At 35.4% G+C, this 72089-nt stretch overlaps 3 protein-coding genes and 1 long non-coding RNA gene across 6 annotated transcripts; 1 reads left to right on the top strand and 3 right to left on the bottom strand.

Annotated features, from left to right (window-relative positions):
* The first annotated feature begins 38122 nt into the window (after positions 1-38122).
* Positions 38123-39719, top strand: LOC113287233 (thioredoxin-like 1-1, chloroplastic). The gene is made up of 4 exons (XM_026535917.1): positions 38123-38429; positions 38554-38730; positions 38815-38979; positions 39083-39719. Exons 1-4 carry the CDS (start codon positions 38205-38207, stop codon positions 39365-39367), a joined length of 852 nt encoding a protein of 283 aa, XP_026391702.1. The 5' UTR covers positions 38123-38204; the 3' UTR covers positions 39368-39719.
* Positions 39720-40618: 899 nt separating this feature from the next.
* LOC113290697 lies at positions 40619-42123 on the bottom strand. Its single transcript, XM_026540279.1, has 3 exons — positions 41674-42123; positions 41365-41393; positions 40619-41261 (listed from the first exon to the last, which is right to left on the bottom strand). Exons 1-3 carry the CDS (start codon positions 42121-42123, stop codon positions 40619-40621), a joined length of 1122 nt encoding a protein of 373 aa, XP_026396064.1.
* Positions 42124-50460: 8337 nt separating this feature from the next.
* On the bottom strand, positions 50461-53007 carry LOC113287231 (transcription factor Pur-alpha 1-like). Of its 2 annotated transcripts, none has more exons than XM_026535915.1 (5): positions 52568-53007; positions 52413-52460; positions 51362-51502; positions 51029-51274; positions 50461-50938 (listed from the first exon to the last, which is right to left on the bottom strand). In XM_026535915.1, exons 1-5 carry the CDS (start codon positions 52850-52852, stop codon positions 50786-50788), a joined length of 873 nt encoding a protein of 290 aa, XP_026391700.1. In that variant the 5' UTR covers positions 52853-53007; the 3' UTR covers positions 50461-50785. The 2 variants fall into 2 exon arrangements, with proteins under 2 accessions (XP_026391700.1, XP_026391701.1); XM_026535916.1 differs by having other exon boundaries at positions 51029-51271; positions 52568-53006.
* Positions 53008-55344: 2337 nt separating this feature from the next.
* Positions 55345-59200, bottom strand: LOC113285570. 2 transcript variants are annotated; one of them, XR_003328757.1, is made up of 4 exons: positions 58466-59200; positions 57698-57883; positions 57420-57491; positions 55345-57089 (listed from the first exon to the last, which is right to left on the bottom strand). It is a non-coding gene; the product is annotated as an uncharacterized LOC113285570 (long non-coding RNA). The 2 variants fall into 2 exon arrangements; XR_003328756.1 differs by having other exon boundaries at positions 55345-57491.
* Between the last annotated feature and the right edge of the window lie 12889 nt (positions 59201-72089).

Below are 72089 nucleotides of genomic sequence, written 5' to 3'. Positions count from 1 at the left end.
TAAAAATTGAATCTATGTTTGATTCAGTTAACATTATGCAAGAGTATGAATACTCGAAAGTTGAAGATGTTACCAATTCGTTGACCCATGATCCAGGAGTTACGAAAATAAAGAGTACATATGAGTCGTTCTCTGATGGAAAAGAAGATGCTGATAAAGAGTTGGCAAAACTCCTAAAGCCTATAAAACCTCTGTCTACAAAAGTGTTAATAATAAAGACAGAGATAAATCTTCTTAAAAATGAGATCAGAGATAAAGAAATTCAACTGAATATTCTAGCCAATGATAATATGGATCTCACTGTTAAATTAGAAGATCTTGGTAAATCTCTTACTCAAGATAAAGAGACACATCTTATGACTCTGACTAATGATTCTGTTGTAATTTTTTCCGATGAAGAAACCAAATGTCCTTGCTCGACTTTGAGAGATCGTGATAAGAAAACTTGCTTGATCACATCCGAAATAGATCATGATAATGGTAGTTTTCCTAACTACATCAAGTCATAAGAGGATGAGAAATCAGCTTCTATATCTACTGATGATCAGATGAAATCTTGTCCAAAAGAAACTTTGAACCGATTCCATGTTCGTGATCCTACGGAATACAACTTTCAGTCACTTGACAGGAAACTTATACTTATTCAAAATACATTGGTAAAAATATTGAAGGAAGTTTCTTGTCTTAAAAAACTTAACGATCATTCATTAGTATAAAGACGGATTTTACCCCATCTCGATAAACTCAACTCAAAAGAATCAGAAATAAGAGTTGATGATCGCTTCTGGAAAAAAGGTTCCTCCTCACCCATATTGAAACATTTGTTGTTTCGATGAAGAACGACTCCGGAAGAAAGGAAAAGAAAGAATCTCTGCCAATGGAAACAATCATGAATTTCCGATAATTATTCCAGACAATCATGCTGATGTGCATCATTAGGAAATCCTTAGAATGAGAAAATCTTATGAAAATCTCATTGACAGAATTAAGAGAGATTTACTCATCTATGAAAATTCTCACGTCAGTACAGTTTCTCCTAATGATCATATTGTTATATCATATCTTGGGCAGAAATTCCCAAAGAGAAACATGAACTATGTTTCTGATACATGCTGTAAGCTAGAAAAAGCTTACTCCAATACAAATTAGTTGTATTGAGAATGTGCAAACTCATCATATTTGTGCTCATAACTTTGGATGGGAAAAGAACATAAAACAACAGCACAATCTTTGTGTCTGTTTATCAGAAAAATATGTGACAATTTATGGATAGCTGCGAATCCATGTCTATCTAAAATATTGTTCATGTTTAACATGATCTCCCAAAAATATGTTTCATTTGAAATTTTTGAATTTTAATAAACCTTTCAGCATGTTAAGTTCGGATAATGGAAACAAAATATATTTTGCGTATATTTTCGGTATTCCACAAGCGTCTAGGCCCGAAAATTTGTTTCTTCTTAAGGAAAACAATATCTTGCTTGTACTAAGAAACCCTGATTAATCCCGATTTAAATAACCGAGCATGCCTCCAATAACTCGCAGTGTCACAAAGGCTAATAAGGAGGAAATTCAAAAGATTAAGGATTTTCAAGGAATCAGTACAGAAAGGAAGAAGAAAAACATATCAAAAATCATGTCTGATTATGATTCAGATAGTTCAAATGGATCTCAACATGAGTCATATCTGTTGGCTTGCAACTTTCAAGATCCAACAGAAACCAAGTGGACTCGTTCTGATAGTATGATCCACTATATCCAAGGTTTTGAAGAACTGAGAACCAATTTCATAATGACAGTTCAACATCAAGATTGGGTTAAAGAAAGAATTGATGAAACAAGAAGTGTTCTTGATAAACTCAAGGTTCTAATTGAATAACTTGAAAAACAAGAAGTGGTTGTAGACAAGTCTCTTGAGACATGCTTCAAAAGTTTGAGTACTGATGAAACCTCAGTAAACAATAAGAGTACCACTAAAGATTAAGTTACATAATGTAAGACTTAATCCAGGAAAATAGACATCAGTTTTTGATTTCTTTTAATAATGTATAAGGTCTATTTTGAATAAAATATCTATTATTTATGAATAAAATTATTATTTTATAATTTTTCTTATGATACTTTTTGGTTTACATAGCCTGTGCTTGAATGCTTTATATTATTACTATGTGTTTATGGGATGTTTGATTTCGGTTTTCATAACCTTAATATTCGATCTCATATTGTGTGAACCCTTATGGTTTGGGTGACTTTTTGATTTAGCGGGATTGAGTTCTTTCCCATGTTGGTAGGCTTTATCAAAGGATCATAAGGGGTTCCGATTGAAACTCATGTGTGAAAAAGTCACAATATGTTGAATTGATTTTTGGTTTAGCATAAAAGCATGTGTGTTTCGGGTTTTCAACTTTTGCATCGTATTAGTTAAAACCGATTTTCAACCTTTCTCTGGTAAAGGTTGCCTTTTTGTTGTTGTTCTTTTGTCTTGCGAGAGGATGACAACACAACGGGGGAGAGTTCCATGTGAACTTGTGCTTGATGATATATCTGTCTGGGGAGAAGAGGATGCGGAATTTGAGGTAAAGAATTTGTTAGTTAATCGTTTTCCTCTTTAAGAAAAGCCTGATTTTATTACATATATTTTGCTTTTGATTAACAAACTTCCGGTACAATTGATGTTTATTCCATTATTTGTGTATGGATGTGCGTGTGATTCAATTGTTTCCGGTTGAGAAAAACTATTGTTATCTTGCTTTATAGTTGGTATCAACTGTTTAGGCTTAACGAAATTTCGGTGCAATTGCGATGCTTTAGTGTCTATGTTTGTTTCAATTGCTTCACGTTAAGATAAATAATTATGCAAGTTGATTTATTTGGTTTGTATGAATTGTTTATGGATTAACAAAAAATTTCGGGATCATTTGTTTAGTCCAATTCGATTCCGTATAAGAGAAACTAATTTAATTCTGATCTTAGTTAGACTTATCAAAGTGGAGGATTCGGTTATTCAAGTCTAACCGAATGCCTTAACAAGAAATACTAGTTAACTAACCTAGTACTTGTCTTGTTTAAAGTGAAAGGTCTAAGTTATTGTTCGAATAATTAGAACCTGATGAGAAAAATAGAGTTAATTCTGATCTTTATTTTGGTCTTATCAAACAAGTGATTGTATTTGTACAATCGGTTTAGCAAAAGAACTAAGGTGCTTAGCCAACTTTTAATTTGCTAAACTATTAGGGAAAATTTCTTCAGGCAATTGTTTCCTTGATAACATATCAAAATAAAATTACTTTGTAGTTTGGGTTTTGATATTGGTTATCTAAAATGGTATGTGAAACCATTCGTGCTTAACTCTTATAGGTTATACAAGTCTTTTAGATTTGTAAGATCCTTTCGGTTTGTCCTTTATTTGCTCGTACCTTTGTCATTTTGTGACAAAAAGGGGGAGAAATATATGGAGTAAACAAGTGATGCGATTCACTAAGGAAAGGGCAATGGTGCTAAAACGTTATATCTAACGAAAGAGTAAAGCATTGACTAAGGGGGATAAACATATCATATGATGATTTGTAGTTATATGGACTACAATAGGAAATAACAAAGATGTGTGGATTGAAAATGTAACTATCTTAACTTTAGGGGATTATTAGCTTTGTTATTATAATGTCAACAGCGGCATTTATGGATTGAATATATGCAGGTTATTGTGTTGTTGAAACTTGGAATCAAGCATATGTATAATGAATTAAGGGGGAGATTGTTAGAGCAGTGCTCGGTTGAACCCACCAAGCGTTGGTATGTCAAGTTTGGTTGTCATATATTAGTGAACCAAAACTCATTTAAAGAGTCGCTTGATTATTTACTAGAGTCAAATCCGTATAGGTTAGCTAGAAAGTTATTAGGATATGAGACTTACAAGTATTACTCGAAAACTTGAAGAATGCGAAGAAGTAAAGAGCTACATCGACGACATCATCCTTCCTCTTGAGGTTAGTAATATTTTGACTTGAAGTATTCCATTCCTGACGTATCTTTCAAGTCGTGCTATATTGAAAACATAACTACGAAGCTGTGAATGATTATACTCTAGTTAGACGTAGTATTAAGTAATTATAATACGAAGTATAATACCTATCTTTTGAACTTCGTATATAAGACATCGACATAATCGTATGAATGCTATTGTGATTATGTATGGGTATGGTTGAAGATTTCGTCCTAGGAAACAATGTTTTACATTCGTTTAAAGGAAGTATAATTCATAAACTTGTTTTGTGAATCGAAAGGGAAATCTCTAGGATTATTGGTATTATTATTCATTGAAAATCTTTGGATTACCAATATGTGTGTTTAGTATAACCGCTCATAAATTGTTTATGTATCTTGGTAAAACTATTCACAATGCATGTCTTATGTATCGGTATGACTTTTATTAGTGAAACCAATCTTAAGTAATCACCTGAGATGGTATGATCGATATTTGTAATTGGTGTGACCATTCCTAATCATTGGGTAACCAATCCTAGAACTTGGTGGGACTAATCACAAGATGTGTAATCGATCCTTGTAGTAGGTTAACAAGTTTTAGTAATTGGTCACCGATCCTATAACTTGTGAAACCGATCACAAGTAATACCATGAGATAGTGGTAACCGATCCTGGTACTTAGTTAACCATTTTATGGAAACTTGTGTAACCGATCCTGGTACTTAGTTGGAGGTAGAACCGAACTTTGTGTTCTGTAGAACCGTTAAACCCATGAATGGTTATTGAATGTTTTTGATCAATCACATAGTTCTTGGAAATCAGATGAACCAATTCTAAATTCGTTTGGAAGTGTGGAAAATCGGTTCCAAGATTGTAAATATGAAAAAGGATTTACAAAGTAAATATGTCGACATACTTTGAATATGTGCAATAATTCTTATCTATTATTTTTCAAAGATACTCCTTAATAACTAAAGGAGAATCCCGGATCGAAATAAATTGAGAATCTTTTAATTAAAATTTTTAATTTTATATGCTTTTAATTTCCAACAATTAAATGCATATCTTTGGAAAATAAAAATTGGTAATGTGCATTTACTAATTGGAGATTTTCTACTGAGATTATGGTCAATATTTGGACAGAGCATTTCCAGGAATTATGAAAACCGATTTTGGATTTATTGCATATCTTTGAGAATATTGGGTTTTGGAAATTCCTTGGTGTCCAAACGTCCTTGGTCTATAAATATTGAAGTTTGTATTTCGAGCAAACAAATCCTCAGAGTCAGCAAAACTACCTAGTTGTGTTGTTACTGGTGGAGCCGTCTATTCGGAGAGGAAAGTACCCTAATTATGTGAAATCTCCTACGATCGCTCGTTTTAAAGACTTCTTTGGGATTGAGAAGCTCTACGAGTACCGTTGGTGGGAAACTAGATAATTGCAGTTTATTATTAGTTTTTTGATTTGATTGACTAACGGTTGTTGAACTTTGATTGGACCTAGTTTGTTTATGCTTGAGAATCATCTCTTGTGATATAAGATTCACTCAAACTAGATAGAAGTATCGACGGGGATATTTAGACTGTTTATAGATCTAAAGACGTATTGTGATAATCCATTATTAACAGACTCCGTTCTGTGTGTGATTGATCACAAGAGATTCAAGTTGTTTGTGTTCAGGTGTTTATTGAAGATCTAAGAAGATTTGAAAACAAAGAAGATTTATTATTTGAGTTCATAATCTTTAGGGTGCACAAAACTTGATCGTCTGGGGATCCAACTATAATCAGTTTATGTTTTGATAGATTGGATTGATTAGTTGCGTAGATCGGCATCAATACATTTCTTTGTGATTCATTGTATTGATTGCATATTCTAAACAATTACTTTGGTAGTTATTAAATAGATTGATCTAAGAATCCGACAAAAGAGATTATTGGTTAAACGGAAGAGCCTTTTGTCAAACTCATATCACGTTGTTTGAAAAGAGTTGTTACCCAACAGATTTGTTGTTCCTTTACTTTATGGAATACGAACCAAAGGAATTGTTCCAAGTGCGTGACTTATTGCAAGTTGGAGGAGCAGGGATACTGAAGGAACTAGGTGAACTATAGGTTTAGTTACTTGGTCTCAACTATACGAAGTTGGTTTAGATTTTGTATAGCGGCTTAATTCTGAGAGTATTCAATTCTGGACGAGGTCCCGTGGTTTTTCTGCATTTGCGGTTTCCTCGTTAACAAAATCTTGATGTGTCTTTTACTTTTCTATATCCGCAACTATAATTGATCTGTTATAATTAGAAGTAAAATACACAAACATTAATTCATAATTACTTGATAGCAATCCTATAGTGTTTGGTTAAGTCCGAACTTATTATCAAGTAATCATACATTGTTGTTGTATTGTCTCGATCTTGTATCCGTAGTCAATCTCGCAAGATATCTTGTTGTCGTATTGTCTCGATCTCGTATCCATAGACGATCACACGAAGTGTGAAACGATTTGTTGTATTGTCTCGACTCAATCCATAGACAATTACTTTCGGAGAAAGGACTTATAGGTGGAAAAGTTTTAGATTGAGGTATATTTGGGTACCCTCGTCTTTTCAATTGGTATCAGAGCAGGCAAACACGAAAAGATCTAACAATCTGTGTTTGGTGCGATCCAACCTTTAAGAATTGAATCTATGTCTGATTCAGTTAACGTTATGCAAGAGTATGAATACTCAAAATTTGAAGATGTTACCAATTCGTTGACCCATGGTCCAGGAGTTAGGAAAATCAAGAGTACATCTGAGTCGTTCTCTGATGGAAAAGAAGATGCTGATAAAGAGTTGGTAAAACTCCTAAAGCCTATAAAATCTCTGTCTACAAAAGTGCTAATACTAAAGACATAGTCAAATCCATAGACAATGACTTTCAAAGAAATGACTTATAGGTGGAAAAGTTTTAGATTGAGGTATATTTAGGTACCCTCGTCTTTTCAACTTTAGCTTAAGAAAATGAGGCTTGCACAAAAACTCATCACAATACTCGTTGTGATGATAAGGTTACTCAAGTCGACATGTTTTTTTAGTTTGCTAATTTTATACGTGAAAAACCTCATTATAATCTCATAGAGATATTGTGTATGTGATTTTGTTGAGCTAGATCCAAAGTCTAGAATGCATAGTTGTGTTCCGTCACCTATCTATAGTCCATAATTTTTGAACCACTTACTTTTGGGATCTAAACCATGTTTATTTGAACTAAGAATATGTTTCAATATTATGTTGACATAGCTATGATTGTCATGAGGATAAGTAACTAACAATTAGTATAATTAATATAAAAGGTTGTCGGAATTAATGTATTAATGACTCACGGCCGACAAGTTTTCTTTTAAACCGCACCGGTTCGCGGACCCTCTTAGGATTGTCATTCTTCGTATTTAGGGTTACATACTATACTTTTCTTATTGAGGAAATACGATCATGGCTTCTGTAACTAGAGGTATAACAAAAATGGATGCAGTAGATGCCGTTAACGATCACCTATACGAAGGAGTCAAATCATCAAGAATCAGAAAGGAGAAATCGCCTACATAAGAAACATGTTTTACCTCAACTTGTCTTTTATCTATATGTTACAAGGATAATGATTCCAGGGCTGCAGTAAAGAACTTTGTGTCCAGGAAGAATGATTTGAAATCTCGAATCAATCTCTCCATAGAGAAGATCACTCACTATGAACACATATTGGCTCAATCAAAAGCCACCCTATGTGAACTAAGAATGAAACTTAGAAAGTTAACTTACATTTCTGAAGACTTTGAAGAACTGAATGATCCCATCATCAATGAGTTCTTAAACAATGAGAAGGAATTCTCTGCTTAGGCTATTAAAGACCTTATGTGTTTCTAGGAAACTTCTTATGAGAATTTATTCTTGATTTTGAGAAGGATGACTAGGGTTTGGTATAGCAAAAATTGTGATTACACAAGCTATTTCCAACGATTTTCATCTTGCATGTTTTTAGATTTATTTCTTTAAATTATAGAGTTTTTGGAAGATGAACTTGCGGTATGTAATCATTATTGGTTTAATATATTGCAAAGTCTTATGAGATATATGTGTCCTTTACTTTTTGTAAATTGAAGTAATATCTCATATATGCTCAGAAGTTAAATCTATTATGTTTTTTATAAACTAAATATTAAACAAACTCTTTGAGAATTTTCTCGGAGTATTGATCTACTCGTGATCACACTTTTGTGTTATTACTGCACTATACACTCCGTAAGATTTTCTTATGTTGAGTCATACCGATTAAAATTATCTCTTTGTTTGTAACTGGCGTTGAGATTAATTTTAAGTCGATGTTCAGGATATATAAATCCATGTGATTGGTTAATGTCGAACAATTTTTTTTTTATTATTAAATTAAGGTTACTCATATTCTTCTCTTGGGAATGACATCAAATGGAGCAGAGTTCTTAAATGAAATTGTGCTTAATTGTTATATCTTTGTGGGGTGTGTGGCTGTGGATTTTAAAGGGGATGCTTGTATCTTAAGTCTCTTAGATGAGCGTTAAGTATTTTATACTATGTGATATTATCTAAATAAAGTTGATATAAAGAGTTACATATTAACTATGTTATTATGTATTATCTCTATCTTCCTTAAATCTTGAAGTATCTTTTGGTTGAATTCATTACGATCCCATGATTTTCTTACCTTAGCCAATTTTTATTAAGAAAAAAGGAAAGAATTAATTAGTAGTTTCGTACTACATACATATGGTTTACGGATCATTGTGTAAAGGAGAGTGAATCAATATCTATAGGTTTCACCTATTATGCAAAAGATGTGAAAAGACGAGGGTACCCAAATATACCTCAATCTAAAACTTTCCCACCTATAAGTCCTTTCTAAGAAAGTGATGGTCCATGGATTGAGTCGAGACAATACAACTAATCGGTTCACACTTCGTGTGATCGTCTATGGATACGAGATCGAGACAATACAACAACGAAGCATGTTTACTTGATAAGAGGTTAGGACTTAACCAAACACAATAGGATTACTATCAAGTAAACAGGAATTAAAGTTTGTGTATTTTACTTCTAATTATAATAAAAATAATTATAATTGCGGAAATAGAAAAGTAAAAGACACAACAAGATTTTGTTGACGAGGAAACCGCAAATGCAGAAAAACCTCGGGACCTTGTCCAGAATTGAATACTCTCAGGATTAAGCCGCTATACAAAATCAAACCAACTTCGTATAGTTGATACCAAGCAACTAAACCTATAGTTCACCTAGTTTCGTATGTATTCCCACGCCTCCAACTTGTAATAAGTCACGTACTTGGAAAAATTCCTTTGGTTCGTATTCCAAACAGTAAAGGAACAACAAATCTGTTTGGTATCAACTCTTGTCAACCAAGTGATGTGAGTTCGACAAAAGGCTCTTCTGTTTATCTCAATAAACTCCTTTGTCAGATCCTTAGATCTATCTACTAACAATTACCGAAGTAATCGTCTAGATTTTGCAATCAATACATTGAATTAAAAAGAAACGTATTGATGTTGATCTACTAAACTAACCAATCCAATCTACCACAAGGATAAATTGATTATGGTTGGATCCTCTTTAACCGAAACAAGTATTGTGCACACCAAAGATTATGAACCCAAATCATAAATCTCCAAAGTCTTCTTTGTCTTCAAATCTTCTTAGATCTTCAATAAACACCTGCACACAATCAACTTGAATCTCTTGTGATCAATCACACACAAAACGGAGTCTGTTAACAATGGATTGTCACAAGACGTCTTTTGAACTACAAACAGTCTAAAGATCCCCGTCGAAACTTCGATCTAGTTTGACTGAATCTTATATCAGAAGAGAAGATTCTCAAGCATAAACAAACTAGGTGCAATCAAAGTTTAACAACCATTATTCAATCAAATCAATCGAAAACTAATAATAAACCGCAAATATCTAGTTTCCCACCCATCGGTACTAATAGAGCTTCTCAATCCCCAAGTAGTCTTTAAACTGAGCGGCCGTAAGAGATTTCGCCTAATTAGGTTACTTTCCTCTCTGAATAGGTGGCTCCACCAGTAACAACACAACTAGGTAGTTTTGCTGTCTTTGAGAATTAGTTTGCTAGAAATGCAAACTTTGATATTTATAGACTGATAGACACATTTTTGTGTCTAATTTGTCCTTAATATTTCGTATTGTTAGTACTCGTTTTCGTACTTATTATGGTGTTTTGTGTGTTTGTAGGTATTTTTTGGAAATAAATATTGTTGGAAAATTCGGCTCGAAAAATCACTCGGAGCACCCCCGGAGGACATTTGCTATACGGACCCCCACTTTTGCTAAGGAGCACCCACGGCTATGTGTAGCCCATTTATCTATAGCACCCACTGGTTATTTGGCACCCAACACGTTGGACAAGGGCTAACCTCCTTCTTCGTTTGAATTAAGAAAAATGGCGGGAAAATTTTCACACCACTAACAGATTTTCAGTTCGTGATTTGGAGGGGTTATAATGTTATTCAACGGCTGATTTCGATTGGGATGAACGTGATATTCCCAAACAATGCTGGTATGGGTGTTCAAATGAGTTTACTTGGGCTGGATAATCGTTGGGAAGAAAACCGGGAAGTACGTGTGCAGTTGAGATAATCATGGGATTCGCATGAGTTGGAGAGAGTTCTGCGCATGCTAGGAAGATTCTAACAACCATTTGGGTCGTGACAGAGATAAATAAAGAGAATTTGCAGCTGTATAACGCATGCAAGAACATAAAAGGTAAAGAATATTTTCCCGTGTCTGGCAGAGTTATTGAGAATTATCCTGGAGTTATTACAGCGATTCTTAGGCCCTGTTGAGTATATAAAGACTGTTCGGAGGTCATAGAATGGTTACGGAGAGATTGGGGAGAAAACAGAGCAAAGAAACGTAAGTTGGAGAGATCTGTTGCTGCTGCCATTGAAGAGAACACGAAGAACATTAGACTGTAGAAGACAATCGTTGTGCTACAGTGACAACGACACTCTATTTCTATCATTCTCTGTAACAGCTCGGTTTGTAACAGATATAAGTGTTACAAACCCGATTTTAATCTTTTTTCTCCCATTTCATTATTTGTAAACACCATTTGAGCAATGAAATCAACTTTTGAGCGTGTTTCCAACATGATAATGAGCTAAATCTCCCACAACCAAGGAAATGAGGAAGCTATTTGCGCATGAATAATTGGTAACTATTTTATTTTCTCTAATTTTATAATTTATAATACACTCAATCACTGCCTTTGCAGAGTTTTAAATTGTTTGCATAATTTTCTTAATTAGTTGTGATTCAATCTGATAGGTTATACTTTGTTTAGTCAATTGATAATCTATGCTTAGGAAATACAATTGATATTTGAGAATTTGCCTGATTATTTGTGAGTTAAGAAAATAAGGGACTTAAAAGATAATTAGAGTTTTGGGTTATTTACCATCATTCATTCATGTGTAATAGTGGAATCTGTATCTTGGTTATTTTTAAATCTTGAAATTAATTTTGCAACAAGTTTTCTATTTTTAAGTTTTATAAGTCTAAATCTTTTGCTTTCACAAATCTCAACGAACTTATTACTACAACATCATTGAAAATACCAACATAAACCAAGGAAGTTTGGACACCAAGGAATATCCAAAACCGAAAATATTCTCAAGATATGAAATATATTCCAGATTCGGTTTCCATAATTCTTGGAAATGCTTTGTCCAAACATTGACCGAAAATCTCTTAGAAAATCTCCAATTAGTAAATGCACATTACCAGTTTTCATTTTTCAAAAATAAAATTAAAAACCTTAATTAAAAATTCTCAACTTATTTTTCGATCCGGGATTTTCCTTTAGCTATTAAGGAATATCTTTGAACAATAAAAGATAAGCGTTACTGCACATGTTCAAAGTATATCGACATCTTTACTTTGTAAGTCCTCTTTCATACTTACAATCTTGAAATCGATTTCCCACACTTCCAAACGAGTTTAGAATTGGTTCATCTGATTTTAAAGAACTATGTGATTGATTAAGAACACTCAATCACAAATCATGGGTTTCACGGTTCTACCAAAACAAGTTTCGGTTCTACCTCCATGTGAGTAATGTGCATAGTCACACTAGCTTTCCAAAAATTCGGTTGACTAGGTACTAGGATTGGTTCCCCACATACTTATGGTAACTACTTGTATTTGCTGCACATGTCCAGAGGATCGGTTCCCCTTTCACTAAAAACTTGTTGCACATGTTCATAGGATCGGTTCCCCCATCTACTAAAAACGTGTTGCACATCTTACAAGGATCGATTCCCCTTTTGTGATCGGTTGCACCTCTTCATAGGATCGGTTCCCCTTTGCCTAGAGTTGGTCATACCAATAACACTAAACCGATCATACCATCTCAGGTGATTACTTAAGATCGGTTTCACTAATAAAAGTCATACCAATAAAAAATCCATGCCTTGTGAATAGTTTTACCAAGAACATAATAATACCAATAAGCCTAGCGATTTCCCTTTCGATACGAAACAAGTTCATGAATTTACTTCCTTTAAATTAATGTAAAACATTGTTTCCTAGAATGAAATCTTCACCTCATACCCATACATAATCACAATAGCATTCAAACGATTATGTCGATGTCTTATATAAGAAGTTCAAAAGATAAGCGTTATACTTCGTATTGTATTCCTTAATACTACGTCTAACTAGAGTGTAATCATTCATGCTTCGCAGTTATGTTTTCCATATGCACGACTTGAAAGATACGTTAGGGAATGAAACAGTTCAGTCAAATATCACTAACCTTAAGTGGAAGGATGATGTTGTCATTGTAGCTCCTTACTGCTTCACTTCTTCAAGTATTCGCAATACTTGTAATGTCTCATATCCTAATACTTTCAATCTAACCTATACGAAGTTGACTCTAGTACATAATCAAGCGACTCTTTAAATGAGATTTGGTTCACTAAAATATGACAACCAAACTTGACATACCAACACTTGGTGGGTTCAACCGAGTTATGCTCTAACAATCTCACCCTTTGTCAACTTTAGTGACAAAACTCTTACATCATATGGATAAACAAATTACAAGAATTCATTATACATACGCTTGATTCTTGAATTCAACAAGACAATAACATGTATACATTCAATCCATAAATGCCGATGTTGACATTACAATAACAAAGCTAATACTCCCCCTAAAGGTAAGATAGGTAGATTTTATCAATCTGTACGTCTTTGTTATTCCTTTGTAGAGTATTATATGATATGCTACTCCCCCTTAGTCTATGCTTTACTCTTTCGTTAGATAAATGTTTAAGAACCAATGTCCTTTCCCTTAGTGATACCAATCAACATAAATCAATACCAGTATCACTTGTTTACTCCATATATTTCTCCCTCTTTTTGTCACAAAATGACAAAGGTACGAGCAAATAAAGGACTAACCGAAAAGACCTTAAAAATCTCAAAATAGACTTACAAACCTATAAGAGTTAATCACGAGGGTTCCACACACCATTTTTGATAACCAATATCAAAACCGAAACTACAAGGTAATTTTGTGTTGATATGTTACCAAGGAAACAATTGTCCGAAGCAATTTTTCCTAATAGTTTAGCAAACCAAAAATCGACTAAGCACCTTAGTTCCTTTGCTAAAACGATTGTACAAATACAATCGCTTGTTCGATAAGACCAAAATAAAGATAACTCTATTTTTCTCATCAGGTTCTAATTATCCATATAACTTAGATCTTTAACTTTTAAACAAGACAAGTACTAGGTTAGTTAACTAGAATTCCTTGTTAAGGCATTCGATTAGATTGAATAACCGAAACCTCCACTTTGATAAGTCTAACTAAGATCAGAATTAACTTAATTTATCTTATCCGGAATTGAATTGGACTAAACAATTCATCCCGTAAACCTTTTCTTTCGTTAAGCCATAAATTATTCATACAAACCAAATAAATCAACTTTCATAATTATTCACCTCAACCGGAAGCAATTGAAACAACATAAACATTAAAGCACCGCAATTGCACCGAAAATTTATAAGCCTAAACGATTGATACCAAACAATAAAGTAAGATAACAATAGTTTTTCTTAACCGGAAACAATTGAATCACACACACATCCATACACAAACAATGGAATAAAACATCAATTGTACCGAAATTTTGTTAAGCAAAAGCAATAAATATACGCAATAAACTCAGGCTTTTCTTAAACAGGAAAACGATTAACTAACAAAGTCGTTACCTCAAATTTCGCATCCTCTTCTCCAATATGTTTGCATCTTCTTCCAGGGAGAATTGATATCGAAATATCATTATGTTGTCATCCTGATGCAAAACAAAAGAATAACAACAACCAACCTTTACCAGAGAAAGGTGATCGCTGTCGTATGCGTCAAAAATAAATTACTTTCTCACCACTCAAATATATAATATAGCAAGGGCAAGAAAGGATCGTTCCCCAGAGAGGTCTAGGTTGTCAATATATTTACGGTTTCCAATAAATAACAAGGGGGGATTTTTCTGATTTTTAATAAACTAGACAAATATAAAAGCAAAGAAACAAATAGAACAAATCAAATTAAGTATGTGAAAGTATTGGTTAAGGATTTCGTTTTCATTCACTAACATGCTCTTGTCATAATAACTAGAATTGATATTTAATCTCTCATTATCAAAGACCCTAGGATACCTTGATCGCAAGAATATCCCGCTAAATTTCCTCTTGTCATCAACAAACACATTAAAAGATGCGAATATGAATTCTACCTAAGAGAACAACCTAACGTGTAAAAGCACCAATCAAGTTTAATTCCCTAGATGCACTAAGTTCTATGAAATCAGGCCAATCAAAGCAATCGAACGTGTAAAAGCACTAAGTTCACATATGGTTACTATGATATATCACTACAAGCAATAACCATATTTGTGCTACTTGTATTCAAGATGCATCACTTTTACACGTGAATACGAGTTCAATCAATTGGCCACTCAACTAAACAAATATTCAAATCATACATGGCGATATATATAGTGAATCAAGATCGATAATTACGAGACAAAACTAATTTATTAATGAAAGAAGCATGCTTTGTGAAATCAAACTAATCCATAACCAATAATAAGATTAACAACTCATATCAATGGAGTTCATAACAAGAAGGAAGAGAAAACCTATCATGTTTCTAAACCCTAGAACAAGGTAGAAGCAAATACAAGATCCTTTCGCGTAAAGGAGAGACCCCTCTAGTATGTAGAGAGAAATTCCTTTTTATCCTTCCTTTCCCAAAACTAGGTTAGCTGACTGCCAAGTTAAGCCTCTCACGACCCATTATCCAAGCCCAGTAAAACAGGTCCAACTCCAACTACAGCTGCAATGTCATTCCCAGATTCAGTTCCCTGCACCTGTTATATGCCTTCATCTAAGTCATTCAATTTCGTTTTCCCATCTGCCTACAGAGCTTCATTCATTCTCTCGCAAGCAACAATAGCTTCTTCTCTTCATTAGATGCAAAGACCTTTCCTCTCGCAACCCACACATTCATGGCAGCATCTCAGCACCAGCTGCACAGATTAGCTCCTCTTACTGCTGTCACCAGAACCCATTACAAACTCATTTTCTTCAACTGCATCAATTAGCTCCAGTGCTTGCTTCTATCTCAGCCACCTTCCACTCATGTCTGCAGCTGCGTCTCCTGTTAGTTCAGCTCAGCCACCTTCCACACATGTCTGCAGCTGCGTCTCCTGTAGTGCAACATTCCCTGTAGCTTCTACCAACTTGGCCCTTCTTGCAGCTGCACATCCAGCCTTTCTGTAACAACATCTGAGCTGCACTTTTCATTCTTCTCTTCTGCAACTCAACTCAAACTATCCCTTGCAATAACAACTGCTTCATTCTCTACAGTCCTGCCATTTCAACTTGCAGCTCAACTCAAAACCAGTCCAGTTCAGTCCCCCTGCAGCTCAAACATTCACCCAACTCTTCCTTAACTTCTGCAACAGTCTTCAGCTCCACCTGAACATTCATCTAAGTATTTCATCTGCTTCAATCATTATTGCAAGACCTAGGCATACATCTAATTTCAGTCACCACCATGTCCCTGCAATACTTCTTAGCTTCAGCTGCTCAAGAGACATACCACCAATATCAGTTGCACAAAACCCATCTCCTGCAATTCATATACCACCAACCACTGCTCAGATTGTACCTGCTCCAACTCTTTGCTTGGGACTAACCCATAGTACTACAAACACCATCAATATCTATAACTCAGCTCAATTCCGAAAACTCGGCACTTCTAACACTAGCTCCACGGCTGCAACTGCAACATCAGCTCCATCACCTGAACCATTCTCCACATCCACTTGAGCATCACCAGATTGCAGCTATCCATCTTCTTCTCCCACCTGCAACTGCAAACAACCAACAGCATCACTAGCCTTGACCACTTCCACCACTTTCAGTTACAGCTGCATAACCTCAAACCATCCATCCATAGAAATAGCTCATATACATTCATGGCACCTGCAATATCTACCACCAATTCTGTCTCAGTCATTCAAATGCGGTCACAACTCAATTACAAGCAACACCAACACAAAACTACATCAATTTATAAGCTCGTTGCAGTTCACAGATTCTCTCAGCAGCTACAGAATTCCTTCAACCCATCAGCATCAGCTCAAAGCCATTTCAGTTGCTCATAGCTGCAACTTCTCGTGTTCACCTACAACAACATTTGTTCCTCCATAACCCGTAGCCTGTAGCTTCTATCCGCCATTAACAGATCAATATCAACTCAAACACCAGAAGCAAACCCCAACTCTTCTCCAGCTGATTCTCAGTTATTCATCCTCAATCTCTTTATTCACGGAATCAATTCGAACCCCAATTTGTACTTCAACCAGCTCTTGAATCTCTCTTCTCACAGACTGCAACCATGAATCAACTGCAGTCGCCGCCATCTTCATCTCTTATACAAACCCAACACAGAGCTTCAATTTCTCCTCCATCCTGATTCAACCTCTCAAAACCCTTCATCAATTTCTTCTCCGGTAAATCACTTCCATCGATAACAGATCGAACCCTAACTTCCCATGAATATCAACAGCAACCCAGTTATCTCGATCCTCTTCGAATCCTTCCCTGAGACTCTCAATTAACCATTTCTTCTTCCATTCTCGATCTACAGCAGCCATCAGCAGCGCCTCCCTTTTCTCTCTGATTAATGGTGCCCCCTTTTCTTGTTTCAGGCGAGTAAGAGCAAGCAATGATGAGAGAAATTATTGCTCTCTAATTTTTAGGGTAGGTGTAGGAACCAAAACTGCTATTGGCACCCCACTTTTGTGGTTAAGGGGTAACCAGCTCACACATGGCCTGTCGGTTTCAGAGAACCGACAACCTAGTTCTCTGTTCGACTGTCAGTAATGGGAAACTGACAGTTCATTCTCCACATCTTCCTTGCGCAGCCTAGTCTGCTCCAAGTATGACTCGCCTGTGAATCAACCTTTTTGGCCTTTACGTTCCAAATGGACGTTTTCTCCTTCTTTTGTTCCAAATGACTCCAAAGTACCTAAATACTCAAAAGTAAACATAAGATACATATTTTACAATAGAAATAGCGAAGAAAGCATAAACAATAGATATGAAATCAAGGTGTTATAGACACCTATCAAATTCCCCCACACTTAGACTTTGCTAGTCCTCGAGCAAATCAAACAAAACAATTCTAAAACATTCATATAGGGGTGTGCATACCCTACCCATATCCGTTATTTCTACCCTACCCGCCACTGATTTAACTGTATCATACCCTACCCGCCATTGAACGGGTAGGGTGACGGTTAGAGATTTCTTACCCGCTATTAAATGGGTAGGGTGACGGGTGAAACCCGAAATTATCCTACCCTACCCGCCTACCCGAGAATATACTCAAATGACTGAGTAAACCTCGCATTGTTTTCATCTCCTGCCTATTTTTTTCGTAATTTTGAAACATATCAGGGGTAAAAAGTGAGGTTGGTTTTTTCACTTCCATATCTCTTTTCTTTTCCAAATCAAAAGATTCAAAACCAAATCGAAGCAAATTCGAAACCCTTTCTCCCTGTTCCCAAATCAAACTCTGCTCCAAATCTAGCAGGAGAATCACTCAATTGAAATTTTCAACGAAACCCTTTCTTCTATCAATACCATCTTCATTTAAACTCGTCTTAAAACTCAGCTCCATCTCCACCTAACGAGTAAATTGAGGTTTGATTTTGTTGTAAACTTGTGAGAATTTTGATTGATTTATCTGCTAATTTCATAATCTGCATGTTTGATTTTCGAAAGGGAAGACGGAGTATTCTGAATCATTAACTCATTCTCATGATTTTACTCTTTGTTCATACACCCTCTTTTAAGGTTTGTTTCAATTATCAGCTAGTTCTTTGTTTAGGATTTGAAAGACTAGATTGAATTCTGTTTCGTTTCAGATAAAACTAATTAAGAGTTGTCTTACAATTTTTAGTGGTTTCTAGAAAGAACTAAGAATTTGTTCATTCAATTGTTGGTTGCAGCAGCAACAACAAAAAAAACTTATCTGGAAGAACAAAGTGAAAAGAAGAATAGAAGAAAAATTGACTGTTGAGGTAAATATCATTTCCATAAGACATAGCAGATGCTAGTTTTAGTGTTGTATTGTAATGCCGACTTAACATTGAAAGAGTATTCAGTATAGACCATTTAATTTGAAGATCCGTTTCAGCCCATGTGAAACCCAAAGATTTGAATAATGTTTCTATTTGTTCCACATCGTTAAAGCTTCCTTCAGAATATCCGAATGAAAGGCACTCTGCTGTCAATCCTCCTAATGCAACGCATGATAACTTGTTATAATTCTGCAGGGGACAAATATGTTTTAAGACTGAATGTGTTACAAGTAGTTTGTATCTGTAGGTTTTTGTCTTTTAAATGAGTATAGGTATAGAAATACAATAGAGGCATGTCACTCACCACCCTAGATGACACATGAACTCGATTTCCCTGCAACGTACATAAGCACAGGTTGAAGTTTTATAAATAATTGCTTTGGCTTGCTCATACGAATGAACTGATGAATTGGTATAGACAACTGAATGATTGATATTTACCCAGAGTTTCCATTTTGATATTCAATTTGATGGGGTTTTTTTTTTTGGAAAGTCATTTAATTGCAGTGTAGAAGCCAGAAAGTTTGAGTAATTAGAAAACATGGTATATGATCAGGATATGCTTTTAACTTAGTTTTGTAGTAGCAATGAATTGGAATCAGTTTTTGACTTAGAATTTTAGGTAGCATCGCTCTGTTGTCCTTCGCGAGTAGTAAAACTCTGCCCCATTTACACTGTTTAAGCACATTGTTCTTTGTGTACCTTATCCAATGTAGTGCTTGTCCATAGGTTATTAGTATTTTAATTAATCATTTCTTATTTTTTTGTTTTTGTTTCTTCTTGAAAATGTAAAATTGTCTTGTTCTTCTTACCTTGTTATTAATCTTCATGCCAATGGGTACATTTATTTACAAAATCCTGCTATGATAGCTTCCATGTTTGAAGAATATTGATGTCATTCTATTTTTTTTAGACTGGTCTTCACATCAGGAAAAGTCACTAAACATGGTTTAGTTTGTGCAGGCTTAGTGTAAGAAAGAAAGAAAAATTATATATAAGAAAAACACAAAGCAAGATCAGTAGTTGTTCTCATTGTAGATCTTTAAATACCGATTTGGATGACCCACTATTAGATCGGGACATCATATACAGTAAAATAGATTAGTCCCCAGGAGGAAGAAATGAAGTCAACTTCCAGTATTCAATATGTTATTCTCTGCGAAGAGGAAGTTTCATCAAGGACTTGAAGTATAATTAGCTCCATTGACTATAGTAATGATGTCAACATAACACTAGCTTCGTGCTCACTGCATAACACTTACTTGGTTTAGTGCTCCAATTATATTATTTAAATATGACACTGTAGGACAATAAGAATATTAAGTAATGATGTCAACTTGCTATTTTTGTAATGAGAATAAATCCTACAGTTTACAAGAAAGTCGTTGCCTTTCTCCTGATTTTCCAACTTACTGTCTTTTTTCTGTCTACTGTTCTCACTTTATCTGTTGTTATGCAGATTTATTTGGTGATTCCATCATCATAGATGATGATTGAAGAAGAATTTCATATGAATAGCTTTTGGTAATGATATTGTTATATGAAGAACAAAGTTACGTTAAGAACATGGAGTTATGTTGGGATTCATGGTCTCTTCTGAAAAGAATATAACTTTTGTTTCTTGAGAGTACAAATGGCTTTGTGCCTAGCAGGATGCTTTTGTTTATTCATTTTTACCTAGTTAGATTGGAAGTACCATTGGGTACATATTTAGCTAGACTAGCTTTCGTGTTGTTGCAAGATTTTTCTTTTTTTTGAAGTTTTATTGTACATAATCAAGTCAGACCAAAAAGGGAAAAAAAATGGTTATACACGCTACCCTACCCGACCCGACCCGCTATTAAATGGGTAGGGTAGGGTCTTACCCGTTTAATGGCGGGTAGGATGGCGGGTAAACTTTTTCTTACCCGCCATTCAGCGGGTAGGGTGGTGAAATGGGCCATACCCTACCCGTGTGCAGCCCTACATACATACAACTCCGCGTCGTCGAGGCTACAGTCACACTTAGCATGTATAACAAGCCTTTAAACCCCTAGGTGTCCCTAGTGGACGAGTTATAGTCTCGTGAGGGCTTATTATAGAACCTACTTTTCCAACTTACTAGTTCTCCTAAAAGATAGCATCCAACGCGCTAAGAAGACATAGAGATTCTGCACACTAGTCATAAGAAGTTAGACACATATATGAACACAATCTCATCCTTCAAAGTTGAGAGAGAAATAACCATCCCTTATCGAAAGAAATTCGGGTTCGGAGTGATCAAAATTCTCGACTCTGCCTCACAAGAAAGGGTTTTATGAAGTTGCTCTCAATAATAAATAGTTTTTTTTATGGGTCACACATGTGTCCAGGTAGGAATAAAGAGAGAAATCTTGCGACACGTTGAATGGTAGGAAGGCAAAAACCTTCCGAATTTTGAAAACCCACATCTTTTATTGTTTTTGAAAACCTTTTTTCTGACGATCTCTAAGAAAGGAAATCAACCACTTAACGAAGGTGGGAATATGCTTATTTATCTCGTTATCCGTTCGACGTGCAGCTAGCACCACTCTCACAGCATCCATAGAAACGTCTTCGGTCTTCAATCCTTGTCCTCATCTTCGTCTTCGGTCTTCAACTGTTGATGATAACTCTTGAACTTCGTAGAATCTTGACAATGTGATTCTTTCCTCTAATTCCTTGTTGCTTAAAACTTCTTTATGGATATTCCTTCTTTCCATTGGGTTTATTAAAAGAATAAAACTAAAAACAAACCAAAATATGATAAACACATTTTTTTTGTTTTTTTTAATGAGACAAGAGAAATAAACACAAACTGAAAATAAAAATAAAATACGTACAAATGGCCATGGTGTAAATACTTTACCGCTTGATTCTTTACAACTTGTATGTCTCGATATTATAAACTTCTTGAACTCTCATCTTGATAATCTTTGCTCTTGTACATAAGTCTTCAACTTGTAAAAAAAAAAAAAATTGCTCCTTGTCTTGTTGCTTTACTTGAATCTGAAATCTGCTCATTTCTGTACCGTTGCTTGTAAACCTTGAACGTCTTCAACTTTCCTTCGAATTTGTGATGCTCCTCTTGTTGATGATGATGTGTTTCTATGGACCTGTTGGTGTAGAGAGAGATAAAGTGGATGGTGCTAACTGCGAACAAAATAACAAGTGGTATATAAGTTAGCAATTCGATGTCACCATCATGATTGATAAAATAGCACTCAATAGATCAAAGTAGTGCTTCTATTGGTGGGAGGTTGGGTAGCTCACCATTCTACCCGGAGTTTACGTACGGTGACACACACTCTAAAAGCACATATTTAGACACGTACAAAGAAGTGAAGGTCGGTGCCTCTCATGATGTAACATGGGTAGACTTCACTATAGGGGATCACAACTCTAATACCAAATTCAGTCTGCACCTCATTTGCCACTGGCATGGTTAAATCCAACTTTAAATCTCATACAAGTAAGAAACCCGATCACGTTCTCTGTCATCTCTAAGTTCAGTCACTCTTATGAGAATCTCGATGTAATCTTAGCGACATGTATACTATGTGACTCTAAACTAACTACGAGTTGGAGTTTTTCATGCACTAATTTACAAAAAGTTGAAAAATTTGAAAAATTTACAATGCAAATGCTTAATCACTCCCTCACAATTAAACTTTACATTGTCCTCAATGTAAATTGAATCGTCCAAAGAAAATCAAGGTGGAAAATCATTTATTGATATGCGACAAGGAATCATAAAAATTAAATACAAGACAAGAAAAATAAGAGATAAGAAATACAAAACCAGTGGGTTGCCTCCCATGCAGCGCTTGGTTTAAAGTCGTCTGCTTGACTTGCAAGTTGAATTCCTCATACACTAATAATCTGAAAAGTTGGGGATCCTTCCATAGAACCTGTTTTCCAAACACTAGCTTCACACAAATATTAGTAATATAAAACAGAAGTGAAGCTATCGCTCCATAGAAGTTTCCCCCACACTTATTCTTTTCTACACTTGGAAGTGTATAAAGAACATAAAAATCAGGAACTTCTATGGTTTCTTCTTTGCAAACCTGCATAGTATGAGAATCAAATGTTTCTAATGGCGGATATCGAGACACAAAGTCATTTAACAATATTCTCGAAGCACATATATTCAATCCAATAAGAGGTAAAGGAGAAGAAACAATATGCAAAGGGTTAGACAAACCTATCACATTCTCTTGTGTTATGGTATCCTCTTCATCCTTAGAAAATTCAAGTGAATTACTTACCTCTTGCACATCGTGGTCCTCTATCGAAACTTGCAACAACTCTTCATTCGTTTCTGCCTTAACCAAAATCTCGACATCAACATCTTCATTACAATCTTTTGCATGCCCAATTGGGTCTTCCACAATATTGGTCAAATAGGTTTCATTCTCAACATACTCCACCTTGTTGTTCGGCACATACTCTTTTGCGGATGCAATTCTGTCCATAAGGATTTTTTTTAGAACACTCATTGCATCATTCTCAAGCTCTACCTTTTGAATAGGTTCTTGATCATTATAAAGATCAAGGCTTGAGTAAGCTACATATGTGTCATCATATTCATCTTCGTCTTGATCCCAAAAAGATTCTGTAGTACACCTTTGGGTTATGTCACCATGAGTTGCTTCAAGCAATGTATCTTCACAATCATTGTCACTTTCATAGTTAACATAAGATGGGTTGTCGCTGAATTTAATGTTGCTAGTCTCAAATTCATCCATTTGAATAGGCGAATGATCATTATTAAGATCAAGAGTTGAGTTAGCTACACATTTATCGACAAAAGTCCCCAAAGGTTAGCCTTTTTCAACATTCGCATCAATCAAATATTCATTACAAACCACAGGCACATTAGAATACTTATTGCTTTGAAAACAAAATTCTTCTTCATACCTTTCTTCCTTGTATTCATCAATGCTTCTTCGTAAAATAGACATACCTTCACGAAGTTCTTGGAGTTGCTTGTTTGTACTCTCTTTATCTTTTTGAAACTCTTGTCGTACAAAGTCGGAAAATTTGTCTAACAAGTTACAGACTTGTTGTTCACGAGCATAAGAATCCTCCAATCCTTGTGGTTGTTCGCACACATACCCGTCATAAGGTTGTTTATATGTATGAGGACCACAATATTCCGTAGGATATTGATCATAACCAATAAATTGTTTTTGACTGTACCCCTGGGATAGTTGGTAATTGTCATATTGTTGAGGTTGGAATCCGTATCCATTGTTCCAATATGCTCCGTCCATTAAAATTGGTACCTGAAACACGATTCTCAAAACAAGGTTAAAGACAAGAAAATAAAAACTAAAAACAAAAATAAGAAACTAAAAACAAGTGACAACCGCTGCCTCCCAGCAACGGCGCCAAAATTTGATGTTGTCGTATGCGTCAAAAATAAATTACTTTCTCACTACTCAAAATATATAATATAGCAAGGGCAAGAAATGATCGTTCCCACAGAGAGGTCTAGGTTGTCAATATATTTTCGGTTTCCTATAAATAACAAGGGGGGATTTTTCTGATTTTTAATAAACTAGACAAATATAAAAGCAAAGAAACAAATAGAACAAATCAAATTAAGTATGCGAAAGTATTGGTTAAGGATTTCGTTTTCATCCACTAACATGCTATTGTCATAATAACTAGAATTGATATTTAACCTATCATTATCAAAGGCCCTAAGATAACTTGATCGCAAGAATATCCCGCTAATTTCTTCTTGTCATCAACAAACACATTAAAAGATGCGAATATGAATTTTACCTAAGAGAACAACCTAACGTGTAAAAGCACTAATCAAGTTTAATTCCCTAGATGCACTAAGTTCTACGAAATCAGGCCAATCAAAGCAATTGAACGTGTAAAAGCACTAATACAATTTAACAAAGGTCATGGTTCACATATGGTTACTAGGATATATCACTACAAGCAATAACCATATTTGTGCTACTTGTATTCAAGATGCATCACTTTTACGTATGAAACACCCTAAACTAGCATTAGATGTGAATACGAGTTCAATTAATTGGCCACTCAACTAAACAAATATTCAAATCATACATGGCGATATATATAGTGAATCAAGATCGATAATTATGAGACAAAACTAATTTATTAATAAAAGAAGCATGCTTTGTGAAATCAATTATCCATAACCAATAATAAGATTAACTACTCGTATCAATGGAATTCATAACAAGAAGGAAGAGAAAACCTATCATGCTTCTAAACCCTAGAACAAATAGAAGCAAAGATAAGATCCTTTCCCGTAAAGGAGAGACCCCTCTAGTATGTAGAGATAAATTCCTTTTTATCCTTCCTTTCCCAAAACTAGGTTAGCTGACTGCCAAGTTAAGCCTCTCACGACCCATTATCCAATCCCAGTAAAACAGGTCCAACTCCAACTACAGATGCAATGTCATTCCCAGTTTCGTTTCCCTGCACCTGTTATATGCCTTCATCTAAGTCAATCAATTTCGTTTTCCCATTTGCCTACAGAGCTTCATTCATTCTCTCGCAAGCAATAGTAGCTTCTTCTCTTCATTAGATGCAAAGTCCTGTCCTCTCGCAACCCGCACATTCATGGCAGCATCTCAGCACCAGCTGCACAGATTAGCTCCTCTTACTGCTGTCACCAGAACCCATTACAAACTCATTTTCTTCAACTGCATCAATTAGCTCCAGTGCCTGCTTCTATCTCAGCCACCTTCCACACATGTTTGCAGCTGCGTCTCCTGTTAGTTCAGCTCAGCCACCTTCCACACATGTCTGCAGCTGCGTCTCCTGTAGTGCAACATTCCCTGTAGCTTCTACCAACTTGGCCCTTCTTGCAGCTGCACATCCAGCCTTTATGTAACAACATCTGAGCTGCACTTTTCATTCTTCTCTGCTGCAACTCAACTCAAACTATCCCTTGCAATAACAACTGCTCCATTCTCTACAGTCCTGCCATTTCAACTTGCAGCTCAACTCAAAACCAGTCCAGTTCAGTCCCCTTGCAGCTCAAACATTCACCCAACTCTTCCTTAACTTCTGCAACAGTCTTCAGCTCCACCTGAACAATCATCTAAGCATTTCAGCTGCTTCAAACATTATTGCAAGACCTAGGCATACATCTAATTTCAGTCACCACCATGTCCTTGCAATATATCTTAGCTTCAGCTGCTCAAGAGACATACCACCAATACCAGTTGCACAAAACCCATCTCCTGCAATTCATATACCACCAACCACTGCTCAGATTGTACCTGCTCCAACTCTTTGCTTGGGACTAACCCATAGTACTACAACCACCATCAATATCTATAACTCAGCTCAATTCCGAGAACTCCGCCCTTCTAACACTAGCTCCACGGCTGCAACTGCAATATCAGCTCCATCACCTGAGCCATTCTCCACATCCACTTGAGCATCACCAGATTGCACCTATCCATCTTCTTCTCCCAGCTGCAACTGCAAACAACCAACAACATCACTAGCCTTGACCACTTCCACCACTTTCAGTCACAACTGCACAACCTCAAACCATCCATCCATAGCAATAGCTCATATACATTCATGGCACCTGCAATATCTACCACCAATTATGTCTCAGCCATTCAACTGCGGTCACAACTCAATTACAAGCAACACCAACACAAAACTACATCAATTTATAAGCTCATTGCAGTTCATAGATTCTCTCAGCAGCTACAGAATTCCTTCAACCCATCAGCATCAGCTCAAAGCCATTTCAGTTGCTCATAGCTGCAACTTCTCATGTTCACCACAACAACATTTGTTCATCCATAACCCGCAACCTGTAGCTTTTATCCGCCATTAACAGATCAATATCAACTCAAACACCAGAAGCAAACCCCAACTCTTCTTCAGCTGATTCTCAGTTATTCATCCTCAATCTCTTTATTCACAGAATCAATTCGAACCCCAATTTGTACTTCAACCAGCTCTCGAATCTCTCTTCTCACAGACTGCAACCATGAATCAACTGCAGTTGCTGCCATCTTCATCTCTGATACAAACCCAACACAGAGCTTCAATTTCTCCTCCATCCTGATTCAACCTCTCAAAACCCTTCATCAATTTCTTCTCTGGTAAATCACTTCCATCGATAACAGATCGAACCCTAACTTCCCATGAATATCAACAGCAACCCAGTTATCTCGATCCTCTTCGAACCCTTCCCTGAGACTCTCAATTAACCATTTCTTCTTCCATTCTCGATCTACAGCAGCCATCAGCAGCGCCTCCCTTTTCTCTCTGATTAATGGTGCCGCCTCTTCTTGTTTCAGGCGAGTAACAGCAAGCAATGATGAGAGAAATTATTGCTCTCTGATTTTTAGGGTAGGTGTAGTAACCAAAACTGCTATTGGCACCCCACTTTAGTGGTTAAGGGGTAACCAACTCACACATGGCCGGTCGGTTCTCTGTTCGATTGTCAGGCTAGTTCTCTGTTCGATTGTCAGGTATGGGAACTGACAGTTCATTCTCCACCTCTTCCTTGCGCAACCTAGTCTGCTCCAAGTATGACTCGCCTGTGAATCAACCTTTTTGGCCTTTACGTTCCAAATTGACGTTTTTTCCTTCTTTTGCTCCAAATGACTCCAAAGTGCCTAAATACTCAAAAGTAAACATAAGATACATATTTTACAAGATAAATAGCGAAGAAAGCATAAACAATAGATATGAAATCAAGGTATTATAGACACCTATCAAAAGGTTGAAAACCGTTTTTAACTATTGCAAGCAAAAGTTGAAACCACGAAATACATATGCTTTTATGCTAAACCAAACGATTCAACATATTGTGACTTTTTTCACATATTGTTTCAATCAGAACCCCTCATAATCCTTTGATAAAGCCTACCAACATGGTCTAGAACTTAATCCTACTAAACCAAAAATTCACCCAAACCATAAGGGTTCAAAACATATGAGATCGAGTATCAAGGTTATAAAACCGAAATCAAACATCACATACACATACATAGCAATAAGATAAAGCATTCAAGCACAGTCTATGTAAACATAAACTATCACAAGAAAAATTATAAATCAAATAATTTTATTCATAATAAGATAGTTTTATTCATAATACACTTTATTGAAAGAAATCAAAAACTACTGTCTATTTTTTATTTTTCTTGAAGACAAATCAATCTTCATTTGTTTGCTCATCAGAATCTTCCTCAGAGTTTTCTTCTTGTTCTCCTTTTAGGAACTCATTAATGATCATTAGGATTCCTTCAAGGGTTTCCAGATCATCTCTATAGGCAAATGTCAACTGTTTCTGAATACAGTCCAATTGTCTCCCAAGACGTAAAATGTGGAACATGGGATCTCCAATACTATAGGTTTGATCATATGAGAGACAGTTTTAGTATCTTTCTCATCTCCAAATTTGTTCCTTATTGCACCTTCACACAACTTGGTGATAAGACAGGGACATCCAAGAATTCTATGGAATCCTGTGATATTTAGAGATTCAATGATTTGAATCATTTGATTGATAATTATTCCACAAATATCAATTCGTTTCTTCCCTTCAAGAAGGTAGTATATCAGTTCAGCAAACTCTCTATTCCATATAGAAGAATCTCTTGTACAAGCAAATAGAGTTGCTACAGCAAGCTTGCCGAAAATCCTTAGATGGAAGGGTACGTCTTTGGTTAGCATCTTTCCCTTTTTCCATTCAATGGTTTTTCCAGTGATAAGTTTTGAAATTTTATCGTGCTCAATTTCAGAACCTGTAATCATATGCCCTTTCACATTGAAATGGATGATTGTTGATATCATCTTTCTGTTGACATGAAGAAAAGTACTTCCAACCAAGGTGCTAAAAGTGAGTTTTTCATGATTAATATTGTGAATATTATCATAAAAAATTCTTACTATATCAGGTGAATATTTTTCAAATCCGAACATATTTCCCCAGATTCGGTCTTGAACAAATTTCACATAGATGGTTGCTGAAACATCTGGATCAAATCTCTTTTCTTCAGTGAAGCTTACTCCCTTCAAAGCTTGATATCCTTCAAAACATGTGTTATCTACAAAATTTGTAAGATCATGCTTCCCTTTGATCAAGTGAGGATACTTGATTTTCTCAATATCTCCAGGAGGAATAAATGGATTCAAGACAAACTTGTCAGTTTCAGAGATTTCTTCTCTTGATTTCCTCTTTCTCATACTTGCGAAAATATGAAAAACCCTAGTTACGGTTTTGACCAATCTTCCCCAATATGTTTGAACACATATCAATAGATTATCTTTTATAGGAAGACTTGAAATCAAAGACCGAAATTAACTAGTTTTAGGAAATACTAACAAAATCGGAAACCAAGGCTTGTGGGGAAACAATTCGATTTTGTATCTAGGTCTTTCTTTTGGAAAACCGGTTTTTTATGGACTGGATCTTTATTTCGGATTGATTCCATGTTTTTGTCCAAAAATCTGTTTACTCTTTGATTACCAGAATTTGATAATATCACTTAAAATTTACTCAAGAATTTACTAGAGTATACAGATATAAATTTGAACAAAATATGATATTTTTAAAAAATACCATCAGAAAGATCACTTGCTTCATTAAAACAGTTGTGAGGTGTATGAAGCAATCCATTGTTAATAGAGATATTAACTGAAAACTCATTCCTTGAAAGAATACATATCTTCCAAAATCGTCTCTTATACGGCAATACATTGACAATCTTTACTCTGAAAATGTACATATATATACTTTGGTAATTTATCCAAAATATATTTAAGATTCCAGATTTTTCTCGAACGCAATAGTCATGGTTCATATAATGAAAAATTCTGACAGGAATCTTATGCATTTTCGAGATACAACCTGTCTCACAGAGTATCGTATCATTACTACTAAACATATTAGTATCCAAGACAATGATATACAATTCTATGATGTCCCACTGATTATGTAAGTCTTCCAAGACATACATGGACATAATTCCAATCCCTAAAACATTTAGGAACAAGAGTATTACACACTTCATTCGCGTTTTCCACCACAAATTTTTTAAGTAGTCAAATCCTGCTGTTACGTTAACTGAATCGACCATTAGATTCAATTTATTATAGGTTGGATCGCACCAAACATAGATTGTTAGATCTTTTCGTGTTTGCCTGCTCTAATACAAATTGAAAAGACGAGGGTACCCAAATATACCTCAATCTAAAACTTTTCCACCTATAAGTCCTTTCTCAGAAAGTGATTGTCTATGGACTGAGTCGTGACAATACAACTAATCGGTTCACACTTCGTGTGATCGTCTATGGATACGAGATCGAGACAATACAACAACGAAGTATGTTTACTTGATAAGAGGTTCGGACTTAACCAAACACAATAGGATTACTATCAAGTAAATAGGAATTAACGTTTGTGTATTTTACTTCTAATTATAATGAAAACAATTATAAGTGCGAAAATAAAAAAGTAAAAGACACAACAAGATTTTTTTAACGAGGAAATCGCAAATACAGAAAAATCTCGGGACCTTGTCCAGAATTGAATACTCTCAGGATTAAGCCGCTATACAAAATCAAACCAACTTCGTATAGTTGAGACAAAGCAACTAAACCTATAGTTCACCTAGTTCCGTATGTATTCCCACGCCTCCAACTTGTAATAAGTCATGTACTTGGAACAATTCCTTTGGTTCGTATTCCAAACAGTAAAGGAACAACAAATCTGTTTGGTATCAACTCTTTTCAACCAAGTGATGTGAGTTCGACAAAAGGCTCTTCCGTTTATCTCAATAATCTCCTTTGTCAGGTCCTTAGATCTATCTACTAACAATTACCGAAGTGATTGTCTAGATTTTGCAATCAATACTTTGAATCACAAAGAAACGTATTGATGCCGATCTACTCAACTAATCAATCCAATCCACCACAAGGATAAATTGATTATAGTTGGATCCTCTTTAACCGAAACAAGTATTGTGCACACCAAAGATTATGAACCCAAATCAGAAATCTTCAAAGTCTTCTTTGTCTTCAAATCTTCTTAGATCTTCAATAAACACCTGCACACAATCAACTTGAATCTCTTGTGATCAATCACACACATAACGGAGTCTGTTGACAATGGATTATCACAAGACGTCTTTAGAACTATAAACAGTCTAAAGATCCCCGTCGAAACTTCGAACTAGTTTGAGTGAATCTTATATCAGAAGAGAAGATTCCCAAGCATAAACAAACTAGGTGCAATCAAAGTTCAACAATCGTTAGTCAATAAAATCAATCGAAAACTAATAATAAACCGCAATTATCTAGTTTCCCACCAATGGTACTAATAGAGCTTCTCAATCCCAAATAAGTCTTTAAATTGAACGGCCTTAAGAGATTTCGCCTAATTAGGTTACTTTCCTCTCTGAATAGGCGGCTCCACCAGTAACAACACAACTAGGTAGTTTTGCTGGCTCTGAGGATTAGTTTGCTAGAAATGCAAACTTTGATATTTATATACCAAGGAAGTTTGGAAACCAAGGAATTTCCAAACCGAAAATATTATCAAGATATGCAATATATTCCAGACTCGGTTTCCATAATTCCTGGAAATGCTTTGTCCAAACATTGACCGAAAATCTCTTAGAAAATCTCCAATTAGTAAATGCACATTACCAATTTTTATTTTATAAAATTAAAATTAAAAACCTTAATTAAAAGATTCTCAACTTATTTTTCGATCCGGGATTTTCCTTTAGCTAATAAGCAATATCTTTGAACAATAAAAGATAAGCGTTATTGCACATGTTCAAAGTATGTCGTCATCTTTACTTTGTAAGTCCTTTTTCATACTTACAATCTTGAAACATATTTGCCACACTTCCAAAAGAGTTTGTAATTGGTTCATCTGACTTTCAAGAACTACGTGATTGATATAAGAACACTCAATCACAAATCATGGGTTTCACGGTTCTACCAAAACAACTTTCGGTTCTACCTCCATGTGGGTACTGTGCATAGTCACACTAGCTTTCTAAAAATTAGGTTGACTAGGTACTAGGATCGGTTCCCCACATACTTATGGTAACTACTTGTATTTGCTGCACATGTCCATAGGATCGGTTCCCTTCCACTAAAAACTTGTTGCACATGTTCATAGGATCGGTTCCCCCATCTACTAAAAATGTGTTGCACCTCTTACAAGGATCGATTCCCCTTTTGTGACCGGTTGCACCTCTTCATGGGATCGGTTCCCCTTTGCCTAGAGTTGGTCATACCAATAACACTAAATCGATCATACCATCTCAGGTGATTACTTAAAATCGGTTTCACTAATAAAAGTCATACCAATACAGAAGTCAGGCCTTTGTGAATCGTTTTACCAAGAACATAAACAAGTCATGAAGGGTTATCCTAATCACACATATTGGTAGTTCAAAAGATATGTGATGAATAACAATACCAATAATCCTAGCGATTTCCCTTTCGATTAACGAAACAAGTTCATGAATTTACTTCCTTTAAACTAATGTAAAACATTGTTTCCTAGAATAAAATATTCACCTCATACCCATACATAATCACGATAGCATTCAAACGATTATGTCGATGTCTTATATACGGAGTTCAAAAGGTAAGCGTTATACTTCATATTGTATTCCTTAATACTACGTCTAACTAGAGTGTAATTGTTCATGCTTCGCAGTTATGTTTTCAATATGCACGACTTGAAAGATATGTTTGGGAATGAAACAGTTCAAGTCAAATATCACTAACCTCAAGTGGAAGGATGATATTGTCGTTGTAGCTCCTTACGTCATCACTTCTTCAAGTCTTCGCAATACTTGTAATGTCTCATATCCTAATACTTTCAAGTTAACTTATATGAAGTTGACTTTAGTACGACTCTTTAAATGAGTTTTGGTTGACTAAAATATGACAACCAAACTTGACATACCAACGCTTGGTGGGTTCAACCGAGCTATGCTCTAACAAGATGCAAGTATTGATTAAGGGGGAGAAACACATCATCGTAGTATTAATTCAGAGTTGTGATGTAATTGAACTTTGGATAAGATTATAATATTATGTTTATGTATAACGACGATTGAGAATATTTGTTTTCAAAGTTGTTACTACTACATATTTTCAACAAGAACGATGCTGAGTTGAACACGTCCGAAATCATGGAAACTTGAATTAACGAAGAATTCAAGGAATTAAAGAAACCAAGGAAATCAAGCATGATGGATTCAAGAAGTTTTTGAAGATTTATTTTTTATCCATATATATTGATAGTTTTGTCACTAAAATTGATAAAGGGGGAGATTGTTAGAGCATTGCTCGGTCGAACTCACAAGTGTTAATATCTCAAGCTTGTCGTCAAATTTAGTTTTCAAAACTATATCTTGATTTCTAATCTACAATTAGTTAAGTCTCGGATTAGGGTAGAAGATTAGTTGAGAAACGGACATCACGGCAGTCATTATTGCGTTCTACCGTTTGAAGGCGAAGATCAACCGAAGCTTTTGGAGAACTTCTTCAACAAAAGGTAAGTGAAGACTGAACCACCTATTTCTCAAGTTATATATTCATGTTTCTATCTGTGAGACGTTGTTGCATAACTAATTAGACTATCGTAAGCATATCAAGAATTTCGAGTCAAGTTTATCTTGGTAATTAGTTCTCGAAATATATATGACTAAGCTTAATGAATATTTGTTTATACTTGATTAATTTTGGTTTAGGACGATTTATTATTCGTAATCTAAATTATGATTCAATATTATCATTTGTAAATATCCTGGAACAGTGATATGTGTCATTGATGTTATTTGGGAATGTTTCAAATTGATCTAGAGAGAAAAGTAGAACTACTGAAAATCTAGATACAAGACAATATGCATACCAGTTTCACAAACTGGGAAAACTGTCATCGATTCGGAGCCGTAGTACCTGTACCAAGTACACGTACCGGCGTAGCTATAGTTTGGCAACGACTTAGTGATACGCATACCCGGTATCCATACCACAAAAATTATGTGAACTCGTGAACCTGGAATAGTACGCATACCTAGTATGCATACCGAAAAAAAACTTTTGGTTCTGATACCGGTGTAGTAACCATACCCAGTACGCATTCCGTAAAAGTTCTGTATATTCTGGAACTTATATTTGTCTTAAGGGTACACATACCGATACATGTACCATGACAAATATAGTCACGAACAAGGTTGAAGTACACGTACTTACCCTGTTGAATATTTTCAGATGCACAAAAAAATATTTCTGTGAGATAATTAACATTTGAATAGATCTATAAGAACACTATGCACACATGATTAATCACATCATAACCTATGGTTGTGATCAAACTTAAAAGTCTTAAGTGTTTTTGAAAATGATTAAGCTTATAGTTCAATCGGCTAGTTTCGACCAACCATTTATGAACGTTGTCTTTGCACACAGTTCGGTTACAGTTCATCCTAACCAGAGCGTATATCTTGATATCCCAATCACATTTCAAAGATTCATCTAACGATAGATATTCTTTGCTTGGTTTCAAAGCTATCTTAGCTTAAACCTAAAGCTATCTTAGCTATCTTATCTTAGCTTTGAAAGTATATAAAAGGGTAGCCTCAAACAACTGGGATCTTTGAATCATCACACTATTTTTGTGTGTCCTAGTTGTAAACTAGAATCGTACTCTTCCTAAAACCCTTATAGGGTTTAGCAACTACAAAGATTTCATACGGATTCGTAAAGCCAGGTCCAGCTATCTTTTATCTTGATAGATCAAGTATCCTGATCTTGCTTGATTGTTGAGCTTGCTCTATCAATCAAGATATATAGAAATCATCAGATTTCTCTTCGTCTCAGACTTTGTTGATTCCACAAGTTTAATACTTGTGAGGTGAATAATAATCTAGGATGCCCTTCGGGAAGCATAAGTCCGGATTTTGAGGTTAGCTAGACTTTTTCTATTGCTATCAATTTCAAGTCTCACCTTGATCTACGATCAAAAAGGAAATCACACAAATAGGCTTATCTGTGGGAGGCAAATTGGTTTAAAGTCTTCAATTGAGTTGAAGCAGGGAATCAATTGCGCGGAGTCGTGCTGGGATTCAAGAGGCGTAAGGAGCGTGACTGTAACTGAATTGATGTGAGGTTTTAATTTGGTATCAACTACATTCCAGTCCGAAGTTAATTGGTAGTAGGCTAGTGTCTGTAGCGGCTTAAGACAGTTAATGTTCAATCTGGACTAGGTCCCGTGTTTTTTCTACATTTGCGGTTTCCTTGTTAACAAAATTTCTGGTGTCTGTGTTATTTCTTTTTCCACATTATATTGTTTATCTTTATAATTGAAATACCACAGGTTGTACGTAAATCAGTAAAAGTAGATACATCCATCCTTTTTTATTGGATACGACTTGATATATTCTTGGATACTGATTTTTGAGGTCGTCCAAGAACTCTCACACGTAAATTAGATTCACGGATTAGGTTATGTTAACTTTATGATTGTGAGAGAAAGAGATATAAATCTAAATATTATTCCTTGATTGAGATTCATTAAGTTGAACTCTCGGAATTGTATTTAAGTTTCTCCATATAGATTGCCTAAGAAAAAATTGGTAGTGTATTTTGGTACCCCCACCTTTTCAAGAGCAGATCGGAGCAGCGGTGCTTTTAGGGTTTTTGGGTCTCTCTTATTTTATTAGAGAGAATAGAAATGTTGCGGTCATTAGGCACTATGATACTTAGGTTCTCCCAATTTTCATGCCAAACATTGAACTTGCTAATGCTGCCCCTAAGAGCATCTCGAATAGGAGGCGAAAAACTTGTCTTTTCATGACATATAGTATTCTAGACCTATTTTACATAAATTTACCTCCAATAGTTAATCCTTACAAACTAGAAGGGATGAAATACTAAATATGAAGGTGTTAGAGAAAGTTTTACTACACTTTCAGACGCATCTCCTTGTCATTAGTTTTATATTTAATATGAAACTATACTAAAATAATATATTTGTATGTTTATTTAAATCGAAAATACAGGGTACAACCCGAGTTTTAAGAGAAAAGGGAACATTTGGACATGAAAATCTCCGCAAATGGAGGTACGTGATTTCCGCATAGGATTTTTGCGACATGATGTTAGGGATGCTCTAATACACCCTTCGCCCGCACTCCCTCCTCCAACTAGATTGCGCCAGACGGACCTTAAAAGACTGGACCACATGTAGTGTTTACTTTTTTTCCTTTTTTTTTTTTTTTTTTTTTTTGTATAGTACTCCCTCTATCCCTATTATAATGGAGGAATATTGAGTCTTTCTAGCCCCACTAGATATGCAAATTTTTGATTCCGAAATGTCTTTTGACATGCATATCTAGGGGTGTAAATTCGGGCAGGCCGGGCCGTCTGACCCAAAAACTAAGACAGGCCGGGCAGACCAGGCTTAATATTTGTGAGCCCGTAAACAAATTCAGGCCGGACAGGCCGGGCACAAATAGATAATTTGCTACTCAAAGACCGTCCAAAGCCCGCTTTTTATACGGGCAGGCCAGATCGGGCCGGACAGGCCACTATTTTGATTTTTTTTTTTAAGTTTAAATTTTCAAATGAACGGTATTAAATACAATATCCTTTCCTTTCCAACATCGCATATCGTAAGTGATAGTATTATTTTATATTTAAATTACACTGACAAATTTTTAATTTTAGCTTATAATAAATAATTAATTAGAGTATAATAAACTTTCTAATAAGAAAATATATTTCCATTAATGTTTTGAAAAGGTTAACTATAAGTAAAAATAATTATATATTTTATTTTTCTTGACACAAAATTGACAATTATAAAATTGTAACTTTTAAGTCTTTTTAAGAGGATATTAAATGATTAATGACACATAAAAGGCTTTCATGCCGGGCACCAGGCCGGGTATCAGGCCGGGCATCATAATTAATCGCAAAGCCCGAGACCGCCCAATAAATTAATCCAGGCCAGGCCGGGTGGTCCATGACGGGCCATAACAGGTTTTGAGCTACTTCGGTTACAGACGGGCTCGGGCGGATACAGGCAGGCCGAGTATTTTCGGGTATTATTTACACCCCTATACATATCCTAATCTATGTCAAAACAGGAAAAAAACGTGAAAATCAAACAATTTCGTAATTTAAGAGATTTCCACTTCTCCGCTTTGATAATAAGGACGGATGGAGTAGTACTTACGTCGATAAGTAAGACAAACGGTAACGGGTCTCTAATATTCTTCTACTATGAGATGGTCCATTCCCAATATTCATATCGAACGATGAATGAAGACAAATGGTAACGGCCTAACGGGTCTGTATGTATTCCATAATAGTTCTTACGTCGACAAATAAAGACAAACTGTAACGAGTTTCTTACACTCCATGAGAGATAGGGATGAGCATGTCCGGTATGGACCGGTTTTCACATCATCCGCATCCAATCCAATACACTACAGATTTCAAATTTGGAATCCGCATCCAATCCAACATCCAACTGATTTGCCTCTAATGAATGCACGGATAAACAGATTGGGTGCGGATAATCCGATGGATTTGTGTTAGTTAAAATTTATAATGAAAAAAATAAATCCTATATAGATGACTTCTTAAAGAACCCACACGTTTTATATATGTATATAAATATAGAAGTGTCATGAACAACACTTTAAGCAAACACCTAAAAATTCTAAAATTATACATATATTTTCTAGAAACTATATGAATGCCCTTAATTTAACGGGTATGGATGTCCAACGGATTTTCAAGCTTACATTCGGGTCCAATCCGTAATCCGTTGGATTTTAAAAATTCCATCCGCATCCAATTCATTAACAAACGGTGTGGACATCCATCCGCACAAATACGATTGGTCCCGGATAAATCCGTGATGACCGATAAAATGATCACCCCTTCAGAGATCCATTTCTCTTTTTTTCTTCTCCCAATAGTATGTACGTGTATTCTCATACTTAGAAGAAAAAAAAATGTCGACAAATGAAGACAAACGTTAACGGGCCTGTATGATAATCCATTTCTTTCCTTTTCTTCTCTCTCAATATTCAATGTTTCCCAATAGTTCCCACAGCTACGTGTCTGTACTTAGAGAACACCACGTACATTTTTCGCATCCACATTCAAACTTCACTTTATCCACTTCAAAAAATACTCCTAGAATTAATCAGAAGGAAAACACATCTCAACTCTTCATTCACATCATCAACCAAACCTTTGATTTTTGACGGCGAAGATGGAAAGTCTACTATATCCACTTTTCTCCCTTTTCTTCTTCAAGACAAAGCAATAAAAAGGTTCATCTTCTTCCTCCTCCTTTACTTTTCTCCTCAACTACTTATCTTCTTCTTCTGTGATTAATATATCTGGTTGTATTGATACGAATAGAATGGCTACTGAAATTCTGAGTAAAATTAATCTGTTTTCTCATACATATTACAATTCCTCTTCATCTTCTTCACTCAAGAACTCATATATTACTAACTCTTCTTTAAAAGTCCAACCTATTAAGTCCTTTTTGGATACTGATTTTCATGGCCGAAGGATTTCTGTTCAACAAAAAATTGAACGAAAAGAACCCAGAAAAGGAAATCTTAAAGTTTTGCCTATACAGGTCTGTTTTCAGAAAATAAAATGTAAATGACTTTATATGGTATATCGTTAAATTTGGATTTTGCTTTGAGATTCAACTTAGATCTTTTAACGGGTTTGTACTAATTTAATAACTTGATATGCAGATGAGCCTTTTAATTGGAAAAGCCCAGAAATGGTGGCAAAAGGGACTTCAAGAAAACATGAAAGAGATTACATCTGCACAAGATCTGGTCGATTCTTTGTCAAATGCAGGAGATAAATTAGTTATTGTTGATTTCTTTTCTCCTGGATGTGGTGGTTGCAAAGCACTTCATCCAAAGGTATTTACCTTGATCTTGATCTTCATAAAATACATAGAAAGAAAAATATTTTTTATTTTTTTTATGATTGGATTTGTGTTGCAGATCTGTCAATTTGCAGAGATGAACCCAGATGTTCAGTTCCTTCAGGTGAATTATGAGGAGCATAAATCAATGAGTTATAGCCTCAACGTTCACGTTCTTCCATTCTTTAGATTTTACAGAGGTGCCCATGGTCGTCTCTGTAGCTTCAGCTGCACCAATGCCACCGTAAGTTATTCAACCCTCTAGAGTCTAGAGAAGATTCATTTGGTCCTTATTTTTGCGTGCAATTTGATGAATAAATCCAATCCACTGTTGTGTTTTTGTACAGATTAAGAAATTCAGGGATGCATTGGCGAAGCACACTACTGATAGATGTAGTATAGGTCCAACAAAAGGGCTAGAAGAAGCAGAACTTATTGCTTTGGCTGCAAACAAGGATCTTTCCTTCAATTATACACCAAAACCAAAACCAACCGAAGAACAAGAACCTATTCCTGCTGAACAACAGAAACCACAACCAGTTCCTGCATACTTAAATTATGCACTTCCTTCGAACTCTTCTAAAACCATCAAAGATTCTGATGGAAAAACTTTGATCGCAGCCGGGAGATGAGGATAATCTTGATTCAAGTAATATCAACCCACGTTCCGTTTGACTGTTACCCTTTTTTTCTCCTTCTTATGTATAGATTATACTATGTACTATGTACTCATCATCCACCTTTTAGAGGGAGAGATGGTGATAGAGAGGAACACAGATTACAGTTCTCCTGTGTTGGGATTGTACATATATGTTATGTAGTTGCAGGCTGGTGTGTGTTTTTGACGGAACTTGCCTGCATTTATAGTGATGTCCTTTTTACTTTGTTTGTCAATGCATCTTGGCTTAGTTTGGATGAGCCATTTGTAGAAATATATATAGTTGTATCAATAATAATATTATTCATTTGGGGTCTTAGGTTAAACGGGGTATCTGTTACTGTAAATTTTAGATTCGATTGTGTTTGATCCAAATGTAAATACGTTTATCTGTTCTATTTCTTGTATTCTCACTTTTCTGTTGCAAAAGTATACTTCTTAGATTCTCACTTTTCTGTTGCAAAAGTACATAACTGACCGGAGATGTAACATCGCCTAATTTTCTTAATAGGATTTTGGCGCATAAAATCCACTCATAATTATTTTATTCGCACCGTGATTTAAAACTTAATTTTAAAAGAATAAATATTTAGTTTTAATTATATGAAATAAAATATTAAAGATGATTTTTAATTATGGTGAATGTGTGTAACGTGGGTTGTGTATATATGTATGTGCATGTATCTTTGTTAATTTTGATGTCACTATTATATTATTATGTGTTTGAGTGCATGTACTTTAATATTGGGGTGTGTTTATAAAATAGTATGTCCCTTATCAAGACTTGAATGGTAAATAATAATTATCTACAGTTTTTTTTTACCAAAAACGTGTGAAACAAAGAAAAAAGAAAATAAAAGAGGCGTCACTTTCATCTTCTCTTCTGTCTCCTAACACAAAAACCCAAAACATTTTTACCCATCACTTTCATCTCTCTTTCCTTTTACTTTTTTTTTTCACTTTAGTCTTTACCTCTTTTTTCTTTTTTTTTTGACAAAGAAAGATTTTATTGCTTTTGAATAAGGATGTTAACTTGATCTTTTGCGAGAAGATCACAAACGGCTTCAGAAAAACCAGCATCTACTTCTATTTCGTTAGCTGTTTCTCTGACTGTTTTAGAGATATAATCAGCTACTTGGTTATTAGAACGTTTAGTAAAAGAAAAAATACAATGAGTAAAACTCAGAGATAATTGCTTAATCTCTTTAATTAAGTTTCTGTTCTCTCATTGAATGAGTAATGAGATTCCATTTATTGATTGAATAACCAGCTCTGCATCAGCCTCCACATGAATACTTAAGCATTGCATTCTTTTCGCCCAACTCAGAGCCTCTCTTATTGCCATGCATTCTCCCATTTCAGCACTTAAAACTCCATCTGTGTATTTTCCCCTGATGCATTGCCCTGTGTGATCACGTAAAGCAACAACAGTTCCAAGTTGGTTAGTATTATGATCAAATGAAGTATCAACATTGAACTTTAAAACTCCCTCCTCATGAGGCAACCATCTAGGAATGCAGTTATCCTGTAATTCAGTGGAATTATCTCCTGTTTTATGCAAGTGTGAAGATAAGTTATAGTTTATCTTATGAGCAGAAGAGGAGTGATTAAGAGATACTCCCTGGAAGATTTTATCACAACGATCTTTCCATATAACCCATATTCCTATCATGAGGGTGTAGAGATATTTTTCATCTGCAGCATAATTTCTAGAAGAAAACCAACTTAACACCCAGTTGGAGACTTTATCAAAACTTCTTTTGACTGCTTCAATATCAATGTTTACATCTCTCCAGACTGCTCTAGCATGAGAACATTCGAAAATCAAGTGTTCCATTGTTTCTTCTCTTAGGCCACAAACACCACAACTGGCATATATATCAGCATCATACAAAGCAATCTTACTTCTGGTGGAATTCAGATCTCTTATACATTTCCATGAAAAGAGTTTTATCCTATGAGCAGAATTACATCCCCATAAATTCTTTCAAACTGAAGTACTGACAGGATTTCCATTTATTTCAACTTGACTCTGGCATCTTGTTAGCATATTGTATGTACTTTTGACTGAGAATACCCCATTCTTTGCTAGCATCCAGATCATCTCATCTTCCTTATTGAGATTAATATACAGCCTTTGAATCATATTAGACGTTTCATTGTCAAATAATTGATTCAGAATTGTTACATTCCAAGTGTTGGTGTTAGGCATGAACAATTCATAGACAAATTCATAAAATCTGTATGATTCAGTGGCTGGGATGGGAGGTGTAGTCATACCTGGTATCCACCTGTCAAGCCATATTCTGGTTTTGACACCATTATTAACTTCCATGAAATAATTCTCCTGAATAATATGCATTCCTTTGGTAATGCCATTCCAAGTGTAAGAACAACTTTTAGCTTCAATCTGCTAGTGAAGAATATCTCCATTTTGAAATATTTCCCTCTAATCACTTGAACCATTAATTTATCAGACTTAGTACATATTCTCCAGGCTATCTTAGTGAGTAAGGCAAGATTTAGCTTTTCCAGATCTCTAATGGCAAGTCCTCCTTTCTCTTTAGGTTTGCATACTTTGTTCCAACCAATTGGGTTCATCCCTCTGTTAGAGTTGTGACCCCATAAAAACCCTATTTCAATGGAAGTGAGCTTGTTGAGAATATTGTTTGGAAACTTGAAAGTTCCCATCTGGTACACTGGCACAGAGTTGAAGACATGTTTAATCATGGTTAATCTTCCAGCTTGTGACAAAGAAGAAGAATTCCAAGTAGAATATATGTGTTCAAAATTCTATTGTATATCTTTAAAAGATTCCTGCTTAGAATGTCCCAGAATGAATGGAGAACCAAGATATTTTTCTTTTGAGTTCATCCTCGTGACTCTAAGTATTTGTGTTAGAGTATCAGCCACACTTGGATTGGTGTATTTGCTAAAATATACTGCAGACTTGTCAAAATTGATGACTTGCCCAGACTGAGAGCTGAAATTATGAAGTAACTCTAGTAGATTGTTCACAGAAGTAAGGTTTGCTTGAGTAAATATCAAGCAGTCATCTGCAAAAAGCAAATGATTAATGGCAGGTGAATTGTTAGCCACTTTAATACCTTTAATGTTGTTAACTTGTTGAGCATCAATGAGATGTCTTGATAAGAATTCCATAGCAAGAATGAAAAGGTAAGGTGATAGGGGATCACCTTTCCTTATTCCTCTAGTTGGATTAAAAGCTTCACAAGGAGTCTTATTCAACATAACAGACAAAGAAGTAATGCTTATGCACTGAAAAACCAAGTTACAGAAATCGTCACAAATATTGAAGTACTTTGACCAAGAAACCCCATTCTAATTTGTAAAAGGCCTTTGACATATCAAGTTTTAAGGCCAACCAACCTGTTTGACCCCTCTTCTTTTTCATTGAATGAATTATTTCTTGAGCAATAACTGTGTTGTCACTGATTAACCTTCCAGAGACATAAGCATCTTGAAAAGGTGAGATGATCTTTGACATTAATGGTTTCATCCTGTTAACCAGAATCTTGGAAATGATCTTATATGAAGTATTACATAAGCCAATTGGCCTAAAATCAGCAGTACAAACAACCTTCTTCTTCTTAGGAATAAGAGAGATGTAAGTCTGATTGATTTGCTTGAGTAAATGCATGGTGTGGAAGAATCTGATAACCATAGAGCATACATCCTCACCTACAATTTCCCACTGGCTCTTGTAAAAACCTGCTTGAAATCCTTCAAGACCAGGTGCACTCCAGTTTTCCATGCTCTTGAGAGTAGAATGAATTTCCTCATGAGAAGGTACCTTAACAAGACTTGTATTTTCTTCAACAGTGATAATGGTATGAATAACATTAAAAAGGCTTTCATTCAGATGTGGAACCACAGAAGTACTGATGTTCTTGAAATGAGAAGTGATATGTTGAGCAATTTCATCTCTAATTTGCAGCCAATTGTTATTATGATCTTTAATTGAGTCAACGTTGTTCCTAATTCTCCTTCTGTTGATCTTGGTGTAAAAATACTTGTTGTTGTTGTCCATTTCCTTGATGAAATAATCACTGGATTTTTGCTGATAGAATTCAGATTTGTATTTGTGCCATTTGTTGAGTTCTTAATTTATTTTGATGATTTGAGAATGAGTACTTGTATCTTGAACTTGGTTTTGTAGAGAATCCAACTCGGTTTGCAACTTGTCAATAATTTGATTTATGTCACCAAAATGTTCTCTATTCCATATGGATAGATCTCTTCTGGTGAATTTAAGTTTATTGACTAATTGATAACCAGGTGAGCCATTCACATTGTTCTTCCAGGCATTAGCAATAACAGTAGAGAAAGTATTATCATTTAACCAAGTGAGAAAAAATTTAAATGGCTTCCAAAGAGTAGGAGTAGAATTATCAATAACTAGCATTATAGGGCTATGATCACTACCTACTTGATTTAAGTGAATCAATCTGGAATTAGGAAAGTTTGCATTCCAGCCACCATTCCTTAAAGCCATGTCCAGTCTAGATCTTCTATCACCTGTTCCTGTGTTGTTGCTAGTCCAAGTGTAATTCTTTCCTACATACCCTATATCATCAAGACCACTATTATAAACAATTGTGTTAACCCAACCATCTGTAGAAGAGGAAGTTTGTGAATCAGGATCAGCTAAGTGAAAGTTCAGGTCTCCTAGCACTATCCAAGGGATAGAGTTATTTCTACTTATTTGATGTAAATACTCCCATTGTTGTTTCTTTTTGTTGTACTTGTTATACCCATACATGCAGGTAAGTAGAAACTCAGGCTTACTGGGATCAGCTTGAATAAGAATATTAAACATGTTATGGCTGCTATCAACTACATCACATTGAAAACCATTTTTTCAGAGAATAATAAGGCCACCAGAAAGGCCTTCGGGTTCAATGAACTCACAGTTGGGATACATGAATTGTTTAATAAAAGGTTTGCATTTTTCTTGACCGATCTTAGTTTCACAGAGGAAAATAATGTCAGGGTTTTACGTCTTAATCAAGTCACTAAGGTGATTTCTAGTGTTGACTTTTTTGAATCCTTGGACATTCCAAGAGAGAATTTTCATGTCTGAAATTGTAAGAAACAACACTATTATGGTTTTAATTCTGTTGTAATGAATGGAATTATTAAGACAACTCAGACAAGGGATGTAAGTAAGAGTTTTAACTATATGAGTATAATTAAGAATGAAGATAAAAGTCAAAAATAGAACAATGAGGAAAATAAATGCAAATGATTGAAACACTAAATGGTAAAAGAAGCTCAAAAAGTAATGGGGATGTAAGTTAAGAGTATTAATAAATAGAAGAAAGCTAATAAATGCAGGTGCAGAAATAAGTAACCTACTTGAGCTATAAATATCTAGATGAGAAACTAATGAAATAATTATGGAGATAAAGAGTATGTTTAAAACCTGATTCCCATTGGGTGAATGTAACATTTGCCTATCTCCAATTATGATCAATTGAGCATTTGTAGGGGCAGAGATTGGAATCATAGTGTTGTTGTGAGTGGAAGTCTCAGCTGAAGAAGGGATATTGGTTGTAGTTTCACCAGCTCTATGTTGTTTTCCAAGTCTGCTATCTTCTTCAGGCAGAACCTCTTCATCTTTAAGCATCAATGCCAAGTTGATTACTTCACCATCTTTTGGAGGAACAAAGGCATTAGATTTGATAAACTTTTTCTGATTCTTCTTGATTGCGGGAGTCTTAATGGAAACAACATCACTAGTTTTAGCAACAGTTGATATGGTTTTCCGAATGCTATTCATTTTTCCAACAAAATAAGGCTTCTCATGAGCTTTCTTCAAGAATATGGATGCATCCTTACAGGCATCTTTTGAGTGATTAATTATGTAACACTTGGTACATATGCCTTTGGGTTGACGCTCAAAGAAGTATTGTTGCCATTTGTTGACTCCTTCATTGGTAGGACATTTCACTCCCCTTCTTACTGGCATTGAAAGATCAACATTGACACAGACTTTTACAGCAATTCCACCAACATGGATTGCATCTTTTGGTTCTATAGCTATGACTTCACCCATAACTTGACCAATTTTAGTAACTGAAGTGACATTCATATGCTCTGGCAGTAGGTATTTGAGTTGAATCCAAAAAAGTTGAAAACCCCAGTGTTTCTCTGTGTAAACCATTCCAGGGATATAAAGATATTTGGTTCAATCTCTATTATTTTTAGATTCTCCAAGAATGGCCAAGTGAAAGTAATTCCTCTTTCAACCATATCATAACTTACTCTGCTTTCAATGATGATTTTACCAATGGCACTGGCTTCCCATTCATCTTTATCTTCTTCTTCCTTGTTGTTGTTTTTTATTACAACAACCTCATTAACATCTTCCAAATCTAGAGTAGCTTGCTTGAACTTGTTAACTAAGTCCACAAGTTGGCTAGATTGAACCTCCTCCATAACGTAAGAATCCTTATTAGCGTATGCCTTATAACAATGACAAGAGCTCTCACAATTTAGGATTTCGCGAATTGGTTTTTTATGAAAGCTAGGGTTCTGAGAATAACCGAAAATAAGGTTGTGGAGATATATTTGATTACAAATAATCTTGGCATGTAATTGCGGATGATTCATAGGCAGATAATCAAGGTAACAATGATATTTAGAATTTTTCCTAGATAACGAAGAATGAAAGCTGGCACCAGTTGACGTGAGCAGCAAATTAAGGAAACAAAATAAGTGCATACAACTGACTCTGCGGGTTTTGAATTTTTTTGAAAAAATGGGAAGGCGGGATAAGTTACTATCTGGTTATAGTGAGTTGAAACCGATCCAAGACTTCCTCATCACAGCACCATTAGCAAAAGCAATGATTCCAATCAAGATAGAACCCTTAAGCAAAAGCTTGTTAATATACTCAGCAAAAGCTATGATCACAACAACGAAAGTGGCAAAAGCCATTAGAGAATACACAGAATATCAATCACATAAAGGGAATCAGAAAAGAGTTAACACGCCATTAAAAGAAAGCAAGAAATGAAGAGAAAAATATGAGAATGAAATAGAAAAATAAGAAATAAAAAAGAGATTATTAATATAAAAGCATGGATCTAAAAAACTATGAATGAATGTTAAAGATTAACAGTTAAAACATTCAGAAAATTGAAAAATAAAAATTACTGAGTTAGCCCGTTTAGTCGCCCGATCCTCTGTGAAACTGAAACGACAAGCAGCTGAGTTAGCCCGTTTAGTCTTTACCTCTTTTCAAATATAAAAAAAGATAAAAAGTGAAGGAAACACATAAGCTATTAATTTTGGGTCCTGTTAACCTGTATACCCGTATACAGGTTAAGGTCCCATTGATGACCCACTTTCTCCATAGGATTTTGAACTTGCGCATGGGGAAGCTAATCACAAGGTTTTTATGTTAATGAGAAACATATTTCCGTAATTACCCTTGTACAGAATAAAATTTACGTTTTTCTCTTTCTGATCTCCTACTTCTCCGAAATCTCTCCTTTGAATGGTGGGTCTGCTGCTGGCATTTTAACTACCCGTTCAACTTCATCTATATTATTGGTCTGGTTTTAAAAATATTGAAGATGAAGTACGGTAGTACACAGTCAACTTATTTTATAACGAAAAGTAGAAGAACTTATTGGTTACTAATTAGTTAGTGAGCAATGATTTCTCTTATCTTATTTTGATATATATAATGTGTGTGTTCAATTAATTGACCCATGTTTTAGATTTTGTTAGAATTATCATCTGCAGTTTGCGATTGTTTGATCATCAAAAATTGCAGCAATTTCTCTAAATGGCTTCTAATCAAATCTTGATTTAATTGAAGTGTAATTGTTTTTCTGTTTTTGAGTTTGATTAAACAAAAGTTAATTGAAAAGTATATTTGAGATTAAACTCCGTTGATTATCGTTAATCATCAAATCTGTTATGGGTCATGATTTTGATCAATATTATCATAAATTATCGGATTATATGTAATAAAGGAAGATCGACGGACAAGAATTAGTTTGGTTTTGATCGTCACACTACGCATAACTTTTCTTAGCTATTTTAGAAGAGCTTTAAGTTCAATCTTCTTCCGGGAAGAGTTGATGATCTTGAAAACCTAGGTCCATTCTTGACGTTATTTTCTATAACACTCACAAGGGTAAAGAAGGAAATATTCAGACATATTTATTACACTGGGATTAATGTTAAACTAATTAAAATAGTTCCAAGAAGCCATAAATTTTCTACAACTTCCAACGACTGATTTTTGTTCCCCATGTAAATGTAGGACGAATATATCCCCGTAAACTTGTATACGAGTATACACGCTAACAAGACCCGTTAATCCTTCTTGTTCTTGGAAATTGTGCATGTCTTGTTTGGGATTTGCTAAAAAGGTATGGGGTTTCTACCTAATGTCAAAACTAAAACCTATTTTAACATTAAAATCACATTGATTTATATATCTAATGATCATGATTATTGTTTTAAATTTATTATGTTTTTTTTATGAATTTGTTTATTTATGAAAATTTATATATTGATTACTAATTATTATTGGTTTATTTACTGTTCTAGATTTATAACATTTGATTAGGTAGTTTTGTGTTTCTCTATTATTGTGAAAGTATATTAGTGAATGATTATTGAGTTGTATTTTTGTAAAAGTCATTTTGGTGCATTATAGTAGTGAATAAAAATGAGTTTAGATTTGTGAAAGTCATTTTACTGCATTAGTGAATGGATCTTATTTCGATTAATTTTTTTCGGGATCCCAAACATGGTTTGGTGTGTGTAGGATTAAATGCACTGATTTGAAATGATTTATAGAAATATATATATACATGTTAGCTGCTGAAATGTCAGGCCTTTATGGAATCCCACCACTGGTAGCTACCCTGGGAAGACTGTTCGGGGAACAATAATGGTTTGTTTACCGGAATAACTCTGACAAATAGATTAAGAATTAATATATATGTTTGTTGCTGAAATGTCAGGTCTTTATGGCATCCCACCACTGGTGGCTACCCTGGGAAGACTGTTCGGAGAACGGTAATGGTTTGTTACCGGAATAACACTGACAATTAGATTAAGAATCTAGAATTCTAGATTGAAGATTTCGAGTAAGAGAATGTTGATTATTTGTGGCTGAGACTAGCGTGAGTATTATTGCGAGTAAGAAAATGTTGATTATTTATGGCTGAGAATAGCTATTGCGAGTAAGAAAATGTTAATTATTTGTGGCCGGGAATAACATGAGTATTATTGCGAGTAAGAAAATGTTGATTATTTGTGGCTGATAATAGCGTAAGTATTATTGCGAAATTTTTTATGCATGATTTTAACTAACATATCTATTGCATTTGTTTGATTTCATTGCACTCTATTATTTTTGAAACTTCCTACTGGGTCGTGGTTTGCTCACCCCTTTTTCCTCCCTTTCCACAGAGAATGAAGAAAGACTAGCCGTAAAAGAAACTATTTTGTAGCACGGTTGTGTTTTGAATTTCAAGTTATCAAGGGGATACCAGTTCTACTAAGTGTTGATATCGTTTCATATAGGATAAAAAGATCCGACCGATTCTGGCCGTTGGATCGATGAAATGGTATCAGCACTTAGTAGGACTGGGATCCCCTTTATAAATCATGGTTTTATGTCTCATTTATATAAAAAATCTCCTTATGAAAAAATTAAATAAATAATACTCCCTCCGTTTATGAAAAAAATGATATTTTCACTTTTTGAATTTGGCCTATTTTTAAGCTAAAATAAGAAGTGAAAATATCTCTTTTCAAAAAACGGTGGTAGTGGTAGTAATTAACAAGGGTTCTAGAGTATTCCAGGTGGAAGGGCTAACAATGGCATGCGGTAGTTCTTAAGCAAACAAGGAAAGAAAGGATCGACCAGCATCCTCGGTAATATCAATAATAGCCTTGCATCAGGATTTTTCAAAATTGCCAAGTTTTGAAAACAGTGACCACATCTTTTTCGCACTGCTCCACACTTCGAAGTTTTGAGAATAAGCATTCTCCAAGTACTTGATCATCTTGTTTAGAAGATATCGTTAAACCACCACTATGACCACCGGTTGATGATGAGCCAGGCTGAACAAGTTCACAAAGTTGCTTGAGCTGATTGGGCAAATTGTTTAGGAACCCGAAGTCGCTCGATTCAATTTTTGGGAAGGTGAATTTTGGCGAACACTTTTCGCCAACTTTAAATATGACTATGCAGCAAGAGAAATAATATTGAGCGGTATATGAGGGTAGGATAGGTCAGGTAAACATTTGCAGCACATTGTACTATCTGCAGGGATGCTGGGTATTCTTCTGCCACTTCGTTGGTCCTTTGCAACCATCATGGTGGCGAGCAAAACTCCCCAGATCACGGCTATGGATCGGGTATGAACGTGTAGAGAGGCCCGTAAACGTACTTACAGCGACAGATGTGAACTCCATCGAGACAAATTAACGTACATCATTAAGCTAGGAAATTTTAAGCATGACCTTTATGGCATAAGTAAGTACGATTTGGGGCAAAAATACTACCAACAAGTACGGTTTTGTAAGATTGCATTTCTTTCAGGTTTGCGTGCTTGGCCTGATTTTAGTTTATTTGACAATGGACCCTGGGAAAATTCCTTCTGGGGACATTACCACTTCTGCCATTCGCTGTTTAGGCTAATAACTAAAGACTTCTGGTTCGTTCAAAAAAAGGCAGAGATATATGCTAAACTGTACACTATGTATTCAACCTAGTGGCTAAATACTGTGTGTAAGCTTCAATGGTTATCGAAGTTTAACATGCTGCAAACACATTACTCAGTTTCGTCTCTCATATCTTAAGATGGACAAATACCTACACACCCGAACCCGTTTATAGATATATACCTTTCAACATGATACATACCTACATACATTTGCTACAGGAATCTTGCCCATGCAGGTTTGCATTAAGTGTGCATGGATGTGCAGAAACATGGGTAACAGCTGCCTCAACATACCACCTTAATACTAATAAATTAGATGTACTCGTCCTTGAACACCACTGACTAGAAACTAACAAACAAAGCAAGGTTAGATTTACAGAGAAACAAATGAGATAGGATGCATTGCACACCAGCAGATCCAAAACGAAACATATTTGCCACACTTTCTGACAGGTGTAAGAATAACCTTTTTGGGTCTGTTTGATTATTTTGAATTTTTGCTTGACATCCTGATTTTCCAGTGCCCAAATAGAGAAACCAGTTTATTTAAAATAAGACGAATGGAAGATGAAACAGACCGACAGATTATATGGCACAGCAGAACTTAGCACATACAAATAGGTAAACCAAATGTGTAACCTGTGTTTCACCAGGAAGACTACTCAGATTCATCTCTGTGGAGCTTCAACTGTTCGGACACTGGCCCCTGTCATGCCCTCAATTCGATCCTTGGTGATCTCAACAAAATGACCAACCATTTCATGAAACTGCTTTAACCCAGACAGGGGAAGAATGATGGAGGAACGATCAGATCCAGCCACCTAAAAGAATAGTATCAGACGATTAGAACTTAAATCATATAAAAAACTGGTATAAGCATATAAAGTTACTGTAGAAATCCTACAACGCACCTCTGATATCCTCAAGAAATGGCCCCTGTTATTGCTTCCTAGATCAAAGAAGAACCTCTTTTGATCAGCTCTGATCACCTTAGAAACCCCCAAGTTACCGGTTTCTTCTTGTGGGGACACTTCAATTGATCTTTCAACATTCACATCTGATGAAGTAGCTGCTTGGGTGCTATGCCCGGATATGAATCCAGCACCAACATCATCTGATAGGCCCACTAGACGTTCTGAAGGTTCTGAATTTTGCTGCTAGACAAAAAAAAAAAAAAAAAAAACAGCTCATGAGCACAATGTATTGGTCTTTGGAATCGGAACCCATAGATTACATCAAACTACCTGATTGGGTACAGTAAGAAGCCTTGAAGCTTCATTGATTTCTCCTAGTATGTTTCTGAAGGCTACCCACCCTTCATCGCAGGAACTTCCAGCGGGAACAATAATTGTACTTCGGTTTCTGCTGACAGAGGCTTCTGATACCTGTCAAATGGATAAAGCTAATAAGCTTATTTGAGGATCTTAAGAACGCCAACAGATAGGAATTGTAGAGTCTATTCATGTATCTAAACAGTTGTGAGAGACCAACACTTTGCATGCAATGACGCAAGTCAACATAAAAGAATCACATTAGTCAGGCTAAGGAGACTTTCCAAATCTTAAGTGTCAAAAAGAATAACAATTCACAATCTTTACTGCATCCATCAATGTATAAAAGAACTTTTTTTGAGGTGACAAAGCTGAAAAAAGGCTGACTGGTTCTGGAGATTCCACATAAAAATAACAGATGAACAAGTCATATGTTTCGAGAGCATGATCTCAACATGAAATCACATTCCCTGACTTTCACTTTGCAGGAATGTCACCATATACTGATTGCTGGGTGTAACAGTATGAACTAACAAAGGCATTATTATCCACCATCAACCTTATGTGTTAACAAACACCAGCATCTCACTCTTGAGCTACAGATACGTATTTCACCCTACCATACTCTTCAAGACCTACTTTAGGCCCTCCACATATCCACAGTTTGTATAGCTTCTTAATTGTTTCAGATATGATAAACTTCCACTATTATATACCACATACATCTAGGATTACCCCAATCTAGCCTACACATACACCCTTACTTTCTTAGTTTCTTTAGAGTCGGAACCTAGTTTGTTCACCTCAAACTGATATCCAATTCATATAAATACATCTGAAATTACAATTTTCATTATCTCTATCATAAACATAACTCCCTCATTATCCCCCAGGGAAAAACCTAGGTTCCGCCAATAGATTTCAATAAACATTCATTAATTTCGCATTCGTTACTTTTCCACTACAAAGAGCTAACAAATTACTTTAACTATTTTATGCACCTAGGAATATTAGAATCCATTACCTTCAAAAAGCGACCTCTTTTATTCTCACCAACATCAAAGTAGAAAACCTAGAAAATGCCAATTGAGTAAATTAGCTTAATAAACATTACAGCAAACAAGCTTATGAACAAACAAAAGAAAGATAAGCCTCTACATAATTAAAAGATAAAATAACCTTGGTATCAAGCTGTAATTCTTTGCTAAGAGGTTCTTGCTGATCATTATCAGAAGTAGTAACATAATAATTAAAGAGATCTAAGAACCAAACAATGCCAGAAGCAGGCACAATGATAGTAGATCTAGTAGCTGAAGTTTTTTCTGAGATCTTTAGATATTGACCACGAGGGTTTTCTTTTAGGTCAAAGTAGAACAACTTATGTTCTACTTGTAGGGTTTTACAGAGTAATTCAACATCGTTTCCTCCTCCTCCACCACCACCACCAGAATTTCCCCCCTCCATTCAATTCTCTACTAGATTTTCAAAACCCTAAGAACTCTATACAAGCAATCTTGTTATTTTAAATTTTTTAACTTCTTCTCCTCACTGGTTTGAGTTGCTGTTGTTGTTGTTGAGTTGAAGTTAAGGGTTTGGAGCCATTCTATTTGACTGATTCTCGTCGACATCTTTTTGCCCCTATTTAAGTGGTTTTTCCACTCGCACACTTTTACTTTGACTTGTGCGTCTAGGTACGCCTCGGTAACTAAAGTGCGGCACGAATTTCACTCAATCATGGGGTGATGTTTGCAGAGTTTTTTTCCCCGGCCAAATTGGGGTATGCCTAGATTAATTAGGGTATCCAAATTTTATTCCCAACCATTATTGTGGGCTAAGGGGTGCCTCATGTGATTGAAGTTACCTAATTATCCTTTTCCTAATAATAACTCAAACTACTTCCTTTTTTATTTGAAACTAGGTATCATCGGGGCCTAATAGCCCCGGCTCAACCTCTCATTGTTGCTTAAATATGCATTTAATATATGATTTTTGTATCCAACCTATGTTTATAGATTTAAAAATTCAATTGCATATAAACTAATCGGTAAACATCTAATTACATCAGTACAAATAGTTCTCAGCAAAATATATCTTGGAAAATAATATCAATCACTTGATTTAATCCATCCATGTTTGTCCCTAATTAATTTTAAAACCAATCATCTGACGAAATAGAAAAATCAAAAAAACATGTGATCCATATTGACAACTATAAATTAGTTTAGTTTAGTCAGCAATGGTGATAACGATGAGAGAGCAACAAATGAGGTGATTTTTTTCTTTGCAAAAAGTATTTCAATATTCTTAGAGAATGATATAGGACGGAAGTGTTCAAACTGGATTAACTCCAAGAAAGATTATATTGTTGGTGCTTTACTTCGAAAGTAGAACATAATAGTCTTCTTTAACACAACAAATGTGATTTCATTGACATGTGATTGTGTGCCTATGTGGTCAAGCTAAGGTGAGACTACACAAAGGACATGTGATAGAGCGCAAGTACTACAACAAAGTGACATTGATGCACCAATACGTCTAAGCTCCTAGTTTATCTTAAAGAAATTGGTATATTTAATCTAACAACACATCGTATAGGATCCAACAACAGTGAGAATATCTATGCCAGAGCACGACCGGCTCTCCAGTAATTAACTATTCTAGAATGCAACCAAAACTCCATAAGTCAACACCTATGTACACGGTAGTTTGAACCCTAGAATAAGTTATGGTGCTCTATAACAAAAACTTTGTAAGGTAACACTTACGTCGTAGAATCGTGCAAAAGGCCTACAGTCGGGGCTTAATCTTTATCGGTTTTTCTATGTTGTTTGGTCGGCCTGTATGAATGCTCCCACAATATATTTAGTCAACATGTAAGTAATCAAGGCTCACAAAACCGGTATTTAAATAGCCAAATTATTATATCAATGTTTAGTTAGTCGGGTTATAGTGGACGGGACCCACGGTTCCGACCATTAGGAACTTGGTGTTTAGTTGGGTCCTGCTATCACGGTGTTTGGTTGTTCAAGTAAAATTAGCCGGACCGTGGATTAGAAAATCAAAGGCCATGCGTAGTTTCCAAATTAAAATTAACTGTGATTAGGTTAAAATCCAGAGAGTTCAGCCTATAAATCTAGAGTTTTGTTGGTGCGGTAAAATTAGTCAGGGCCTAAGCCAAAGTAAACATAGTGAGCTTAAAATTTAATGAATATGGTGGGGCCCGACCTAAGATCCAATTTCGACTGAATTGGGAACTAATGTGACCGACCAAGAAGACCCAACCTTTCATCTTGGTATACTGCTTTTACTCAATGTCGTTGAATATAAGGCTTGCTAATCTAACATTGAAGAACGCATAAGTTCTCTTCAAGTGATATATGCACCATATTAGAGAAGTGGGGTTATCAGAGCCACGCACATTGTCTAGCTAGTGCCCAACTCGTCATTCTCACATAATAGAAATGAAAGGAGAAAATCTTATACTGGTACATAGCATGAAAATGTGATACCATGATCCATTGAAGATTTCAAATAAACCCCTGATAGCAAGGATGAAACTAAGTGGTACCACAATTCATCCATCCACATTCAAACTACATACATGAATAAAGATTCATGTCGATCAGAGTACAAAAAAAAAAATTTAAACTAAAAAACTGACACTTGTATACCCTCTAAACTATGAATGCCGCGTCGATTTTGCAACTGCCAGTGCTGAGTTCTGCATCTATGTAGTACCTCTAGGCTCTAGCACATATCGCGGGAGAACTTGAATAGTAAGCTCAATTTTTCTCATTTTATCATATGAGCACTTTTAGGCACATGTTAAATGACAGCGAATAAAAATTGGGAAACTAAAATTTCAAGGCCTTCTCAATCTGCCCGTGATGGATAACTGAAACCAAAATCTATTTTTTTTCTCTCCTTTAATTGGAAACTATTTTTTAGTTCTCGGCTTGACTTGGTATTCCATCCCAGATCTAAAACACTGACCTGAAAAAATTGATGAGTACGGATATCTGTATTAGCTTTAGAAAGTACCTTTGAACTTATAGACCAAGTTCGGTTATTGCAATTCTTGGATCTTCCCTATAGACAAACCCCAGGTCCTCCTCAAGTTTCTTCTTGCAAAAAGCTTCAAACATTATCCCCATATGTTTAGTAAATTTTCAACACGACCTGTATAATGGATATAGATGCCACTTTCTCTACATGTACGCCAGTGTCACACTAAATACTGTTATCTGAAGCATATAAGGATTTGAATTACTCGCGTAACTATGTGGGGGTCGAACCCACAATGACATCGGTGAAAACCATGTGCTCTGCCAAAACCATCCTCTAACTACTTTGTTTTGGGGATTTGAAACAGGTATTCCAGGTGCAATGACATAAGGATAAGAAACAGGTAAACGGCAAAACCATCCTCTAACTACTTTGTTTTGGGGATTGTCCTAAAAAATAAAATAATGCGACGAAAAGAAGAAACACTAACCTGGTGCAGAAACTCTTTTCCTATCTTCGTTCCAAGGGTGCAATGATTCAACTGGCTTTAGAAATCAAGCAACAATGCAATACTGTAAACTCTATTGCGCCAAAAATCACAGTGAGGATAGTTTCCACAGTTGCATAGTTTCAAGGTTCTCATTATCCAAATCAACTTAAACCTGTTACTATAACTATGAATTATAATCAAATTTATTTATTTCGGTTACCAATGACCAACAAAGAAATCCCAGTAAACTGGAATGAGAAGAACACGGAGGAGAAATCAAAAGAAACTCAGAAATCAAAATAAAGCAGAAAACATCTTAACAAAAAAAATAAAATAATATCATTGCTGGTGTTGAGCTTAACAAATAAGTGATATTGAACAACAAAGAACAAAAGTAAGATGAAAAATAGAACCCCTAGGTCATTCTCCACCTGAAGGACAAAATAGTTGATAAAGGAGTGGAAAATCGAAGTGGATTTTAATTAACACATACTCATGAAAGAGAGCATAGCACCTTAATGATTTCGCCATGCAAATCTATCAAGATACCCTGCCTTTCCAACGAAACACCTCAAGCTTATGTGGGTTGCTTATAGGCTTATATCAAACAGTATGTTTGGTCTCTCAACTGCTGACATGCACAGGAAGGCAGGCTCCGTTGGACTTTCTCCTGTTGCGGCCTTGGCCAAAAACTTAATGGACATGATTTCACTTGAATTACCATAATAGTAATTAAGAACGTCACCTTATCCAGCCCATAACATACAAGATAATTGGTCATGTCCTTGTTTTTCAAACTGATATTGGGTTAGTGTTGATACATCTAACGACATATGCTTTTATAGGCAGTAAATATTAGATGTTGAAACACTAACTCAATTTAGAAATCAAAATAATGTCACATCCAAAGCCATCACTCCATCTATATTTGTCATTTCGCTTCTCAATCATGTGTTGGTTGCGTAACAATTCTACATAGATATCAAATCCTGGCTCTTCCTTATTCACAGAGATATACATAGAGATGCTTTAAAATGCTTACATGCAATAATTTCATGGGAAAACTGTACATCTTACCAAGCAATGTATAAAGATATAACAGTTTAGAGTTGAAAAATTACCCCGTATAAATTAGTACATACTTACCACATTATTATACCAATGTGATCTTTTTGTACAAACTCCATCATGGTTATCTCGCATTATCTGCACATTATCTCTTTGTACATTATTCTACTTCAGTGAACAAAACATCAACCTTTGTAGTGCCTAATTGCCAGTCGGCTATCATCCTATATATATAGTTTATATGAACTAAATTGCCAGCCTAATAAATTAGATGACAAATAATGTATACTTTCTTGACATCTTCAAGGATGATTAAGTATTAACTGGAAATTTGGATAAACTGATGAGAGTTATACTAAATAGCTAAGATGTTATACTACATAACTAAGACAACAATATGATCTTACGGGCGCCTCAAAATTGGATGGCTATAAACAGGAGTGTTTAAACATTAATTCATAAACTCACCTTAGAGTGTGACAAACTAAAAATGTATCTTAGATCAAAAACAGTAGCACATTAACCCGTTATGGGTATCATCTGCAGGTCAACAAATAACTGAACATTAACCTCAGTAAGAAGTGAGTGATACTGCTGCTAAATGATTTCAATCAAACATGAAAGGAAATGCCTCTTGGTGGGTAAGGAGCTTCAGTATTGTGTGCCAAATTAGACGACCCATTGAACAATACTAATATATATTAGTTAATTTAGAAGATGTTGAATAAATGAAAACTTAGTTCTACCTTGCATGAATCCTAGACAGCGGGTGCAGATCGTAGCTATTTTGTTGGCTTGGTGTAGAGTATTATCGAACACGACTCCATCCCATTCGGACCTTATTGGGTACAACCGGTGCAGATCAGAGCTCCTATCACCCATTGGGTACAATGGGTGCAGATCAGAGCTCCTATCACCCACTGAAAGGCTACCTACGAAGAGAGAGATTTAATTATATCACTTGAAAACTTACTTATAGGTACTGTACAGAGTAAATATTGGTTGATTTAAATATATTTCATTTCTGTAATATGGCCTGTCTCGACATTAGGTAATATGGCCATTTCTGTAATATGGCCATTTCTGTAATATGGCCATTTCTGTAATATGGCCTGTCTCGACATTAGGTACTACCGGGATAGGGAATAGACCCCAATATCTTAAAGTTGTCTACATCTGTCTGATTTATGTGGATCCTCACAAACTGGTCGAACAGGATGTGACTTGGGAATGTCAAGATAAAAAGTGCAGTATGCTTGATCGCGATAAACAGTCAGGCCATCCTATCTTTGTCTGCTAGATAAATGTCTGAGAGCTTCTCTCATATTTTGTAAACCACAGTCACAACTAAGTACACAGAAATATCTCTAGCGACCCTTGAACCCAGCAACTAAGTTGGAGTCCTGGTTATGGAGAAGTAATATTGGCGCCAGCAAGAATATTGCATGGCCTGAGCCACCAGTGAGATTAAAGTTCAAAATTTGGCATATAGCAGAGAACAATGAGAACATTACCAACTGATAGCATGACTTCCAAGCACCTTCAGCAGGTAAATCTCTTAATCATGGTTGTAGGTACTGTTGAGACACATCTCTTTTGCATAAACCACTAAAGATTATATAAGCTACTATAGAGCCTATACCAAGCTATAGAGTATCAGAATTAGGCATATATCAAAGGATTCAAAACAAATCACGTAATAGTGACAATATCACCAACTGATGCCATCCAAGCACCTTCAACAGCCCTAGTTTCAATATCCTCTCTTTCTTGTTGTTGTTGATGATGTTCTTCTGTGCACACAGGTCATTTTCCTCCATCACTGTGAATCGATGACAGACAATTATCCCCATCAAATGATTTCTCGCCTAAACCCTAAACCAGATCAGTGAACACTACTCATTCTTCAGTTCCATATCAACTTCAAATTCTTCTTCTAACTCATTGTAAATAGCCAACGAATCCATGGCAGAAACCCAGTGGAACTAAGCTAGTAATGGTTTAGGTTATTTGTCGAACACTACATGTGTTTTCCAATTGGAGGTCTTGTTTTTTGCTCTAGGCCTCGATTAGATTTCCCTGAAAGGATGAAAATCCAAAGGCTTTATAAGGCTATCAAGTATTCATGCTAAACACACCCTTCTTCCTTATCTGCTGCCATTGTTGCAGAGAAAGATGCAGAAACAAAGAACTGGATTGCAGCGTTTTTATAGGTTTTGAAACGTTAGTGGTCTTTTATTTTGACTAAAACTTTTACCACTTCCGTCTCCAAGTCTTTTCTATATCACGAAAAAGACCTATTATGGAAGCTTAGTTATATCAGTAAACGTATGGATCAGAAGGATGGCTATATAAAACATATAACAAATAGATCTCCCTAATGACCCATTAACTCTCTAACTGCTTATACCTAGACAATGCAGCCTCTGCATCATTTCGTATTAAAGTGTATCAGTATTAGAGTAGTACTCTACCACCTACACTGACTTCTGTCCATTCATAAGGGCATTCGAACCTTTCCAATTCTCTAATGTGTAAGCTTTATACATCACAAAACCAAGCAATCTGAAGCTAACTATGAGGTGTATTTGATTTCACAGTTAGAATATGTCTTATACATGAATTATTAGGAAGAAAATTTATGTCTTAAAATCAAATCTAGCTACTCACTGATATCTGTTGGAATCATTGCTGATTTATGCCAACACAACAAATAAAATCAAACAAGAAACAAATAACGTTATGGCTGAGTCGCGAACTAGGTCGCTTTCTTTAAGACGTTTCGCGGCTCTGCCCAAGATTGTGCAAGCAGTTCTTCAATGACGCGTCGTCCCCAGGATAAAACAACCGAGATCAATCTCTTACACAATCACTGTTGCACGGTGAGAGGATGTGAAACTTCTACACTTCATTATTGCTCAGAACTCTTTAGAAAAAAACCAAGGATGATCACACACTTGATTTTTCTTTCTCACAAACAATTCATTTTTCTTTGAAAACCCAAGAGACATAAAAGAAAACTCTCTCACTAAAAAATGTCTCAACAACTCTTCAAGTTCTTTTTAACACCAAAACATAAATGAAAAAACTCTCTCATAAGAAAATGTTCTACAACTCCTCTAACCCTTTTCATAAAAATTCTGATTTTATTTTAATAGCCAAGGAAATAAATATGAGTAAATGAAGGACTTTATTAAAATTTTAATTAGCTTCATTAACCCACTCAATTTGAAAACGGTTTTTGACATTAAAACAAAATAAATTCATTCTTTGAGGAAAGGAATAATGGTCACACTAAAACCATTTAGTTGTGAGAATAACATTTGTAAATTAATTAATGTTTTTAAAACATATATCTCAACAATATCCCTTCATCTATGTCATAAAATTTTGCATCAACCAATTTAAACAAAACCAAACGCAAATTACCTTTCTAAGAGCCCATATTTCACCGCATCAGTTACATCTAAAGATTCTAAACCAAATATGTGATCTCCTGTTCCACAAACCAATAGCTCATATTAAATTACACATATATGTTTCTCATGTTAAAACATAAATACCTAGCAAACATGCACATTAGTTAATCAATTTCATATATCCGAAAGTGTGATTGCCTAATTATTAGAGCATCTCTTACTACCATTAAGATAACAAAATTGGCTTCAAGAAAACTAATTAAAGTCCTTAGGAGAAATCAATCATCAAAAACCTTCCGATCAGGAGAAAAAAAAACCTTTCACTCTTTCAATCGGGAGATTATGTACCCGGTTTTTATATGATAAATGCCCCGATGGATGTGTCTCTCGAGCTGGATCTCGAATACTGATAGAAACCTAAATTCTCAAAGTAGTTTCGTGGAAGAAGAATAGTTTTAAAGGGTAAGAATTTTGAAACGTTGGCTGGTCTGAGGCATAAGGTCCTTTCATATAAAGGATGATATGCGTGAGAACTATCATCACATTCAAACTATATGATCACATGATAACCTGTTAAATAAACATCTCAAGATACTCTCAATCATGGAACAGGTATACATGATAACCATATGATCACATTCAAACTATTCGATCAAACTAATTGAGAAACAAACCCGATATAGTTTAATCAAAGAATCGAAACAAAAAAATCCCTAAGAATATAGGTGTAGCTAGGGTTTTTATTCATCGGTCAAACTAATTAAAAATCGGACCAAGGGTTCGACTGATGATCACAATATCTGTGAAAAATTATTCTCAATGTTAGTGAATGAAAGAACGAACTTCGAAAGATATTTAAAATATAGTTGACATCTATAAGTGGCAGGAGTCCTTTCTATTGCAAAGGTAAGGATGGTATAGTAGTAGATTTTGTTTGGTTCGTTGAATGTATTGATGGAAACACGGTTGTATCTAAACTCTTAACAACTCTTAAACAGGTGAAAGTATTTTATATAGAAACAAACTGCGTGAGTCTTTCATAGCGTCCAATGATTACTCCATCCGGAGCTTCCCGACCTTCGGATCGGGTTTATATTAAACGTCGTCTGTCTGATAGCTTTTGTCATCATGGAGACAAACACCATACTTTTTTATAACAATGATCCAAACGTTATTTTCTTCCTTCTCCTTCATCATCAGTATAATGATCAATTCATTTCTCCTTCTCTATAGTTCATCATTTTCAAATGAAAAAAATCGTCGATGGGATTCTTTTTATTATTGATTAATTCTTTCAAGCTCTATCTAATACTTTGTTTTGTTGTTTAAATGACATCTTAGGTAGGAAATGTCGAAATTATTGAATTGCAGTTACACGATCGTCATGGTATCTCTTCGTCGAGCATGATGACTTTTCAAAGAATATTATTTCTGGAAGTAACATTTACGGGATCGTATGGTCTTCATCTCTAAACCTTGACAATTAAAATTTCCAAGTTTTCTTGTATCTAATTTTGTTGTTGGTCATCATGGTTTTGTAAAAATGAGATGACGACTAATAGACAGTCGTCAGTGTGTTGCATTTTCGAACAAGATGACTGATGCGTAAAAATATGTTTGATCGGCATGCTTAGTTTTAGTCGAGCATGCCGACTAACTTTCATCGGCGTGATTTGCTTCAATTGAGCATAGCGATAATAACCCCCAGAAAACAAGTTTTCTTGTGTCCAATTTTGTTATAGGTCATCATGGTTTTGTAAAAATAACATGACGACTGACGAACATTCGTCAATGTGCTGGATTTTCGACCATAACGATTATAAACGCGAAAAAACTAATGTTTGGCTGGCATGTTTTGTTTCTTATCGAGTGTGCCGACTAAGTTTGATCGGCATACTTTGTATGCCGACCGTTCATGGACTAAGTACTGAAGGTCGGCATGCTTTTTTTTAGTCGAGCATGTTGACTTTTCATACTGTGATTTCAGAAAGTGTTGATTTGGAGAATGAAACCATTAATAACCTGTGCAAACCCCTTATTAAAAAATTTGGATAGTGTGATTTCATTTCCGTTATAAAAAAAAAATCTCAAAAATATTCCAACAAATAATTTCAATCTAACCAAAACAAGATTTCATAACTTTTAGTTGAACTGATTAATTTAGTTAGGTTAATTACGAGTAAACAGGTTGATTAGTGCTAACTAAATAAGGACAATTTAATCATTTTTGAAAATATGTGGCTAAGGGGTTTTGGGTTTGTAGATGGGGGAAAACGATTCACTGGTTTTTTGGGGAATGAAGAGATGACCAAGTGTGCAGTACTCTTCAACCGAGTAAACTGCCTAACCTCAAACAGATACATTGCACGGGAGTGCTTTTAAGTTCGGGAGATCAATCTGTAGGACTCCGGCCTACCAAGTCAATGGCCGTTCCAGAGTCGATTCGGTCACAAAGAGGGAGGCGGGTTGATCTGTAGGAGGGAAGCTGATAATTGTGTGGGATCAAGGATTGTGTATGTGTTGAAGGATTCTGCAATAATGGTAAACTGCTGAAGTTTTGAATAAGTTCTGATAGATTGATGAATTCCTGAGAGTGATTACTCGGAAAATTCTGTGTTAGACGTTGTCTGTCTTTCAATCGTGGATTCGAAGACTTATTTATATTGCTGGAATAGTAAACAGATTGATCCGTGTAAGTGTGACGGTTTCCTGAGTGAAAGAGTGGAAAGTGGAAGATCGTGGTAAAATCAGTTCCATGTCGTGTGGGAACTTGATTACTAGTCCACCCAATACTTTGCTAACTCCCTAAACCGGTTGCACAACTTACGCGCATTTCTCATCGTGGATGAACACACGTGTGACATGTAATTCTTGTATAACTTTGATAGTATGACCAGCATGATGATGAACTGAGCAAACATCGCTTGTATGAGCGAATATTGCTTACGTGATGAATTGTTGGATATTGATAATTTCATCAATATTTGAGCAGATGAGCAAGTATTGCTCATTCGATGAATTACTGGTAGCGTGACCAGATAATAATTAATTAAAATATTGGTAGCTGAGCGAATACTGTATAATTAATTTAGATATTGATTGTTGGATAAAATTATTAGTGTTTGAACCTACTCAGAATTTGTGATTTTTTAGCATTTGTTCAAAACCCTAATTTTTGATCAATTGTTCATCAGTTGATGAATTACTGAAAATAGGTTACTGGGTGAATGAAGGACCGACCACATGGGATGATGGACGACCATGTGGTGCCTGAGTGCTCGAGTGAGCATGTACCAAAGTCTTTTGTTGACCAGTTGGTGAAAAGATGATTAAATGCTGGTTTAATCATTTTTTTAAAATAGTGCTCGTCTAAACATTAGGTGAAAAAACCTAATTTGTGGAGAAGTGAGGGACCGACCAAGAATTCATGGGACGGTACCCTGGTGGTCACGGGACCAATGATGGTCGTTTGAACAAATTCCCAGTTGTCTGGAAAGAGTTTGGGCCCAATATATGTGCAATTGAGCAAATTAGTTCAAGAATTGAGCATGTGTGGGACCGGCTTTGTGAAAGCCTTAGGGCCGGCCTTGGTCAGTCAAGGAAATATGCCCGGGTCACCATGATGTTCGTGTCTCAATCCGGAGAGTTTTGATATTTTCTGATGTGCGTTTGAGCAATATTGTGGATTTTCAGAAGAGTTTGATCTTGACTGAAATTCTTGATTTTTGCTCAAATGAGCATGTGTGCTCGTTTGATCAATATTTTGTGAATATTAAAATAATATTATTTTAGTATATTTTCGTGAGTAGCTTAGCCGATCATATGACCATGTTGACTTTTGTCTTTTTCAAGATTTGAGCAATATTTGAGAAAATATGAAGAAACCATGATTTTTGCTCAAGTGAGGAGTTTTCATGAGTTTATGAAAATAATAACTATGGAAATAAGGATTGAAAGGTATGGGACCGGCCAAGGCTACGGGATAGCCGGCCGGCTAGGTGGCCCGGTCCCATACAACTTTCTTTATTTTATTATTTTTCATGAAATCATGAAAATATGAAGAAACCCTGAGTTTTGCTCAATCTAGGAAAGTTACTTGAATGAAGGAGTCTTCATAAGTGTATGAATAATAAAAATAAAGATTGCAAGGCATGGGACCGGCCACGGCTAGGTGGCCCGGTCCCGCGACACCTTTCCTAATTTTATTATTTTTCGTGAAACCGTGAAAATATGGAGAAACCGTGAGTTTTGCTCAAACAAGGAAATTTGATGAAATGAGGGAGTTTTCATGAGTTCATGAAAATAATAAAAATAGGAAAAATAATGTGAGAGGCGTGGGGAACCGGCCACGGCGGCGTGGCCCGGTCCTCCCTAGGCATCTCTTTATTTTTTAACTATTATTTTCTCTCTCCTATTTTTGTGTAGGATTCCTCATTTTTCCATATTTTTGAATGCTCGTTTGTGCATTTGGGTTCTTGTTTGTGCATCATTTTTGAGTACACTTGCACCATTTTGTTGGAGATTACTCGGTGATAGTTCACATGCCCGTCTGTTGAATATTTATTACTAATCCATGAAATTCAGTTGGGAATGATTCATGAAACTGAGTAATAAAATGTGTTGAGTATTTACTACTAACCCATGGAATTCAGCTGGGGAATTCAGGGAACAGAGTAATAAAATAAAATGGTCATCTATTACTAATCCCTGATCCAGTCGGGGAGTTCAGGGAACGAAATAATGAGATATAATAGATTATTTTCTAGGAATTCAGTGGCTAATGTCACGGTAGAATTAATCTATTTTAGAATCGATATATGAGATAGTTGAAGCATCTATTCGTTTTGAAAGGTGTACAGTCAGGGAACGACGTGCAGCGTCATTAACGTCCTGAAGGCGTTTTTCCCCCTCAACAATCATGTATGGAGAGCCGCCTGAATCTTGGAATCAAGCGTATGTATAATGAATTCTTGTAATTTGTTTATCCATATGATGTAAGAGTTTTATACTAAAACTAACAAAGGGGGAGATTGTTATAGCATTGCTCGGTTGAACCCACCAAGAGTTGGTATATCAAGTTTAGTTGTCATATATTAGTGAACCAAAACTCATTTAAGGAGTCGCTTGATTATTTACTAGAGTCAACTTCGTATAGGTTAGCTAGAAAGTTATTAGGATATGATACTTACAAGTATTACTCGAAGACTCGAAGAATGCGAAGAAGTAAAGAGCTACATCGACGACATCATCCTTCCTCTTGAGGTTAGTAATATTTTGACTTGAACTGTTTCATTCCTAACGTATCTTTCAAGTCGTGCTATATTGAAAACATAACTGCGAAGCTGTGAATGATTATACTCTAGTTAGACGTAGTATTAAGGAATTATAATACGAAGTATAACGTCTATCTTTTGAACTTCGTATATAAGATGGGTAAAGATTTCGTCCCAGGAAACAATGTTTTACATTCGTTTAAAGGAAGTACAATTCACAAAATTGCTTTGTGAATCGAAAGGAAATCGCTAGGCTTATTGGTATTGTTATTCATTGCAAATCCTTGGATTACCAATATGTGTGTTTAGTATCACCGCTCATAACTTGTTTATGTCTTGGTAAAACTATTCACAATGCCTGACTTATGTATCGGTATGACTTTTATTAGTGAAACCAATCTTAAGTAATCACCTGAGATGGTATGATCGATATTTGTAATTGGTGTGACCATTCCTAGTCATTGGGTAGCCGATCCTAGAACTTGGTGGGATTAATCACAAGATGTGTAATCGATCCTTGTAGTAGGTTAACAAGTTTTAGTAATTGGTGTAACCGATCCTATAATTTGTGCAACCGATCACAAGTAATATCATGAGATAGTGGTAACCGATCCTGGTACTTAGTTAGCCATTTTAGGGAAACTAGTGTAACCGATCCTAGTAGCCACTTGGAGATAGAACTGAACTTTGTGTTTGGTAGAACCGTTAAACCTATGAATGGTGATTGAATGTTTTGATCAATCACATAGTTCTTGAAAATCAGATGAACCAATTCTAAACTCGTTTGGAAGTGTGGCAAATCGGTTCCAAGATTATAAATATGAAAAAGGATTTACAAAGTAAAGATGTCGACATACTTTGAACATGTGCAGTAATTGTTATCTATTATTGTTCAAAGATATTGCTTAATAACTAAAGGAGAATCCCAGATCGAAATAAATTGAGAATCTTTTAATTAAGGTTTTTAATGTTAGATGCTTTTAATTTCCAGCAATTAAATGCATATCTTTAGAAAATAAAAATTGGTAATGTGCACTTATTAATTGGAGATTTTCTACTGAGATTTCGGTCAATATTTGGACAGAGCATTTCTAGGAAATATGAAAACCGATTTTGGATTGCATATCTTTGAGAATATTCGGTTTTGGAAATTCCTTGGTGTCCAAACTTCCTTGGTCTATAAATATTGAAGTTTGCATTTCAAGCAAACTAATCCTCAGAGCCAACAAAACTATCTAGTTTTGTTGTTACTGGTGGAGCCGTCTATTCGGAGAGGAAAGTACCCTAATTAGGCGAAATCTCTTACGACCGCTCGTTTTAAAGACTTCTTTGGTATTGAGAAGCTCTACGAGTACCGTTGGTGGGAAACTAGATAATTTCAGTTTATTATTAGTTTTCGACTGATTTGATTGACTAACGGTTGTTGAACTTTGATTGCACCTAGTTTGTTTATGCTTGAGAATCTTCTCTTCTGATATAAGATTCACTCAAACTAGATCGAAGTATCGACGGGGATCTGTAGACTGTTTGTAGATATAAAGACGTCTTGTGATAATCCATGGTTAACAGACTATGTTCTGTGTGTGATTGATCACAAGAGATTCAAGTTGTTTATGTGCAGGTGTTTATTGAAGATCTAAGAATATTTGAAGACAAAGAAGATTTCTTATTTGAGTTCATAATCTTTGGTGTGCACAAAACTTGATCAGTTGGGAATCCAACTACCATCGGTTTATCTTTTGATAGATTGGATTGATTAGTTGTGTAGATCGACATCAATACATTTCTTTGTGATTCATAATATCGATTGCATAGTCTAAACAATTACTTTGGTAGTTGTTGAATAGATTGATCTAGAACCCGGCAAAGGAGTTTATTGGTTAAACGGAAGAACCTTTTGTCAAACTCATATCACGTTGTTTGAAAAAAGTTGTTACCGAACAGATTTGTTGTTCCTTTACTGTTTGGAATACGAACCAAAGGAATTGTTCCAAGTACGTGACTTATTGCAAGTTGGAGGCGCAGGGATATTGAGGGAACTAGGTGAACTATAGGTTTAGTTGCTTGGTCTCAACTATACGAAGTTGGTTTAGATTTTGTATAGCGGCTTAATTTTGAGAGTATTCAATTCTGGACAAGGTCACGGGGTTTTTCAACATTTGTGGTTTCCTCGTTAAACAAAATCTTGATGTGTCTTTTACTTTTCTATTTCCGCAATGATAATTGATTTATTCTAATTAGAAGTAAAATACACAAACGTTAATTCCTAATTACTTGATAGCAATCCTATAGTGTTTGGTTAAGTCCGAACTTATTATCAAGTAATCATACTTCGTTGTTGTATTGTCTCGATCTTGTATCCATAGTAAATCATGCAAGTTATCTTGTTGTCGTATTGTCTCGATCTCGTATCCATAGACAATCACACGGAGTATGAACCGATTCGTTGTATTGTCTCGATTCAGTCCATAGATAATCACTTTCGGAGAAAGGAATTATAGGTGTAAAAGTTTTAGATTGAGGTATATTTGGGTACCCTCGTCTTTTCAAACACCTCAAATCTTCAAAAATATTCTGGTGTTCTTGCAGCAAATAAAGGCTATTTTTCTAAGATATCTTGAAATTCAGAAGGCCATGGTTCGACAACAGTCAAGAAGGTTTGTTGGAATTTACTCCTTTCTTCATGAACCTTATGTTCCAATGTTTGTTGACGACAAGGAGTTTGGGGATGATAAAGAATTTTTTTCAAGAATTTTAATGTCTAGGAAACTTCTTATGAGAATTTATTCTTATCTTTTAAGAATATAACTAGGGTTTGGAATAGCAAATATTGTGATTACACATAGATATTTCAACAATTTTCATATTTCAATGTTTTAGATTTATTTATTTAAATTTCTAAGTTATTTGGAAGATGAATTTGTAGTATTAATCTTTATTGGTTTTATATATTGCAAAAATATTTTATGGGATATGTTGTGTTTACGTCCGTGAACTATGATTATCTCATATATGCTCAAAAATTAAGTCTATTATGTCTTTATGAAAATATTGATAAAAGATAAATATATAGAACTTTTGAAAATTCCGCAGTATTGATCTTTCCCTGATCCACTTTTATGTGAAAGTACTGTATGTCTCCGTAAGTTTTCTTATGTTAAGCGTTTCTGATTAAATTAATCAATAAGGCCTTCTTGTGGTTAATTTATTCGAGTTTACCGGATACAAATCCATGTGACTTTTTAATGTCCAAAGGAATCCTTACTTTTCTCATGTTGTTCTTTCGGGAATGACATAAAATGGGGGAGAGTTCTTAATTGAACTTGTGCTTAATTGCCATATCTTTGTGGGGAGTGCGGTTGTGGAATATTATAGGAGTTATCTTGTATATTTATAAACTCCTTGATGAATACACTAAGTTTCAACTATGTGAAATCATCGAAACAAAATTGATATGTTCTCTTTTAGTCATGAATTATCTCTTTGAGAATTCATTATGATCCCATAGTTTTCGTACCTTTGCCAATTTATATTGAAAAAAAGGGGGAGAATTACTTGGTAGTTCACACTACATACATATGGTTACGGATCATTATGTAAGGGGGGTAGTTTTCACAGTGATATGAAGTATTGACTAAGGGGGAGTGATACATATCACCGTAGTATTATTGTCAAAGTTGTGATGCAATTGGACTTTGATTCTGTGTAATTATACTATGACACTGTATAACAGTGATTGAGAACATCTGTTTCTTATTGTTATGGCTACGGATCTTCAACAACAATGATGCTGAGTTGAACACGTTCAGAATCGCTGGAGTACTTGGAGTAGCGAAGAATTCAAGGAATGTTGAAGAGCCAAGGAAATCAAGCATGATGGATGAGAAGTTACAAAGTTTATTTATTTTGTAATTCATATGCATTGATAGTTTTGTCACTAAAATTGACAAAGGGGGAGATTTTTAGAGCATTGCTCGGTCGAACTCGCAAGCGTTGCCATATCAAACTTGTTTGTCAAGTTTAGTTGATAAAAACTATATACTTGATTTATAGTTCACTTATAGCAATGTCTTGGATTAGGATAGAATGTGTAGTTGAGCTTTAGAATTCACAGCGTTCATCGATTGAAGACGAATATCTACTGAGGAGACATTGGAGGAACTACATCAACAAAAGGTATGTGGAGACTAAAACTTTTCTATCACTCTGAAGTCTATTCTGTTTTATCTTCTAATGAGACTAATTCGTTTAGGTATATAGACTTTTACATTATAAACATTTGATATTTCGAGCTGAGGTTATCTCGCGTATCTATTTCTCGAAATATGTGTTGGAAGCTTTTTGCTTTAACTATTTTCTTCATTATTCTTGACGAGTTTAGTTGGAGACAATTTATTTGTTGGAAATTAAATATTAAGTCAAAGGATGATCATGTGAAAATTGCCTTGAAACATGTTACATGATTTGTGTGAGACAATCATTTTATGTCGACTTGGAAAGTTTCATATTGATCATTCGATCACTTGAAAATTACTTGAAGCTAATGGTATGTGTGAGACAGCCATTGTCGTTTTCCAAGGATGCTTCAATGATTGAAATGGGAGTTTAGAACAATTAACCATGTCTGGATACAACACGGTATGCATACCTAGTATGCGAACTGTATTGTTATAATTTAGGTCTGGGAACCTTGTTTGTGTACCTAGTATGCGAACGGTTTTACCTGTAAAGGTCCGGGAACCTTGTTTGCATACCTAGTATGCAAACGGTTTCACCTGACTTTGGTATGGGATGGCGGTTCGCATACCTGGTTTACGAACGGCTGGACAGGCCAGGTATAGAGATGTTGTTTGCATACCTGGTTTGCGAACACGGTGGTTAAGTTCTAAAATCGGTTAAGTATGATTCTCATACTCATGAACTAAAACATTTATGAATTAAGGAATGAAATCTTTGCAAACTGTGGCTTAATGTTCATGAATTCATTCTTGCATAAGTACTTTGTACAATTACGAATCAGCTGATTTTGCTCAATTTGTTCATATATATTTCTATGAGATAGTGAACAATTGAACAACTCTATTTAAAACACAATTAGATTCATTTGATTATCTTTCATGATTGATTGATTATCATATTTGATCTGGAAGTTTTAGATGAATGTGGTTAAGACAAAAGTGTTCACATGAATAACTTCGGTTAATAGTTATTGAGCCAACCTCCAATATACACGTTTAGGTACGGTTACCCATATCTAAATGAAGGTATATTTCATTTGTGCATAACAAGCTAAGACCATATAACGGTGGAGATTGATTGCTTTATTATTAAGCATACTTAGCTTAATTTTAAATAAGGATTTCATCTGACGGTGAATATTGAATGATTTGTTACTAATCTATCTTAGCTTTGATTATAAGCAACCATAAATTAAAAGGCTATATAAGGGAGAACCCTAGTAACTGGGAAACCTAATCCCGGCACTTTTCTGTGCCCTAGTTGCAAACTAGAGTCGATTCTCCTTTAACCTAGGTTTTTCCAAAACCATATTAGGTTAACGACTTGAAGACTTCATTTGGGATTCGTGAAGCCTGATCTTACTTGTTCAATCGTGTTGAGTACTATCTTATCTAAGATTTGCTGGAGATTTATCTCCGATAGGGAAGATATAAAAAGTAATCACAACAGTTCTTCGTCTCATACTCTTGTGATTCCACAATAACTTTTTCTATTAATCGTTTGGGTTATTGTGAGGTGATTGATATTTCTAGAATGCTCTTTCGGAGCATAAGACCGGATTATCAATTGGTTCTTGTTCACCTTAATTTATCAAAAGACGGAACAAAAAACCGAATAAAGAATAGACATATCTGTGGGAGACAGATTTGTTTAAAAGTCTTCGACTTTTGTTCGTAGCAACTCTTAGTTGTGGGTGATATCATCTAAGGGAATCAAGTGCGCAAAATCTGGCGTGGTTCTAGAGGCGTAAGGAACGCGATTGTACCTTAATCGGTGTGAGATAGGGGGTGTAAATTGGTTCGGGCCGGGATGCCCGACCTAATTATTAAATGGGACGGTATAGGGCGGGCCGGAACATCTCTTACCCATGAAATTAAAAAGTCCGGGCAGGCAGGGTTATTTATCTACAGTTAGTATCCATGGCCTGCCCAAGCCTGTTATGTAGTTTGGGCTCTGGCGGGAAGGGCCGGGAGGGCCTTGAATATTATATATATATATATATATTATTAAAAATAAAAATAAAGTAATGTACAAAATACACAAATTTTACTTAAAATTAATAATCAAATACGAGATTGAGACGGGAACAAGATAAACCAAACTTCCTATAATTTTTCCTGCCTTAGATTTTGGTCAATATTTTCTCTATATGGTTAACAAATTTAGATTCCTATGGATTAAAAGTTAAGAAATACATATGAAAACTA

This window comes from Papaver somniferum, chromosome 6, assembly GCF_003573695.1.
Source record: "Papaver somniferum cultivar HN1 chromosome 6, ASM357369v1, whole genome shotgun sequence".
NCBI classification, from domain to species: Eukaryota; Viridiplantae; Streptophyta; class Magnoliopsida; order Ranunculales; family Papaveraceae; genus Papaver; species Papaver somniferum.
Note: the sequence above shows the minus strand (reverse complement) of the source record. Positions and strands in the feature narration are given on the sequence as shown.

Excerpts from the sequence above, each read along its gene's own strand:
- LOC113287233 (XM_026535917.1), top strand. The coding sequence starts at position 38,205 with ATGGCTACTGAAATTCTGAGTAAAATTAATCTGTTTTCTCATACATAT. Across the intron at positions 38,430-38,553 it reads TTAAAGTTTTGCCTATACAG|ATGAGCCTTTTAATTGGAAA; the intron begins GTCTGTTTTCAG and ends CTTGATATGCAG. Across the intron at positions 38,980-39,082 it reads TCAGCTGCACCAATGCCACC|ATTAAGAAATTCAGGGATGC; the intron begins GTAAGTTATTCA and ends GTTTTTGTACAG.
- LOC113290697 (XM_026540279.1), bottom strand. The coding sequence starts at position 42,123 with ATGATTAAACATGTCTTCAACTCTGTGCCAGTGTACCAGATGGGAACT. Across the intron at positions 41,394-41,673 it reads GCTTGACAGGTGGATACCAG|TACTTCAGTTTGAAAGAATT; the intron begins GTATGACTACAC and ends AAATCCTGTCAG. Across the intron at positions 41,262-41,364 it reads TTGAAAGAATTTATGGGGAT|TTGTGGTGTTTGTGGCCTAA; the intron begins GTAATTCTGCTC and ends TATATATGCCAG.
- LOC113287231 (XM_026535915.1), bottom strand. The coding sequence starts at position 52,852 with ATGGAGGGGGGAAATTCTGGTGGTGGTGGTGGAGGAGGAGGAAACGAT. Across the intron at positions 52,461-52,567 it reads AATTACAGCTTGATACCAAG|GTTTTCTACTTTGATGTTGG; the intron begins GTTATTTTATCT and ends GGCATTTTCTAG. Across the intron at positions 51,503-52,412 it reads AAAGAGGTCGCTTTTTGAAG|GTATCAGAAGCCTCTGTCAG; the intron begins GTAATGGATTCT and ends TCCATTTGACAG.